Here is a 60948-nt window from a genome sequence, read left to right on the forward strand (position 1 = left end):
TTATTCATTGTCTTTGTTTACAACGTACCACAGTAATATAGAGGAAGTTGAGACGAACATTTTGATACAGGACGCTTGTTGTCTATCAAGTCGGAAAACTACCTCAAACTGGCCTACAAAAAGTACCTAAGCTATAGCGTACGTGCGTCGCGCGATATTTTCAATATTCCAGTGATCTTTCCGCGCAAACTTTTAGTCCTAGACAAAAAATAAATAGGACCTTTTTTGTAGCAAATTTAATTTACTTTAATTGCGTACTGAGACACGTTTTTCGTTGGAGTGAGCTGTTTTCGAGTTATTAAAGAAAAACCTACAAAAGTGATATTAAATGTGTTCTATCTCGGAAACCGTTCGCAACAGGGCATATGTCCACTGAAGTTTTTTGTTCAGAATCACTAACACTATCGCGTCTCAAATCATGTACCTTTCCTCCTGACTCACCCTGGTATGTGTCCGCCAGCGAACCTAGCAATGCGTCACAATTTCCAAGTTGCTATTCACCATATAGGGGAGATGCTGACTCGCAGATGGGCACAACAAAAATCCTATCACAATATTACCTTTCGGCCAAAAAGGTCTTTGTCGAAAATACATGAGTCACACACACACACACACACACACACACACACACACACACACACAACCAACACCAGTGTGGCTTCAGCTACCAGAGGCCGCAGTCGTGTGTGTGTGTGTGTGTGTGTGTGTGTGTGTGTGTGTGTGCTCTCGACAAAGGTTTTGTTGACGGAAAGCTAATATTGTGACAGTCTTTTTGTTGTGCCTATCCACGGCTCAGCACCTCCACTATATGGTGGGTAGCAACTTCCCTTTTCATAAAATTGTTACATTCCATCCTGGATTTTCCATTGTTTGAAATATGTATGAGAAATGGATATAATCCCCAGCCCCACTCTCTTTGCCCATCCCCTCACCGCCCCTTTCTTTCTCGATCTCCTTCTCTCTCCCCTCTTTCTGTACATCAACTCCTTCCCCTCTCACTGTCCATATCCTCCTCCTCCCCACCCTACCCTATTCGCTCCCTCGCCCTCTGTCCTCTCATCCTCTTCTCTGACATTGAGCTTGTTAACTGTTATTGCATATGAAACTTTGGTTGGCAACAACTGGAGTCGCTTAAATGTTGTTGTTGTGGTCTTCAGTCCTGAGACTGGTTTGATGCAGCTCTCCATGCGACTCTATCCTGTGCAAGCTTCTTCATCTCCCAGTACCTACTGCAATCTACATCCTTCTGAATCTGCTTAGTGTATTCATCTCTTGGTCTCCCTCTACGATTTTTACCCTCCACGCTGCCCTCCAATACTAAATTGGTGATCCCTTGATGCCTCAGAACATGTCCTACCAACCGATCCCGTCTTCTGGTCAAGTTGTGCCACAAACTTCTCTTCTCCCCAATCCTGTTCAACACTTCCTCATTAGTTATGTGATCTACCCATCTAATCTTCAGCATTCTTCTGTAGCACCACATTTCGAATGCTTCTATTCTCTTCTTGTCCAAACTATTTATCGTCCATGTTTCACTTCCATACATGGCTACACTCCATACAAATACTTTCAGAAATGACTTCCTGACACTTAAATCTATACTCGATGTTAACAAATTTCTCTTCTTCAGAAAAGCTTTCCTTGCCATTGCCAGTCTACATTTTATATCCTCTCTACTTCGACCATCATCAGTTATTTTGCTCCCCAAATAGCAAAACTCCTTTACTACTTTAAGTATGTCATTTCCTAATCTAATTTCCTCAGCATCACCCGACTTAATTCGGCTACATTCCATTATCCTCGTTTTGCTTTTGTTGATGTTCATCTTATATCCTCCTTAAAATGAATGGGTAAATCGGGTGGGGTCATTAGCACATGAGGAGCGCTTAAAATGAATGGGTAAATCGGGTGGGGTCATTAGCACATCCAGTTGCTGGATCTGTGAGGATAGCAGCTTCAACGAGAGTACTTTGCACAGTTTTAATCTGCAAATTGGCAGGATTACGAAGTTTCGGACGATTCAGACTCCGCAGTAGTATTCTAACCAAAAGCCGGTAAGCCATAAATACAACTTTTCTGTTTTCCGTAAAACCGACGGCGAGTAAGAAAACATACAATTTTTGTTTGAAATAATATATAAGGAGAAAGGATATATACGGGAGAAATAATTCATCTAATGGGTTACATGCCCTGCCATCGTATTTGAAACTGACTGCCAGAAAGAAAAGAAATTGCACGTTTTCACATAACAGCATTTTCTTTCTCGTAGTTGGTTTAAACAAAAAACAAGTACATTATCGTTTAAAATATATTTATCTGATGTTCATTCTGTTAAAATTTCTGGTAAATCAGAGAAGCATATTATGAGAATTCTGATGACAATGAATCACTTGTCAACACCTGTACATATGATACACTCCTGGAAATGGAAAAAAGAACACATTGACACCGGTGTGTCAGACCCACCATACTTGCTCCGGACACTGCGAGAGGGCTGTACAAGCAATGATCACACGCACGGCACAGCGGACACACCAGGAACCGCGGTGTTGGCCGTCGAATGGCGCTAGCTGCGCAGCATTTGTGCACCGCCGCCGTCAGTGTCAGCCAGTTTGCCGTGGCATACGGAGCTCCATCGCAGTCTTTAACACTGGTAGCATGTCGCGACAGCGTGGACGTGAACCGTATGTGCAGTTGACGGACTTTGAGCGAGGGCGTATAGTGGGCATGCGGGAGGCCGGGTGGACGTACCGCCGAATTGCTCAACACGTGGGGCGTGAGGTCTCCACAGTACATCGATGTTGTCGCCAGTGGTCGGCGGAAGGTGCACGTGCCCGTCGACCTGGGACCGGACCGCAGCGACGCACGGATGCACGCCAAGACCGTAAGATCCTACGCAGTGCCGTAGGGGACCGCACCGCCACTTCCCAGCAAATTAGGGACACTGTTGCTCATGGGGTATCGGCGAGGACCATTCGCAACCGTCTCCATGACGCTGGGTACGGTCCCGCACACCGTTAGGCCGTCTTCCGCTCACGCCCCAACATCGTGCAGCCCGCCTCCAGTGGTGTCGCGACAGGCGTGAATGGAGGGACGAATGGAGACGTGTCGTCTTCAGCGATGAGAGTCGCTTCTGCCTTGGTGCCAATGATGGTCGTATGCGTGTTTGGCGCCGTGCAGGTGAGCGCCACAATCAGGACTGCATACGACCGAGGCACACAGGGCCAACACCCGGCATCATGGTGTGGGGAGCGATCTCCTACACTGGCCATACACCACTGGTGATCGTCGAGGGGACACTGAATAGTGCACGGTACATCCAAACCGTCATCGAACCCATCGTTCTACCATTCCTAGACCGGCAAGGGAACTTGCTGTTCCAACAGGACAATGCACGTCCGCATGTATCCCGTGCCACCCAACGTGCTCTAGAAGGTGTAAGTCAACTACCCTGGCCAGCAAGATCTCCGGATCTGTCCCCCATTGAGCATGTTTGGGACTGGATGAAGCGTCGTCTCACGCGGTCTGCACGTCCAGCACGAACGCTGGTCCAACTGAGGCGCCAGGTCGAAATGGCATGGCAAGCCGTTCCACAGGACTACATCCAGCATCTCTACGATCGTCTCCATGGGAGAATAGCAGCCTGCATTGCTGCGAAAGGTGGATATACACTGTACTAGTGCCGACATTGTGCATGCTCTGTTGCCTGTGTCTATGTGCCTGTGGTTCTGTCAGTGTGATCATGTGATGTATCTGACCCCAGGAATGTGTCAATAAAGTTTCCCCTTCCTGGGACAATGAATTCACGGTGTTCTTATTTCAATTTCCAGGAGTGTATGATATGATCGGCAATGATGGCCGGTAGTCCCCACCTCGAGAAATCCGGCCGCCGTGTTGCAAGGAGCGTTGCCAATGCCAATATTCCAAATTCCCTAATAATCTAGGTGAAATTCTCCAGATATGTGGAGAAAAATTTCCCGATTCCCCACATAATAGGATATTTGAGTGTTTTCTGGTACTCTTCTTAAGTAAATTATTGATTACATTCTCTCATGCTCATAATATGCTTTTAAAATTGATACATAATGTAAGTGTTTACGAGAAACAATAGAAATTCGAAAGGCCATAAGAACGTTTTTTTTATGTGGCGTGACGTCACAGCAGCCAGCCGAAAGCTGAGCAAAATGGTTATTGTCTAACATTATTTTTAAGATCCTTGGTATGGTAGAGATTTAAGAAGTAATAACTAAGAAGGTTTTGTAGAAGAGTTCTATACAAAGTCATTCATATTCACATAGGGTACGTGTTCGTTATGCAGAATATGATATGAAATTAAGCCGATTCCGAAACAAATATTCAATGAGTGAGATAGGTATATTTATTTATTAAAACTTTACAGTCGGATTACACGCCTTCGAGGCGTTAAAAGATGTCGATGATATTGTGCTATAAACATTTACTTCGCTGCCACATATCAAGTGCGTTCGCAATGCACAGGAAACTGACAATAACAACAATAAACCTTTCACTGCCTTCATGACTAATGGACCGTCACACATTTATTTATGGTAGAGGGTGGCAAGGAGTTGGAAAGTCGCAGAAAACAAGCTATATACGAGCTGTGTGTAAGAATTCAAAAAACCTACCTTAGGATTAGTCTCTGCCTTTTTATCTGCACCTTTTAGCAACCGTTTATCCATTTTTGTACAAAAACGTTATTATTTCCCAAGGAAAGAAACCAAAACGTAAGCAGTCGAAAGCATTACAATAAGCGCTAAACGAGCTGAAGAGTGGAGAGAGAGTACTTCCCAGCAAGCAGAATGTGCAAGGGGAACAATTCTTTGCTGTGGGCATACGGTCAACAGTTTTTCCTCGCATGCACTGTAATGTTCAGCCTCGCTTAAGTAGTATCTGTATGTAAAAGAGTATATACCTTGTTCATATGATATTGCTTGAAATCTTCTCTACGAAACTCATTCTGGGACTAAGGTTCATTAGAATCAACACCAGCAACAAACTCACCTACCATCAAATATCGATGTAACAGCTTTGCTATATTAATAAATAGTAAAACGTTAAAGTACCCGCATATTCCCCACATAATGTCATCCCAACAAAATCCCCAATCGAATTGAAATTCCCCACAGTTTGGGGAATTCGCCACAAATTGGCAACACTGGCTTCTAGTGTCTTCGGGTGGCGCCACATTGGGCGACTGGCGTGTCGATGATGATGATGCAATGAGGAGGAGGACAACACGACACCCAGCACCTGAGCGTAGAAAATCTCCAACCTGTCTGAGAATCGAACCCGGGCCTTCAGCATAGCAGTCAGACGCGCTACCACTCAGCTATCGGGGCGGACGGCCATACATGTTACAAAAATGGATTTATGTATGCTTTTATGCTCCATATCTACTCTTAAACCACTGGACCAATTTCAAACTTCGAATACATGTCCCTTACTGTCGGGCAACAATCGCTTTGTGGGTAAGAACTAACTACCTGTCAGAGTTCAGAAGATATGACGCCATAAACAGTGAAATCGTGAACATTTTTTTCGAAAGTACACTTAAACTGTTCTTTTTTGTTTTGGTTTCTGAAAGAAAATTGGGAAAATGGATACCTACGTAATGCTGGGTTTGTCAGCTAGTTATATATAAATTTGAAGTAAGTGTGTCTAGAATTTTTCGAGATTACATACGTAATGCTGGGTTTGTCAGCTAGTTAAATATAAATTTGATGTCAGTCAAGAACTTTTCAAGATTTTTAGTAACAACGTTTCCCCTTTATGCAGGTTGTTCATTTTAACTAACGACATTGAAATGCCTCGAAAACTACACATTGAATCGAAAAAAGTTATGATTCCAGTTTGTTTGTCTCGAAGAGGACATCCAACGATATCACACTCAACCGGTCACTCCAATCCCGTGCGCGGGTGGGTGGCTGGGAGCAATTTCGAAATCTTCAGTAGGAACCCCCGTTTTTTATTGCATGTTACTATTCTATATAGAACCGTCATTTCCGGTTCCCCTGCATGTTAGTATGGTTCTGAGACATAAACTGATGTAAACCACATTTGATTTTATGTACCAAAATTAACTACGAATCAGAATTTTTGAAGACATTGCTGAATATGTGATACCACCTCCTGCAATCAGATTCTTCTACTTTATTTATTAAAGACAGTCGCCTTTATAAAGTGACTGTTAGTTTCCTTAAACATACAAGGAAAAACCTCTAGATTTAAGGAGTGGCAACAGTCTTTTCAGCAGTTGCAGAGGCAACAGCTTGGATGATTGACTGATCTGGCCTTGTAAAATCAACCAAAATGGCGTTGCTGTACTGGTACTGCAAACGGCGGAAAGCTGGGGAAATCTGCAGCCATAATTTTTCCCGAGGGCATCAGCTTTACTGCATGGTTAAGTGATAGTGGCGCCCTCTTGAGTAAAATATTTCGGAGATAAAATAGTCCCCCATTCGGATCTCCAGGCCAGGCACTACTCAGAAGGACGATGTTATCAGGTGAAACAAGATTGGCAGATCGGATCGTGGAATGTCAGATCCCTTAATCAGGCAGGTAGGTTACAAACTTCAAAAATGGAAATGGATAGGTTAAAGTTAGATGTAGTGGGAATTAGTGAAGTTCAGTGGCCAGACGAACGAGACTCCTGATCAGATGAATGCTGTGTTATAAATACAAAGTCAAATAAGGGCAATACAAGAGTAGATTTAATAATGAATAAAAAAAATTGGAACACGGATAACCTACAACGAACAGCATAGTGGATGCATTATTGTCACCAAGATAGACACAAAGTCCACACCAATGGTACCACAGTACTATGGTACACCAGATGATGAAGAGATTGAAGAAATGTATGATGCAATGAAAGAACTTATTCATATAGTTAAGGTAGATGAAAATTTAATAGTCATGGGGGACTGGAATTCGATAGTAGGAAAAGGAAGAGAAGGAAAAGTAGTAGGTGAATATGGATTGGGTGTAACGAACGAAAGAGGAAGCATAACTTAATCATAGCTAACACTTGGTTTAAGAATCCAGGTTTTAAATTGTAAGACATTTCTGTGGGCAGATGTGGATTCTGACCACAATTTACTGGTAATGAACTGTAGATTATAACTGAAGAAACTGCAAAAAGGTAGGAATTTAAGGAGATGGGACCCGGATGAACTGAAGGAACCAGAGGCTGTAGAGAGTTTCAGAGAGAGCATTAGGAAATGATTGACAAGAACATGGGGAAGAAATACAGTAGAAGAAGAATGAGTACCTGTGAGAGATGAAATAGTGAAGGCAGGAGAGGACCAAGTAGGTAAAAAGAGGATGGCTAGGAAAAATCTTTGGGTAACAGAAGAGATACTGAATTTAATTGATGAAAGGAGAAAATATAAAAATGCAGTAAATGAACCAGGCGAATAGGAATACAAACGTCTCAAAAACAATATCGACAGAAAGTGCAAAATGGTGAAGCAGGGATGGCTAGAGGATGAATGTAAGGATGTAGGAGCACATATCTTTGGAGAAAAGAGAACCACCTTATGAATATCAAGAGCTCAGATGGAAAACGAGTCCTAAGCAAAGAAGGGAAAGCACAATGGTAGAGTGAGTATAAATAGGGTCTATACAAAGGCAGTGAACTTGAGCACAATATTATGGAAAAGGAAGAAGACGTTTATGAAAATGAAATGGGAGATATGATAATGCGTGAAGAATTTGACAGAGCACTGAAAGACATAAGTCGAAACAAGGTCCCAGGAGTAGACAACGTTCTATTAGAACTACTAATAGTCCAGCAAGAGCCAACCACGACAAAATTCTTCCATTTGGTGAGCACGATGTATGAGACAGGTGAAATACCCTCAGACTTAAAAAATATATATAATAATTCCAATTCCAAAGAAAGCAGGTGCTGACAGGCGTGAAAGTTACCGAAGTATCAGTTTAATAAGTCACGGTTGCAAAATACCAACACTAATTCTTTACAGACGAATGAAAAAACTGGTAGAAGCCAACCTCGGAGAAGATCAGTTTGGATTCAAGAGAAATGTTGGAACACATGAGGCAATACTGAACCTATGACTCGTCTTAGAAGCTAGAATAAGGAAAGGCAAACCCACACTTCTAGCATTTGTAGACTTAGACAAATCTTTTGACAATGGTGGCTGGAATACTCTGTTTCAAATTATGAAGGTGGCAAGGGTAAAATACAGGGAGCTAAAGGCTAGTTACAATTTGTACAGAGACCAGATGGCAGTTATAAGAGTCAAGGGGCATGAAAGTGAAGCAGGGGGTGAGAAGGGATTAAGATAGGGTTGCAGCCTATCCCTGATGTTATTCAATCTTTATATTGATCAAGCAGTAAAGGAAACACAAGATAAATTTGGAGGTGGAATTAAAGTTGAGTGAAAAGAAATAAAAACTTTGAGTCATTGAACAGAATGGACTGTGTCTTGAAAGGAGGATATAAGATGAACATCAACAAATGCAAAATGAGGATAATGGAAAGTAGTCAAATTAAATTAGGTGATGCTGAGGGAATCTGATTAGGATATGAGTTTTGCCATTTCAGCAGCAAAATAACTGATGATGGTCAAAGTAGAGAGGATATAAAATGTAAACTGGCTATGACAAGGAAAGCATTTCTGAAAAAGAGAAATTTCTTAAAATCGAGTATAGACTCAAGTATTAAGAAGTCTTTTCTGAAAGTATTTGTATGGAGTGCAGCCATGTATGGAAGTGAAACATGGACAATAAATAGTTTAAATAAGAGGGGGAATAGAAGCCTTTCAAATGTGGTGCTAAAGAAGAATGCTGAAGATTAGATGGGTATTTCATGTAACTAATGAGGTGGTACTAAATATAATTGGGGAGAAATCTAGAAGAAGGGATCGGTTGGTATGATACTTTCTGAGGCATAAAGGGATCACCAATTTAGCACTGGAGGGAAGTGTGGAGGGTAAAAACCGTATAGGGAAACCAAGAGATGAATACAAAAGCAGATCCAGAAGGATGTATGTTGTATTAGTTACTCAGAGATGAAGAGGCCTGCAGAGCGTAGTGTAGCATGGAGAGCTACATCAAACTAGTCTTTGGACTGAAGGCCACAGCAACAACAATATATTTTCATCACTTCTTCTTCTTCTTCTTCTTCTTCTTCCTTTGCATTTGTCCTGCCTGGTGGCAGGGTCCGCTGCTTTGGCTCGTCGCCTCTTGCAATCTTGTGCCTGATCAGAATGAAGGCCTGAGATCTTGAGGTCTTCATGCAGGGTGTCAAGCTATTGCTGCCTTGGTTGTCCTGCTGGCCATTTCCAATTTACATTTAGGTTGAAACTAGTCTTTGCCACTGTTGTCCTGTCTGCTCTAAGGACATGCCCATACCAACGTAGGCGGATTTCTCTCATTTTGTCTACTGTTGGTGCAACACCGTATAGCCTGCGAACTCCATTCTCCATAACGAAAACGCTTAGGTGGACATCGGGATTAGCACTATATGATCACGTCACAAATAATTAAGTCCGCAGGCTATACAGTGTTGCACCAAAAGTAGACAAAATTAGAGACAGCTGCCTACATTGGTACAGGCATGTCCTTAGAGCATACGAGACAACAGTGGCAAAGACTAGTTTCAACCTAAATGTAAATGGGAAATGGCCATATTTTCATCACTATGTAATGCATATGATTAAACTTAAGAAACAGCATTAATTTACAACACAAGAATATCTAGTTTACTTATCATGCCATTTGTTAAAAAATTGTCGTGAAAAAAAAATTGTGACTGAGTGAGTTTTCAATTCGGTAAATATGCATTTATGTATTTTCTCTGTAAAATGTTTTGGCTGGATAAAAAGAGTAAAAACTTCAGACGGAAACTAAAAAAAGTTATTTAAAGCAAATATCTTTCATAGTTTTTTAGATATAACATGTTGAATTTTAACGTTCAGATAGGCATGGCAAAAAGGCTTTCTCCGCAAACCTCTACATTTACATGATTACTCTGAAATTCAGACTTAAGTGCTCAACAGAGGGTTCATAGAACCACATTCCGATTAAATAATCAGCTGCTATACTCTCAAATAGTACGTAGGATAAGTGAACACCTCCAATTTCTCTTTATTTGTTATGATGACCAGTACTCCCAGTGTACAAGGGAGTCAACAAAATAGTGGATAAAACTGTTTTGAGCAGAGATCTCCATACAGATCACTGGTCTCGAGACTGATCCTCATATCCTTGATTCTCCAGGTATTTCTCTAGTTTTACAGTGTGAATATGTTCAGTTCTGTCACAAATGAATCCCTTAGTGCAGTTATATCTACATCTATACTGTACAGCCCACCTGACAGTGTGCGGCGAACGGTACTTTTTGTACCACTATCTGATTTCTCCTTCACTTTTCCATTCCTGAATGGTGCATGGGAAGAATGACTGTCATTAAATTTCTGTATTATCTCTAATTTCTCAAATTTTTCATTGTGGTCATTTCACGAGAAATTATATGTTGTCCAATCCTTCCCAGAATGTACTCTGTCAGAACTTCAGTGGTAGATGACCACTTGGTGCACAATGCCTATCTTGTACCTTCTGCCAGTGGAGTTTTTTGTAAATCTCCGTAATGCTCCCACGCTGTTGAAACGATCCTGCGACAAAATTCACCGCTCTTCGTTGTATCTTTTCTATCTGTTCTATTAGTCCAACCTGGTAAGGATCCAAGTATTACAATCAATACATAAGAACTGGTTGAGCAAATGTTTTATAAACCACAGTTTTCATGGAAAAATTACACTTCCTTAAGTTCCTTCCCATGAATCTGTCTGACCTCCGCTTTTTCCTACTATTTGTTCTATGTGGGAAAGGTGCCCTCACCCATATTTTTACAAATATTCTGCATTTATTGATATGCTGGAACCAATTTCTGCTCTCATTTATGCTCATCCATCTTCAAAATTAATCCTGACAGAGATGGATGTGGAAGCAGGGTTTTAGTACATTGAAATTCTACTAAATCTTGAAGTTATGCAAATAAAAAATGCAAAATTTAAGGACACAGAAGACCATGAAAAGAAATGAACACAGAATAAGCAGAAAAACAAGTAGAAGGAAAAACAAAATGGAACTGCAGTAAATGTCTAAGGATATGGCATATATTAAGAGTGCATGTTTAAATACAATGTGGATTTTGTATATTAAGATTTACGCTTAAGTGCTCTGCAGAATATGAATATCATTGTATTGGTAGCAAAGACAGGTCTCGCTCAAAAGTGCTGTGTATTTTGTACACATCTTTCATAAATATCTTAATAATTTGCATTGGATACCTTGAATGACCTTTGTTTAAAGTTTTGAAGAGAGAAATGCAATGGCACTTTGCTTGCTTGCTTGCAGCAAACAGTCACATCCCAGATTTCCCTAACCATTACAAATTTTGCAGTTGATTTTGAACTAATTTTCTGATGAGCTAGAGATCTGAAACTTCAACAGAGCTTAGATGTGCTATGACAATGCAATATTAACTCACTTTTGTGTTTGGTTTGTGGAGACAGTTTTGTTGCCACTGCCATTTGCCAATGACCTAGATACAGACTTGAAACTTTCAACATAGCCCAGAACTGGATGACAATGCAACATGAAGTCAATTTCTTGTCTCGTGTCTGAAAGAGGGCACTTTGCGTACCACTGTCATTTCTCCTTTTCCTGCTCCAATCGAGAATGGTTGCAGAAGGAAAGATTGCTATTAAGCCACAGTGTAAGCTCAAATCTGTCTAATTTTTAGCTTCACCATCTTTTTGTAAGATATATGTAGGAGGAAGCAATACATTGTTTGAATCAGGGGAAGAGAAATTGAAATAAATCTTAAATTTACCACATGTCTCTGTTGTAATTTCATCAAAATGTTTATCGTTTGATAAATTCATGCATACAACTAAAAAGAAGAAAATAATTATTTAGATAAAAATGAGTTTTTAATATACTACATTTTTAAATTGGATTACAAAGTTTAAAATAAGCGAAAAACTTGGGGCGCGTGCAATTATGCAATACATAATGGATACGGTGAGTAGTTCGTCTCCACATTTTTTGTTTTAAATTTTACAAGTATTTTCATAGCTATTAAAAATTCACAGTTATGAATTTTCAGGGCTATCTGGGTGGGGATAGGAATCTGTATGAGGCTAGGAGAAATTGTTTTATACTTTTTAGTCTGATTTAAAAACGTAGTATGTCAAAAATTCCTATTTACTTTTTTTTCTTATAGCAAAAGACAGCATGGGGAACGCTGTTTGTATGTTTTGTTGTACTCTTAATTGTATTGCCAAGATTCTATTGTAATCAATTATGCTATGGTAACTCCATAGCATTTCTGCTCTATGCAGCCAGACTAAGATTACACATCTGTCTGAGATTCTCTCTGACCGAGTCGAGTTATGCCAATGGTGTATTTAGACTACCTTCATTGTCGTTATTTATATTACTAAAAACTTTGAAATTAACTTTAAACACACCACTGCCAACTATAGTTTATAGTCTTTGAAGATATGACATTTATGTTTCCCAAAGAAGTAAATACTGAAAAGTTTCTTTGAAAGGAGCTGTAACATGTTGTTAAAATTTCCATGTTGTATTGATTTTCAAATGCTATTTGATGTAAAATTAAATTACCATCTAAAGTAACATTTGTGACAACGCACTACTAATCGGTCAGAAATGAAAAATAATACAGCCCTCTTTGGTATTTCCCCTCTCTAAACGAATGGGAATGTGAGTTGAGGAAGGGGGTGTGCTAGGGTGGTCCATGCAGTTTTAAAAAGCCACTGTGTGAGGCTGGTTTATTGGTAAGTGAACCTAACTAGTAAGCAGGAGACTTGGGTCCAAATTCCAGCCTTGGTACGAGTTTTCATTCTTTGCTTCAGTATGCATATATACACCATAGATATTTCTGATCAGTTATATCCCTGATGAGCCACATTTCAGACAAATGTACAGGCTATGGAAGCAATAGTACCTGGCATTCTTCAACGACAGTTCACACCTACCTCGATATATAAAGATCTCAGCTTTAAACAGTGGAAAGGAACAGTTTGGTTTTTTTTTTTTTTTTAGAAATTTTGCACTAAAGTTTCAATAACATCTAATAATTGAAATATTTCAAGTACATTTATTGTTGTTCTTTTATTCGTATAAGTCATTGTTTTCAAATGTGACATGAATAAAGGCATATTTGCGAAATTGTGAATTCTATTAAAAATTTAATTCTTAAAGTACATCAAAGGATACTTAACACTGTTTACTTGCAAACTGAGTGCTCTTAATGTGGGTTAACATTGACTTACAACTGTTAAATTGCTGGGTGAGTTAACGAAATATTACTGTGAAACTTGACAATAATGCAAAATTTAAAAGGTCTGCATTGTTTCAGTTTATTACACTAAGATATGTATTACCCTAATTTACAGCAATAAAGAACAGTAATCTCAAACATTAATTTATAGTTCAGCACAGTATAAAATTAATTTTAGCATTGCTTTATTGTAGCATATAAATCATGTTAAATGTCGCCCTTAACATTTCTGCCATCACAGTGTCATGTAAGTTCACACAAACAATGTTGAGGGGACATGACTTACTATTGTTTACTTGCGTAAATATTTATTCACATTTACCTTATTGGCAACAACTTTTGAATCACATTTGCAATCAGGAGCATATTCAGGATATTTATCTGACTCCCACAGGGGGCTAACATCCCTTTTGTGAGTATGTGCCTGGCTAACATGAGGCCCTGGCCCTTGCACTGCTACTTCCCATTCCACACTGAAAGTTCATCCTTCTACTTCTCTTTTTTCCCCTCTGACTTTCCATCAGATGGACTTCTTTTTATTGTATTGTATTGGTTTATTGATCATCTTCTTCATTTTAGATACAAACTGATACTGGGCAAGTCAGTATTATGAGAAGATGAGATAAGATAACATGAAGTAATGTGATGATTATAAACTGTGCATCAGTTACAAATACAAAGGAGTTTACATACAAAAAAGCTCCAAGCAAATTATTACTTACACACAATTAACTTAGTCTTTTTAATTCAAACTGTGATTCAACCTCAATAAAGATAAATGAATGGATCCTCTTAATAAGAACACAAAAAAGCAATAGAATATTCTATATGTTTCGGGATTGCAGCCGGATCATGTGAGTGTCCATCACTGAAGTGCCGGTAATATGCAACACAACTACACAGGTAGTTAAAGTGGTGGTCACACAAGAATTGTACAGAACAAGTGGCTGTATTAAAACAAGCACTATTAGTGGCCATACCAGGGCTATGGTCTGAATATGATTCATCAAGGATGGTAAGAGCAACAGGGTGGCAGTGGCAGTGGCAGTGCTTGGGATTCATGATGCCAGTGTGTTGCAATCCATTGACCAAGTCACGCAGGGCATCCACTTTGTTGTAGAGGCGCCTTGCCTTCTCTTGAATGGACATCTATAGAGGGACCATTTTGGTCTCCTTGTGCAGGGTAACAATGCTCACAAGGGGATGGGCATTCAGTTTTCACCAAAGAACCTTCTTCTGCAGGTGGTTGAGAGTCTGCATCCAGGAGCCACAGGTGAGGGAAAGTGAACAGCCGTCTGGTACAGTCATAGCTTGGTGTATATGGTCAGATCCTTGCTGTTGAAGAGTGGGTAAAACACTTTTATCAGCTTCTGCCCCCTTTGGGTGATGATGCATTCTACATGTCGATGAAAGAGCAGTATTTTAGCCGTCCAGACACCTAGATATTTTGTAACTGGGGCCATGGGACCCAGATGCCTGGGGTAGTGATGTTGTGGCAGAGGATATGGTGCTCGGTGGAGTAGACAGCCAAAGTTTTGGCAGCATTGAGGGCAATATTGTCTGAACAACACCAGGTGACTGTTGCATCCACCAGCCTCTGGGGGCTAGCAATGAGCTGGCTGGTGTTGAGGCCAGTTGTTTAGAGTGCCATATCATTGGCATATTGTGCTGGGTAGCAGTGAGGGATGACTGTTATATCATTAACATAAATGTGTTCTGTGACCCTAAGAATCTGTAGTTTGGCCAACATCCAACATTCACAAGAAGTTAGCACGTGCTTGTGTGTCTCGTTACGGAAATGGAACCGCATAATATTGCACAATGGTATGCCATTTCTTTTTGTGTTAAATTGAATAATAACGCGATGACAACTTAGGTAAGCTTCAGAAGGCTTTTGGGGAGGAGGTTATGTCAAGAGCTCAAGTTTTTCGTTGATATAAAATGTTTAGTGAAGGCAGAGCGAATGTTGAAGATGAAGACCGCAGTGAACGACCATCAACCACACAGATGGATGTCAACTTGGCCAGGGTGCGTCAACTCGTACGATCTGATTGAATATTATCTGTGAAAATGATTGCAGGAGAACTGAACATCAATCAAGAAATGGTCCATCTAATAATAAATGAAGATCTTGGAATGAGAAAGATTTGTGGATCCCATACTGCTCTGTCTGTACAGCAATTTTTAACCTCAAAACAAATTTCAGAACTACCACAGCCACCTTATTCACCAGATATCGCTCCATGCAACTTTTGTCTATTTCCAAGAGGCAAAATGGTGGTCAAGGGACACCACTTTCAAACAACACAAGACGTCCAAAAAGCTGTGTCGAGGATCTTGGAGAATATTACAGAAGATGAGTTTCAGAAATATTACCATCAGTGGTAGAAATGCTGGAAAAAGTGTCTGCAATCAGAAGGGAACTACTTTGAAGGAGACAACACTAAACTTGACTAAAACGGTAAGCAACATTTTTTTTCACATCAGTCTCATTACTTTGTTGTCGCACCTCGTACATGATCTCCTTCACGTACAAGCTACACTTTCCTAAAATTCTCCCATAAACTGAAGTCCAGCATTCACCTTACCTACTACAGTCCTTGTATTTTCATTATTAGACCAATTCCTGCATTATCACTATCTGATTTTGTGTCCATAACCCCGTACTGACCTCAGCAGAAGTCCTGTTCTTTCTGTCACCACACCTCACTAATTCCCACTACATTTAACTTAAACCCTTCCATCCCTCTTTTTAAACTCTCTAATCTACTTAATCAGCTTAGAGATCTAACATCCACTGAATAGTTTACCAAAGAGGATGCCATCATCCTCATGCAGTACAGTAGAGCTGCAGGTTCTTGGGAAATATAACAGCTGTAGTTTCCTCTTGCTTTTGTATGTTTACAGTACCAACATGCTGGCTAATGGCACAACACCATATCAGTTATCCTGACTCATGTCCCTGCAATTATTAAAAAGACTGCAGCTCCTCTTCAGGAATCATATTTGTGTGGCCTCACCACAGATAACCCTCTGATGTGGTTGCATGTACAATATGGCTGTTTGTATTAGACAGCCATGCATCTCAAAGTCCATTTTTTCTTGGAGATTTGATGAAAAACACTAAATAAATATTTCCTATACCATTACAAGATGAAGAATATATAACATATTTGTATGCTCAATTCTCATTGGTTTCCATGATCCACCTACTTGAAACTATCAGTGGTGGAAACTTGGCAGAGAAATTAAATTATACGATAAGGCAAATAAATAATAAAAAACCTTCAGTATTATTGTCTTTCACAACTTCTCTTAAAAAGTGTACTCAGCTTCAAAGTATCACGCCTTTGTCATATCCACCTGTTCATTCTACATGACAAGTTAAGTGTGCCAAACTGGGACTCACAGATATAGATGGCATGGACAGGAGACTTGGGACAGGATGAAGCTTTGAGTTGATGGCAGGAACATGTTCAGGAAGCACAAGCTTTGGTTTCAAAGTGTGTATGGAATCCATGCTTCACAGGGTCATGTTAGTGACGCGTGGCTTACTTGGAACTGACACCTGTACGACATGTCACTATGTGACAACAATTGACAACTTTCGTTGTAATTTATTGTTTTTGTATTATACCTTTGTATTGGACCAGTTATCTATGGGTAGCGTCCTCAACTAATAATCGCAGAATCCTGGTTTCAAAACTGCCCATGGCTTCAATTTTGAATAAACGTCCTCAGCAATGACAGCCAAACACTTCAGGAATAAGAAGTCATCCTCATTCTACCAATGGCCTAGTAAAAGAGGGAAGGGGATTAGAAAGAGGTTCACCACATTCTCTTGCCTTACAGTCAACAGTGGCACTAAAAGGGGGATGAATCAACAATGATCAACAGCATGACGACACAGAAGGCTAGGGAAACCACTACAGTAAAGACACATCAAGTGCATCCACAGGATATGTACAATGTAACTGAAAAAGTATCATAATCATCTCTCCACTGGCAAAAGATTCCAGGTTATTCTCCCATTCAGATATGTAGATAAATATAGATATCTACAAGAAAAAGATGCAGCAATGTATGAAAGAGTAATATTCTACAAGTTGGGGCAAAAAATGTAAAAAATTTGAAGACGGCAGGGAAGCTGGAAAGTCTGAAAATGGAAATGCTAAGACTCAGTCTACATGTAGTGGGGGTCAGTGATGTGGAGTGAAAAGAAGTCAAAAATTTCTGTTCTATCAAATAGGGTAATATCAACAACAGCAGAAAATGGTATAATGGGAGTAGGACTTTTAATGAACAGGAAGATAGGGCAGCGAGTGAGTTACTGTGAACAGTTCAGTGATAGGTTGTTCTCATCAGAATTGACAGCAAAACCAATACTAACAGCATAGTTCAGGTATATATGCTGACACTCCAAGAGGAGGATGAAGAGATAAGGTAATGAGGATATTGAACAGGTAATTCAGTACATAAAGGGAGATGAAAATATAATTAGCATTTAATGCAGTTATAGGGGAAGGAGTGGAAGAAAAGGTTATGAGGGGCTATGGGCTTGATAGTAGGAATAAGAGAGGAGAAATACTAACTTTGTTCTGCAATAAATTTCAGTTAGTAATACTCAATACTCTGTTCAAGACTCACAAGTTGAGAAAGCATACAAGAAAAAGGTCCAGAGACATTAGGAGATTCCAGCTGGATTGCATCATGTTCAAACAGAGATTACAAAATAAGATATTGGATTGTAAGCATACCCTGGAGCAGACCTACTCATTATACCAGTTTAGTAATGATGAAAACTAGGGTGAAGTTTAGGAAAGTCATGTCGAAGGAAGATGTTAACTAAAGATGAGGATAATGCAATACGGAATAACACTATAAACAGTTCAGTTGAAGAGAAATCAACATTTTATGAGGGCAATCACAGTTGGTTGAAAGAAAAATATGGGTATTAAGAAGTCAACTGCAAAGAAACCTTGGGTAACAGAAAAAATACTTAAACTGATTGACGAAAGAAGGAAGTGCAAAAACATTCAAAGAAAGACAGGAATACAGCAATATATATCACTTAGGAATTAAATAAATAGTAAGTGCAGGGAAGCCAAGGAAAAATTGTGGCAAGAAAAATGTGAAGAAACAGAAAAGGAAATGATTGGCAGAAGGACTGATTCAGCATACAGAAAAGTCAAAACAACCTTCAGTGAAATTAAAAGCAAGTGTGGCAACATTAAGAGTGCAATAGGAATCCCACTGTTAAATGCAGAGGAGAATAGAGATAGGTGGAAAAGGTGCACTGAAGGCATCTACGAGGGGGAGAAATTGTCTGATGACATGATAGAAGAAAAAAGTGAAGTAGATATTGAAGAGATAGGGGATCCACTTTTAGAGTCAGAATGTAAAAGAGCATTGGAAGACTTAGGGTCAAATTAGATAGAAGGGATAGATTACGCTCCATCGGAATTTCTAAAATCATTGGGGGAAATGGCAACCAAATTACTATTCAAGTCAGTGCATATGACCTATGAGACTGGCGACATACTACCAGGCTTTTGGAAAAACATACCCCAGACAACTCTGAAGGTAGCAAGAGTTGATACGTGTCAGGACTATTGCATAATCACCTCAATAGCTCAAGCATTTAACTGCTGACAATAATAATATACAGGAGAAAGGAAAAGAAAATTGAAGATCTGTTAGATCACAACCACTTCTGCTTTAGGAAAGGTAAAGGCACCAGAGAGACATCTGTGACATTGTGTTCGATAATGGAAGCAAACGTGAAGAAAAATAAAGACATATGTCGACCTGAAAAAAGTATTCAACAATGTAAAGTGGTGCAAGATGTTCTACATCCTGAGAAAAATAGGAGTAAGCTTTAGGGAAAGATGGGTAATATACAATATGTGGGACTAGTGCAGCAGGGGATACAACCCGTCGGCTTTGGACAATGACGTCACAAGTGGCCAATCGAGAAGCGATTCTTCTTAGTGTTGTAGCTCCCTTCAGTGGCTGATATGTGTTTTTTGGCTTTTTAAAAAAAAAATCTCACGAGATAGAATAAACAGATCCACTTTATTAAGCAATCAGTAAAGAAACGAAACTGAAACATAACAGCAAAAGCGAAAATGGGAAACTGCTCTCTGGCGGCTTGTGACGTCCTTGCCCAAAGCCGACGGGTTGTATCCCCTGCTGCACTAGACCCCAATATGTTCATAGCCCGAGAAGGCACAATAAGATTAAACAAACCAAGAATGAAGTACACAAATTAAATAGGGTGTAACATAGGGATGCAGTTTTTTTGTCCCTACTGTTCAATCTATACATCGAAGAAGAAATTAAGGAAATGAAACAGAGTTTCTGAAGTTCAATTAAAATTCAGGGTGACAGGATATCAATTACACATTTGTCGATGACATTGCTATCCTCAGTGAAGATGATGCAGACTTTCAGGATCTGCCCAAAGACAAAAGTAATGATAAGTAACAGAAATGAGAATAGCGAGGAACTTAACATCAAAACTGATGACCAGTAAGTAGACAAAGTTAAGAAACTCTGCATCTTAGGAAGCAAAGTGGCCCATGATGGATAAAGCAATGGTATAAAGAGCAGATTAGCACAGGAAGAAAGGGCATTTCTGCTCAAGATAAGTTCACTAGTATCAAGCATAGGCCGTGCGATTTCTTATTATTAAATGTTAATTAATGACACATCGGAGGTAAAGCCTTCAAGAGGTCCAAAGATGAATGATAATATTATTCAGAACTGGATATGTTCGACATGGTTGGAGACGCCGAGCTACAGCCGGCACGGTAGCTCAGCGTGTTCGGTCAGCAGACTGATCATCCTCTGTTAAAAAAATAGAGTGGAGGTCGCATCGATTGAATTTGGAAGATGTCATGCGGCATTCGCACAGAACCACTAGGGGGGGGGGGGGGGGGGGGGGGGGGGGAAAGAGACGTAGAAGCAGATCGAAAGAAAATGCTATCTGCGATAGTGTAATTTTCAATAATTTTTTCATCTTCGCTTTTGTAACAGATTCTGCGATTTCTTTATCAGTAAAACACAATATTCGATGTTATACATACATCAGCGCGCCGTTTCAGAAATGAGTTTTTTTTTCGATTTTGTGACTTGTGTCTGATTAAAAAACAAAGGATGAAATTGCTCGGAATGAAATGAAGAGCAACGACATTTACGTCCCTGCATGTCACAAATATCCGGCAGTTTATTTCCGTACATACTGCGGTACCCGATTGTGTGGCTAGGCAGGCACTTGACGTGGAAGAGCAGCATAAATTTGTGCGACTGAAACGAGTATCAATGACATCTATATTGTCACAAATTTATAGCTGCTATTACTGTGAATATGTTGTGATTTACTGCACTTGCGTTGGTGTCAAGCTCGCTTACTCAAAACGTGCTCTTGGAGACATTACGTAAATTGATTTTACCATCTAATCCGACTTCAAAGTATGCTGCCTTACTGAGCACAGGCGATTAGGCGCAACCTCTGCTTTCAAGTCTCGTGACACCATTCGTGACACAAGTGACAACTTTGAAATTACACATATGAAAAGTATCAATTTTAAGCAGTGACACCAGCTCTTGAAACAAGTAACTGACTTATTACATGGAATTATCTGTGCCTCTTCTAAGTACACAGCTACGCACATAACCCTTTCTAGAAATACAACATTTTTCTCCATCTAGAGTGAATCTCCGTATGACACTGCTGCCGCTGTTTTATTTTTCAAATGTTTGTCATCAACATACTCTCACGCATCTGTTTCTCCTTCTGAGAATCACGTGTCGCATGGTTTTGTTTATGTTGGAATTGCGCGGGTATTTCCCGACAAATTTGGGACTTTGCTGTCTGACAGAGTCAGAAACTCAGAAACAAGCAACACGAGTTAGATCTATCGTGATATACGATGTCGAAGTACAAGATTAAGGTTAGTGTTACGTGAGACCGGTATTTTATCATTTATTGCTAGTCCTTTATTTTCTGTTCTACAAATAGAAAGGTGTAAAGAAACTGAAAATTATATAGGTTATAGAAACACGCACTGGGAAGAACAACGCCAGACACGTTGAGCTGTAATCTGTGGATCATTTCGCATATTGGTTGTTTTATTCATCATCTGAATATTTTATAATATTATTGGACATTGCATTTTAATGTCTTGGTGTAGTCAGAAGTGTATATTAGGTTGTAAGGTGATAACTTGTCGAGAGTTGGCAAAGCCAACGAATGTGAATGCGAATTGCTGAGTGGTGCAGTTTCTTCACGTTTAAATCGCCTATTACAATAATCGCGTTTAGGGTCTACCCACTCCAAACATAGCTGAACCAAGTTGCTTCACTAATTCCAGGGAATAGATTTTCGAATTAAGGTTGCGGGGTATCTGTAGTCCAAAAAGTTAACACTTCTGCTTGTAGTATTTCTTTGTGGGAGAAACTTATTTTTCTACCACATACAGGTCTATAACAAATACTGAATTGTATATACAATACTGAGTCAGCAAAATTTAATGGTATGGATAATCCATTTACGTTGAACCATCTGTTGATAGTTTTAAATATTGCAGGAGTTGCCTTTTCAGAAAGCGGCCTGGTACCACTCCTACAGTAATAGGCCTACTATCATCCACAAATATGACAAAATTCACATTGTCTGACAGTGCAAGTTAAAGTTCACTTCTGTATATTGGAACCTGATGGTACACAATGTCTTATTGTTTCAAATTTGGAGTGCCCATCATTGTGTGTCCAACACAAAACTCGGACACTACTTTTGCATGTGTGCTTTTACATTTATTTGTGTTTGTTAGCAATACTACACATTTTGCTTCCTGAAAGTCAGTCAGCCTACTGGCCAGCAATTCTGCCTCGCAATTTAGTAGTTTATAGTGCAGATCCTATAAAAATCATGAACTTGCTATCTCTGCAGTCATATAATGTTTTATCGTTTGCATGGAAATATCGCAATTAACACAATTGAAAGCCAGGGTCAATGGAAGTATCCGATTCCAGCCGTCTGCGTCGACCAGTGACGTAATGGTATTGTGGTGTGTGATGTCACTACGGCGTAGTGTTTTTGAATTGGTTGTGTTTGTTGATGTCGTGTTGCTGTATTTGATTGTGTCCTCTGGTGGTGGATGTGGACGTGCTGAGTTTAACATGTGGTATTTGGTTCATTTCAGTTTTGGTTGTCATCGTGCTAAAGTGGTTTTGAGTTTAGGTAGTTGGTCTGATAATGTGGGTGCGTTTGTGTGTTGGTGTGTTTGCACAGATGTGTGTTGCGTGTGGTGGCCAACCTAGTTGGTATTGCCAGAGGCTTTTGTTGGTAAGTACTTTTTGTTTTGTTCTATAGTAATTGTGATGTTTTTTCTGTTGTATATTTATGACAGGTGTGTGGAATTAACATGTATTTCAGTTTTTGAGTTGTTATGGTTTTGGTTCCACTTTTCGGAGCTTTAGGAATGGGTTTTTGGTATCTACAACTGTGGTTGTCAAGGGAAATGTCCGATTGCACTTTTTGTGGTTGTAGGTTGATTTTTTGGTATTGATGGTTGCGACTGAGCTAATTGATGTAGGGAAATGTCAGATTCCTGTGGTTTTGTTGGTGTAGTGGAGTGTTTAATTTAATTCAGTTTGTTTTAGGATGGTGCAGTGTTTTTTATTGTTATATATTTAGCTTGTCCTCGCCCTAATCTCGCAATTTTTTGCGGTTGTCCCATTAGTTCCATTTTAGTTTTGGAGTGAGATGTTATTTTGTCATTTTTATTTTTGTTCACGTTCGTTGGAGCGTGTATGTAGTGATGTCATTGTCGCCGTATTGTATACGCTGGAACTAACAGTTTCCGCCACATCGATGACATCATGGATCAAAGCAGATGGGTGGAATCGGATGCTTCTGTAATTCCGAAAGCTGTAGCCAGTCAGACTATATTCCCTTTGAGATTTATTGATTATAGTACATCATCTTCTGGGGTAAGTATAGGCTGTTCGGGTCGACAGAAGCGTCCGATCCCACGCGTCGGCTTTGACCCGTGACGTAAGGGTGTTGTCGTGTGTGACGTCATGACGGCGCGGAGTTTGGTTTGCGTGTGGCTGTCTCCAGTTCTGTTTTATCTTATTTTATTTACTTTTCTGATCTGTTCGTTCTCTCTCGTGAGATTTTTTTTTTTTTTTAAATTTAAAAACACTTATTTCTTATTTTAATTATCTGTTTCCTCAAATTTCTGTTTTAGCTTATTATATTTATCTTTCTGATCTGTTCGTTCTATACCGTGAGATTTTTTTTTTTTTTCTTTTTTTTTAAAAAAAAGACAGAAAACACTAATCAGCTACTGAAGCATCTTTATCTTCTATGGGTTGCAGGGGTTACGACCCCTGGGGAGGTGGGTGGGTATTCATGCATGGCTGTCTTCACTTACACGTTGTAGCTACGCAAGGTGTCTAAATTTGTTTATATTTAGTTTGCCCCCCACCCAAAACACCCCATTTCCCGCGCTTGTCCCGGTAGTGTCATTAGGCTTCTTGTGGAAAGTTTGTGTGTTTGTTTTTGTTTCTGCCATATTTGTGACGTCATGGGTCAAAGCAGATGGGTGGGATCGGACGCTTCCGTATTTCCGGCTGTTCAGTTGAGTCATTTTTGAAAATGCAGACAATAGTGGGATGCATCAGTAATTTTTCTCTGATGGCTCCTTATTGTGAAGTGACTTGACAGCAGCATGTTGGTGCCTTTTCCACCGTTCAGCTAAACATCATTTGATTATTTTAGCAGGCTACCTATTGGGAAAACATTTCATAGTCATAGCTATTTGAAAATTTATTTTTAATACTTTTGCTAACATTAAACTGCTTTTGGAGATGTAGGACATAATTACATTTTTTCAAACTTATTTTGGAATACAGTACTTTTCTTAGAAACTGTGGGCTTTCTAAGCTAGTAAGGGACAGACAAGTGTTGACCCTAACATTCCAATCCTTAATAAATTCATTGTCTGCACTCACCATTTAAAAAAAAAAAAAAATTATTTTCATGAATCATTTTTCCTTGCTCAATTTTTAATTTTTTCTAAACAAGATTTTATATCTTGTGGAGGAAAATACATATATATTTTGATGCTCTGATTAATTTAGTTACAGTTTTACGGGCAGTTTGTTATAATTTAGCCCAGTCATTATCTGTGTCCCTCTTTGGTAATAAGTCTCATAGTTTTCTGTGATATTCTAATTTCATTTAGGAGCAGTAATGCTACTGCGCTGCTGCTATGGTCGCAGGTTCTAATCCTGCCTCGGGCATGGATGTGTGTGATGTCCTTAGGTTAGTTAGGTTTAAGTAGTTCGAAGTCCAGGGGACTGATAACCTCAGATGTTAAGTCCTTCAGTGCTCAGAGCCATTTAAACCATTTTGAGCAGTAATGCTCACCATGTCTGTAGCACTCAATAAACCACATGAGCCTTCCCACCCCACCTCCCTCCGCCACTGGGTTGTGCGAAATGTTGAGCACATCAGGGAGCTCAGCTTTTGTTTCGTGGTTACAGGCTTGGCCAACCTAGGTTTCCTAATCTGAGGAATGAATGCCGTCAGTACTCGGGAACTGTAAGTTCTGGACATGCTTCAACAACCACCATCTTTCACAGGCATAGAACATTTTGTGTCACAAGGAATGGGGACCTCAGCTTAACTATCTGGCTTGTAAGGATGATAAAAATCTCTTAAAAAAAGTGAATCTCAAGGCATGCTTGTGTGCCCGAGAGATGCATGGCTGTTGAGGAAGAACCGTCATTAGCGAGCAGCCTTTGGGGAACATGCGTCATTTCAGTTATATAAGACTTACGCAGGAAAGCTGGGCTCTACCTGGGTGGACCATTATTTCTCTTGCTGCTCATGAGGCAGATATGGAACCTTTGAACTTACTGTTTAAACTCACTGTGGAATCGGTGTACAGCTGCTGGGTATCAGCACCCAATGTAACAAGAGGGCTCATGTCACCAGTCCTCTTGATACAGGAATTGATTCAAAGACTTTTGTTTCTATTAACAGAATGTGTGCTGCTAGTCAAAATGTGTATTTAATAGCTAAAAGGAAAGACGGCAGCTTTGAGAAAGTGTCACTTTTCTACATTCAAAAGAGATGAGATAGACTGCTGCTCACTGTATAGAGGAGACGGTGAGTCGCAGATGAGCACAACAAAAAGACTGCTATACATTTAAACTTTTGGCCAAAGGGGCTTCCGAAGTAATTAAAAAGAAAATGCACATGCACACACACACACATTCACACAAGCACATCTTGCACACACATGACCACTGTTTCTATCCACAGTGGCAGGCCTCAGTGCTCAGATGCAGTGGTCATGGGTGTGTGAGTTGCACTTGGGTGAATGTGTGTGTGTGTGTGTGTGTGTGTGTGTGTGTGTGTGTGTGTGTGTGTGTGTGTGTGTGTGTGTTGCGTACTTCTGAAGGTGTTCAGGCCGAAAGCTTAACTGTATAGTAGCCTTTTTATTATGCTTGTCTGCGACACAACGGCTCCTCTATGCAGTGTGTAGCAAGCAATTTATACTTTCTTATTATTGTCATTACTCTATCCTGGAATTTTTATTATTTGAATATATTTGTAAGCTTTATAAATTTTACAGATTGGCATAATTGGTGGAACTGGCCTTGCAGACCCAAAATTGTTGGAGGATCAGAAGGAAGTTCATGTCGACACACCATTTGGAAAACCGTCAGATGCACTCATTGAAGGAAAGATAAAAGGCGTTGATTGTGTCTTCTTAGCAAGGTAGTTGAGCACAAGTTTACGAGAAACATGTATCACATGCATTGCTATTTGTATGTAAAGTATTTTGACCATTTTCTCAGTTAGATCATTTTCATATTGTATATTGGCATGTATATTTTTTAACCTTTTTTTTTTACGTGGCAATGTCTTTAGTATATGTGTATCCATATATTAGTATTAATACAATGCATAGGGTTATACTGAAGTTCACATTAAGGTCTCGAAAGTAATGAGAAATGTTCGTCACAAAAACACCTACATTTCAGAATGTGAGCATAAAAGAGGTTTAAGCACCTTCATACAAGGCAGAAAAAGAACAAATAATTACCTGTTGCCATGGCAAGGATTCCAATGTAATACTGAAACTCAAACCGGTGGAAGACGATATGGCATTTCTAACTCCTGGTTCAAGATAGTGTCTTTCGCAGTCGCTTGTACACCTTTGCTTTACTGATTCTAACAATGCATTTTGTACTCAAAATACTAGTAAAATATTGGACACATGAATGTACGTCATTCCTGTGCCCAAGTCTGCTGTGGTTCTATATTGCAAGTGGCATTCAGTAAGTAACGCAACACTTTTGTCTGAAAGCGGGTTTGTTTATTCAGGATTTCAATACACTGTATTATTCCCTACGCTTTTGGCTACAAAACCCTATTTTTCAATCTAATCTCCATTCATTGTGATGGCCTCACACCACCTTACTGGGAGGACCTTTATGCCCGCATGGTACCACTCAACTGGTTGATGTCGGAGCTGTCAATAACCTCCCCATTGGCCACATACTGCTTCCCACAGTGATGGAAATCTAAAGATCTGAGATTTGGACTGTAGGGTGAATGAGGAAGAACAGCCCAGTGATGTTTGGTGAGCTCCTCTTGGATAGGCATACCTGTGTGAAGCCGTAACATTGCCATGGAGAAGGAAAAGTTCATTTTCAAAATGGTTCAAATGGCTCCAAGCACTATGGACATCTGAGGTCATCAGTCCCCTAGACTTAGAACTGCTTAAACCTAACCAACCTAAGGACATCACACACATCCATTCCTGAGGCAGGATTCGAACCTGCGACCGTAGCAGCAGCGCGGTTCCGTACGGAAGCGCCTAGAACCGCTTGGCCAAAGCAGCCGGCAAGTTCATTTTCATTTTTGTTGTGACAAACATACTGATGTCATTTCTTCAGTTTCCAGAGGGTAGCACAGTACACTTTATAATTGATCATTGCACCTTGAGGGAGGATATCAAATAGAATAACCCCTTCACAGTCACAGAAGGCCGTTGCCATAACTTTACTAGCTAAGGCTGTGACTTTGAACTTTTTCTTTGGAGGAGAGGTGGTGCGGTGCCACTCCATGGAGTGCCATTTTGTTTCCACTTCGAAGAGATGAACCCATGTTTCATCCCCTGTGATGATGACCAACAAAAAATTGTCAGTATCAGCCTCATAACAGGCAAACCATTCTGCAGAGACAGTCTTTCATTGCTCTTTATGGTCTTCATTGATTATAGATGTGTTTGTCAGCACTACCAACAGACTTCCAATTGTGCTGCGAGGTGTTGGATTGTGATCTGTTGATCAACTCGATTGAGTGTGTCTGCACGTTCCAGCATTGCAGAAGTGACAGCTGTGTGGACCAACCGGCACACAGGAGATTGGACGGGTTTCTACAACCTTGCAATGATGACGTATGCCTTGGCCAGTGACTCCTCATGCTTTTGTTGATTTCCATATCTCTGTAGATATTCTGCACAAGCACATAGAAAAATCTATGATACTGTGCTTTTCCACCAAAAGAAATGGGGTGCAGCTCTCTAGTTGGAACGCACCTCCATTAGAGATGTTTCGGAGACTACGTATAGCAGCACCACCTATTGGAACGTCATGAAACTATAGGGGCTGAAGCAGAAATATTCCACAATATTTACAACAAATTCCGGATTTTTTCCTAGTGAAATTGGCCAAGAAGCAAAATACGTTGCATTACTTACTGAATGCCCCATGTATTATTATTATTATTATTTCTTTCTTTTCTCAGACGTTATGTCTGGTCAAAAATGGAAAGTGACGCAGACCTTGATCAAACGTGATTTCCTTTTAACTGTACGGTATAGAGCAAGCAGTAAAGGAAACAAAAGAAAAATCGGAGTAGGTATTAAAATTCATGGAGAAGAAGTAAAAACTTTGAGGTTCGCCGATGACATTGTAATTCTGTCAGAGACAGCAAAGGACTTGGAAGAGCAGTTGAACAGAATGGACAGTGTCTTGAAAGGAGGATATAAGATGAACATCAACAAAAGCAAAACGAGGATAATGGAATGTAGTCAAATTAAATCGGGTGATGCTGAGGGAATTAGATTAGGAAATGAGACACTTAAAGTAGTAAAGGAGTTTTGCTGTTTAGGGAGTAAAATAACTGATGATGGTCGAAGTAGAGAGGATATAAAATGTAGACTGGCAATGGCAAGGAAATCGTTTCTGAAGAAGAGAAATTTGTTAACATCGAGTATAGATTTAAGTGTCAGGAAGTCGTTTCTGAAAGTATTTGTACGGAGTGTAGCCATGTATGGAAGTGAAACATGGACGATAACTAGTTTGGACAAGAAGAGAATAGAAGCTTTCGAAATGTGGTGCTACAGAAGAATGCTGAAGATAAGGTGGGTAGATCATGTAACTAATGAGGAGGTATTGAATAGGATTGGGGAGAAGAGAAGTTTGTGGCACAACTTGACTAGAAGAAGGGATCGGTTGGTAGGACATGTTTTGAGGCATCAAGGAATCACAAAATTAGCATTGGAGGGCAGCGCGGAGGGTAAAAATCGTAGAGGGAGACCAAGAGATGAATACACTAAGCAGATTCAGAAGGATGTAGGTTGCAGTAAGTACTGGGAGATGAAGAAGCTTGCACAGGATAGAGTAGCATGGAGAGCTGCATCAAACCAGTCTCAGGACTGAAGACCACAACAACAACAACTTGTATGTGGGAACATGTTGTTTTATTAGTTTATGTTTTATGGCAAGTTGTTGATGTATTATTTTTGCTACATTGTCATGTCTTCTGGGGTATTCTGTATTTGCTAGTATTGTACATCCACTTGGGATGTGATCTACTGTTTCTATTTGTTGTTTGCAAAGTCTGCATTTATCTGTTGTGGCGTTGGGATCTTTAATAATATGTTTGCTGTAATATCTGGTGTTTATTGTTTGATCCTGTATTGCAATCATGAATCCTTCCGTCTCACTGTATATATTGCCTTTTCTTAGCCATGTGTTGGATGCGTCTTGATCGATGTGTGACTGTGTTAGATGATATGGGTGCTTGCCATGTAGTGTTTTCTTTTTCCAATTTACTTTCTTCGTATCTGTTGATGTTATGTGATCTAAAGGGTTGTAGAAGTGGTTATGAGATTGCAGTGGTGTAGCTGATGTATTTATATGAGTGATTGCTTTGTGTATTTTGCTAGTTTCTGCTCGTTCTAGAAAGAATTTTCTTAAATTATCTACCTGTCCATAATGTAGGTTTTTTATGTCGATGAATCCCCTTCCTCCTTCCTTTCTGCTTAATGTGAATCTTTCTGTTGCTGAATGTATGTGATATATTCTATATTTGTGGCATTGTGATCGTGTAAGTGTATTGAGTGCTTCTAGGTCTGTGTTACTCCATTTCACTACTCCAAATGAGTAGGTCAATATTGGTATAGCATAAGTATTTATAGCTTTTGTCTTGTTTCTTGCTGTCAATTCTGTTTTCAGTACTTTTGTTAGTCTTTGTCTATATTTTTCTTTTAGTTCTCCTTTAATATTTGTATTATCTATTCCTATTTTTTGTCTGTATCCTAGATATTTTTAGGCATCTGTTTTTTCCATTGCTTCTATGGAGTCACTGTGGTTATTCAATATGTAATCTTCTTGTTTAGTGTGTTTTCCCTTGACTATGCTATTTTTCTTACATTTGTCTGTTCCAAAAGCCATATTTATATAATTGCTGAATACTTCTGTTAACTTTAGTAATTGGTTGAGTTGTTGATTGGTTGCTGCCAGTAGTTTTAGATCATCCATGTATAACAAATGTGTGATTTTTGTGTGGGTATGTTCCAGTAATATTATATCCATAATTTGTATTATTTAGCATGTTGGATAGTGGGTTCAGAGCAAGACAGAACCAGAAAGGACTTAATGAGTCTCCTTGGTATATTCCACGCTTAATCTGTATTGGCTGTGATGTGATATTATCTGAATTTGTTTGGATGTTAAGTGTGGTTTTCCAGTTTTTCATTACTATATTTACGAACTGTATCAATTTGGGATCTACTGTGTATATTTCCAATATCTGTAGTAACCATGAGTGGGGTACACTATCAAAAGCTTTTTGGTAATCAATGTATGCGTAGTGTAGCGACCTTTGTTTAGTTTTAGCTTGATATGTCACCTCTGCATCTATTATCAGTTGCTCTTTACATCCTCGTGCTCCTTTGCAGCAGCCTTTTTGTTCTTCATTTATAATTTTGTTCTGTTTTGTATGTGTCATTAATTTCTGTGTAATGACTGAAGTTAATATTTTGTAGATTGTTGGTAGGCATGTTATGGGGTGATATTTAGCTGGGTTTGCTGTGTCTGCTTGATCTTTAGGTTTCAGATAAGTTATTCCATGTGTAAGTGTATCAGGGAATGTGTATGGGTCTGCAGTGTAACTGTTAAATAATTTAGTTAGATGTGAATGTGTTGAGGTGAATTTCTTTAGCCAGAAATTTGCTATTTTATCATTTCCAGGGGCTTTCCAATTGTGCGTAGAGTTAATTGCTCGGGTGACTTCATGTTGCAAAATTATTACTTCAGGCATTTGTGGTATCATCTTGTGCGAGTCTGTTTCTGCTTGTATCCACCGTGCATGCCTGTTAGGTTGTACCGGGTTTGACCATATGTTGCTCCAGAAGTGTTCCATGTCTGTTATGTTTGGTGGATTGTCTATTTTAATGTGTGTGTTATCTATTGTCTGGTAAAATCTCTTTTGGTTTGTGTTGAATGTTTGGTTTTGTTTCCTTCTATTTTCACTTTTTTTGTACCTTCTAAGTCGTTTGGCCAATGCTTGTAATTTCTGCTTCTTTTCATCTAATTGCTCTATTGCTTCTTGTTGTGAGATTTTACCTAACCTTTTTCGTTTTTTGTCTGATATTTCATTTCTTATAAATTGTGTTAGCTGTCCGATGTCTTTTCTCAGTTTTTCTATTCTGATCTGTAGCCTGTGTTGCCATGCTGGTTTTGTGGGTTTCTTCTGTGTGTTGGTTGGTTCTGATCTCTGCCTAGTGTGTATATTTAGTGTAGTGAGTGCTCCTACATAAACCAGTAGTTGTAACTCTTCCATAGTTGTATTTTCATTTATTTTGTTGTGTATGATTGTGTTGATAGTTGTTATTGTTGTTTCGACTTGTGGGTTATTTGGTGGTCTGTGCAAGAATGGTCTAATGTCTGTATTTGTGTCTTTGTATTCTATATATGTCAGCTGAAAGTTTTCTTCTATATCTAACATGTGTGTCACTTCGTGTTCTATTTGTGCTTGTTCTGGTGGCTGTCTTAAGATTTCGTTTTCCTCTGATTGTTTAATTGACGCGTTTTGTTCTTTGTTTGTTTGCTCTGGGATGTTTGAGTCCATTACTGTATTTTCTTCTTCTTCTGACTGCACATAATTTTGTTCCAGTATTTGTTGTACTTGTTGTTTGATGTTTTCTAATTCTGACTGGGTTATCCTGTTATTTTTTATTATTACACGGATCTGATCAGCTAGTTGTTGTTCTGTTAAAAATTTTAATTCCGGGTATCTGGTAATAAATGTTGTGTATACTTGTGATCTGTATCCAATTGTGTTGGTTCCTAGGTTTGTTGCTTGGTAATAACAGAACATGAGGTGTCAATTAACTTCATCTGACCATATCATCCTCTGTCTTTGTTTTCCTTCTAGGGTGGTTGCAGGAAGCATATCCTGCAAAACACCTCTATTTGGATTTAAATCATTTTCCAGTTGGCTAGCAGTGTCGTTACCATTGTGGGCGGGCATAGGGTTCAAGCGTCATCCTCGACCATGACGGCGCTTGTCCAAGGCTTCTTTAGTTCTGTCCTGAACCAAGTAATCACGCTAAAAGGGGGGTTAGCCCTATTAGTGGTTTGTTCTTTTCGTCGCCTTGTATGACTGGCAGAACGTACCGGAGGCCTATTCTTATTATTATTATTATTATTATTATTATTATTTGTAACTATTGGTAGCGAGGCACTCATTGTTTGTCCTTGTGTAGTATAACCATTCGTGTTAATTCCATTAGTTCTACAAATTTTACAGAAAAATAAGCAGCTAATGGATTAAAACACACTTACAAAATTGTTCTACAGTCTAATGAAATCTGCAGAGACACACATGCACACATTTGTATGTGTTACAATATTTTTGACCACTTTGGAGTCATTTCGTGTAATCTTACAGAGGGTGATAAGGTGAACATTTCAGAATGTCATATTTGGTACATGAATATCTGCATGTCTTAATGGTAAAATTGCCAAGTGACTGTCATAACTCTGCCCATTTTTGATAAATTCAGATTTGAAAGCTCAAAGATGTGTACCTGATCATCAGTCAGGCACAAGTTCCCCATTTTCAGAGGGCTACCACTTAGTAACGAGTTGATAAGCTACAGACCTAATATGCATCGAGTATGGTGGCCCCTAAGTTGATGTAAGGTATAAAAAAGTGTGTTACATTTTAGTCCTAGTATTAAGCATAAATAATAACAGAAAGCATTTGGCATTGCATTTAATAGTTCTTACCTTCACTTAAAGATGGCCATTGGGAAAAAAATGTCAAATTTGGTGAATTTCAAAGTCTTGTCTACCCAGACAGTTGACTATTTGAATTTCAACTTGATTTTTTAATGAAACTTTTACATAGTTGGTAGCTGTCATATGTGCAAAAAAGGAATATCGTAACTCACTTTGTTCATTGGCAAAGATTGAAATGAAAATGCCACTTACACGTACTGTCCACATTCAACACTACAGGGAATTGATAAAATCGTTCCTGAACTATTTGTTGTTGACCTGTAGGTCAGAACTGTATGTAGGTGAGAGATGGACACCGTTGTCAGTCATTTTTGTTAATGTATGTCACTGTTAAAGGTCTTTTCATTGTAAAGAATTACAAGAATGTGGTGATATACGAGTATTCTGTTACTCTAAATTAAGAAAAGGACTTAAGTGGAAAAAAAGATGCAAACTACGAGATATTTCAATTTGTTGCATTGTTACACACACACACACACACACACACACACACACACACACACACAGTCAGCAAAGAGCAGTTTCATAAACAAATTCAACTATAAAGAGGGAAATAGTATTTTAAAAATTCTTCCACCTTGTATATAACATTGTTTTCCTAGACATCATCAAAACAAAAAAAAGGAAAGTAAATTCACCTAAAGGGGACAAATAAGATCTTTTCGTAGCACTTATTTTCAAGTTTATACAACCATGCACTGTGACTTTGTAAAAGACATCCCCCTTACAAACAACATTGGAAAAGGGGGACCCAAACAGTTTCTTTCCTACTGGACCATGAAAGGACTTGTGATTCACCAGGAGACATGTGGTTAATATCAATATCCTTAAATCCTTGTGATATCTGGGAAATGGGTCCTATGTACCAGTTTTTATCCAATATGAAAGCCATAGCAGCAGTGGCCCCATTTGTGTCTGTTGAGTGGTGTTAGTAGCAGGTGCATGGTGTCAATGTTTTCCTGGGACTGTGCTCACTAAAATGTACCTGTGCTCCAAGAGTCCTTCATACGATTTCATCTCCTGCATAAGAAACAAAATACTAACTTGATACTGGCAAATCAAATCTCCATGGTTCAGGCATCTGTGGCCACCTCTTTTCCCTCCACAAGATATCGATACTGTGCATTGCCACCTATCTACACCATATCTTCCATATTGAAACCTTCACCCTCCAGTACCTGGAAGAGCACTCCAGGCACCACGTTCAAAAGCTCTCAAATTATTCCCATCTCAGAACATTGCTACCTATCAACACTCAATGAAGTGCCTCTGCAACTCCTCATAGCATCCTTCAGTCCCTATCCAAATCCATGGAGGCATCCCAGAATCTTTCCCCAAATTGCATCTCCCTCCTCACTCCAATAGCCACTTTCAGCTTGCTTCCAAAATTCATAAACCCAACACCCTACATGCGTCATTATAGCTGTTTATTGTTCTCCACTCAAAACACTCTCTCTCTCCACTTGTTAATCATGGCCTCCAGCCAATTGCCTGTAGCCTAGCCTCTAATATTAAAGATGTGAACTACTTCCTAGGCTGGCTCTCCACTATCCTCACACCATCACCACTTCGACCTCATTCGTTACAGTTGATGCCATCTCCCTTTAAACAAACTTCTCCCATATCTTTGTGCCTGCCACTATCAAACATTACCTCTTCCAACATCATTTCAACTCCAGACCCAATACCTCATTCCTTATATCTCTAACTAATTATAGCCTCATTCATAACTACTACATCTTTGGGAGGAAGATAATTGAACATACCGTTGGCACAGCTGTGGACACTCGCATGAAATCATCCTATGCAAATTTCATTGTGAGCCATCTAGAGGAAATGTTACTAGTCACCCAAACCCCTTGTCTGCTTCATTCATTGACGATTCATGATGGACCCATGGCCCAGATAACCTATCCTTATTCTTCCAAAGGCCCCAACACACACTCTCCCACACACTTCAACTGGTCCTCCTCAGCTCGAAGTTCCACATCCTGGACATTGGCAGCCACTTCTCTGATGGTGAAATCCATACCTCTGTCCATATCAAACCCGCCAACCATTAACAGGAGCTGCATTTTCATAACTGTCATGCTTTCCTCACCAAAATATGCCTAATGTAGTCTGTCCTCTCATGGACGCCAAGAAATTCCTTGCCCAATATGCTGAACATCTCACTAAGGCCTTTACAGGCACATACTATCATACAAATCTTGTCCACAGACAGATTTTCTATGCCATATCCTCACACACCCCTAATCCTCCCACCTGCCCCAAGAAACAGATGCAGAGGGGCACTCCACTTATCAACCATTGTCATTCTGGACTGAGACAATTTACCGTGTCCTTTACAAGGGCTTTGACTATTTATCACCATGCCCAGAATGAAGATGGCCTACCCACAATCTTGCCCACCCCTCCCAGATCAGTGCTCCACAGTCTATCCAATCTACACTTTATCCAAACGCACACCCACCTTCAAACCCCGTGCCACATAAGAGACCTTCCTCGTGGAAGACTCAGGTACAACACCTGTCCTATGTAAACCCACCCAGCTCATTGTGCCCCAGTCTTGTCAAAGGCTCATCCTATCCCATCCCATCAGACGCAGGGCCACCTGTGAAAACAATCTTGGTGTGCCAGCTCGTCTGCAATTCCAGCACAGCATTTTACATAGGCATCACTACCAACTCTAGCTGTCCAGCCAATTGAATGGCCACTACCGAACTGGTCAAAAGCAAAGCCTCAACCCAGTCAAGTTGTAGAAAAGCTCAGCATAATGTAGCTGTAGAGGTATGTGTGTGTGGGGGGGGGGGGGGGGATAAATAGTAGTTCTAGGTCTTTAGACAATTGAATAGCCCAGATGCAAAAGCAGCTAAATACATTTTTTGTGGATTTTGAGTTGACATTTGGCCACACAGATTTTTTTTTCAGCACCTGCATGAGGGACTAGGTTTCAGGTTGCAATATCCACTATAAACTGTTGAAACTGCCTGTAGAAAATCGTGTTCAGTTGCAAAATCCGATAACTGCACATTGTCCTCAGGTGCAAAACACTCTAAATGTCAAACAATTGTAAAACCTGTCGAGTTCAACAGTCAAGGTGCTCGCCATGCCATGCCTGGATACAGAACACACCAACTGACATCAGACTTACCAGTTTAGACATTCAAAGCTACCTTTCAGTTTATTACGAGTAGAAGGGATATTTTTCCATTGAGGATTAAATTGGTTGCGCTGTAGTGAACACATGCACGGCAAAGAAGCTCTTATTGCAAATGCATTGTCGAAACATACACCTGTAAGTACAGTTCAGCTGATCAGCAGGTTGTTTGTTGACAGATGTGTGTGAGTTTTTTGAAGAAAATGAGTGATTTTGTGGTCGGTTTAAATGCAGAAATGGGCAAACGAAGTGGGAGTAATTGAAATAGTAGGAATTCTGTAAGAAATCAAACTCGTTGCAGTAGTTGCAAGTAACCAGAATGAGACAGAGGGCAGTGGTCCCTCCTGTAAAAGGAAGAGGTGTCCTGATCAGTGGATGAGAAATTTTTCCAAAACAGAAAGGTAAGAATGTGAAAACCATTACTAAAGCAATGTTATGTAATAAAGACAGTATTGACATTGCTATTTCATAACCTCAGCAGATTTGTGGTATGATTTATGCTCTCGTCTTCACAGTGGAATGTTCTGACCATTTTAGTGGACATTCCTGCAAAACTGAAAATGGTTGCAATCTGTCAACAAAGTAAGTGTGTAGTGCATAACAGAACTAAAGAAAATTTGTGTAAAATGAAGTAGATCTCGTAGTGGGCAGCAAGGAGTGCATGCAGTCACGCATAGTTGGGCTGTGCAGTACACTTACACTGTTGCCAGATTTCTCCCAGTTTGTTTCACAGGAATTGTCCATTGGGGAGGCTTTAAAGCAACCACTGGGGGAGGAGTGTTGGCAGTAATAAATGAAAATTTTCTACGAATCATGTTGTTTGTCCACACCTTTTTGTGCATGCTACGTGATTTTTTCTTTTTAACTTAGCTTGTAGTACTTACTATCTGTTTCATTTTATCTGCATGTAGAGACTTCTGCCTACTTTTCAAGACTCGTGATGTGCCCCCCCCCCCCCCCCCCCCCCCCCTTTCCTTCCCTCGTCACCATTTACTGATTCTACTTACGTGAGCATGAGATACAAACCCAAGGCATTCCCAAAGATGCCTGATTGTAAACATCCCTTTGGAAAATTAATATGTGATGAACTTACCATGCAAGATGTAAGAAAAATTCAGCAAACATTTTGCTAGAAAAATACCTGAGAGTGACAGAACAATTATGTAGCTCAACATCTCTCTGCCGTGTCCTCTAAAAGAAGATCCAACGAGGACAAAAAAAGAAAACAAACAATCACCACCCATTTTTCTTCACCAAAAAAGAGGACAAGGATATCAAAAACATTGCTGTTAGCAAAGTGGCCTTTTTGTCAGTTTTTACAAATTAAAAAAGATAGGGTTTGCAGGTTGTGCTACAAAATTTTAGACAGAATACAGTTCCCACTGAGATGAGAAGAAGCAGCATAAGAATCAAGAGAATGTGAAAAATCACATTCAGAAGTTCATCCCCTTAGAACATCGGTACACACAAGGAACCATCACCCAAAGAGTCTATTTAGGTAGCAAACTGAGCATAACAAAGATGTGGACCGTGTATTCTGAAGAGAACACCGAAAACTCTGTCAAATACAATTACTACAGGAGCATTTATTGCCAAGATTTCAATATTGGCTTTGGTGTGCCATGTGTTGATATCTGCTCGACAAGGCCCATCAGTGGAAAAACGAAGTGCCAAAAAGGAGAGCCTGCAAACCCATCTCCGAGTCCACAGAATTAGAGCTGACGTGTTCTACACAGTACTGAAAGAAGATAATGAGAATGAAATAATTCTCAGCTACGGCCATCAAAAGGATCTAGTACTATCAAAAGTGCCAGACCAAGCAGCCTATTATTCCCATGAAATATATCTTTACAACTGTGAAGTGTGCCATTGCTCATTGGAGTCCCCTCAGAACACAGATGTGGTTTTTCGTTCATTTCGTTGGAACATGAATATGCCAGAATCTCAAACCAAATAGCATCAGTGGTTCACCATAGACTAATTCACCTAAACTTCAGGGGAGAGAAAAAACTTTGGTTGTTTTTCAGCAAGTGTAGGTTTCAGAATAAAAACAAAGCTACAATCAGCTTGCTAGTTCACTGGTTTCTCCACGAAGCTCCTGACAGTCCAGAAGAAATAGAACTGTGGTTCCCAATAGTGGGCCACTCATGTGTCCTGCCTGACAGGGTTTTTGGTAACATTGAAAGACAACTTTGCAAATTGAGTGTCATTGGAATCCCATCCATATACATTGAGAAATTTGCAACAGTGGTACGTCTAGGACAAAATGAATGTCCCATTAAAGACTGGAAAGAATACGCGGAAGGCTTGGTGACTGGTAACTGGCATTTACTGGTAACACATTTACATATTTAAAATGGAAAAAAAGGGTCATGTTCATGAAAAGCAAAAACAAGAAACTTTAGTTTGTGGAGGGCCCTTCTAGAATTTTGAAGCTGAAGAGGGGAAGAGCGTCCAGCAAAGCTAATGACCCAACATCAACCACAGCAGGTGTAGAGCTTCTGTAAGCTAAACTCAGAGATGTCAAAAAGCTTTTGGAGTTCCACTTGGGTGAAGACTGGGCGACCATTGACAAACTAAAGTCCTACATCGAGGTGTTTCAAGAGCAGGAAGACACTCCTAGAGCTGCTTCTGCTGCTGCCAACCCTCTGAACAAGGAAGAAGCCAGAAGCGATTTTGAGTTCATGAACTGTTTTCAAGTCAGTGCCACGTATAAGCAATTTTCAGCCAATTTAATTTTCTGGAATATATTGTCGCTGTTTTAACTAAGATGCAATTTTCCACCAATTTATTCATCTTCTAACATTTTGTCTTCTTTTGCACTTTGGAGCTTATTTAATTTTCTACAATATTTTGTGATGTCAAAAGCACAGTCTTGTATTTTCTTAAAGAAAACGTAAGTTTGTTCTCTTTTTGACATTAAAAAAATCAGTTTTTCCTGGTAAAATGATGTCACTTTCATATTTTTGTATGCCAATTTTGTAGAATTTCCAGACTTCTCTTTGAAATAAAATGTTTTCTTTTTATATTCACAATAATTAAATTTCATTCCTAACGTATCACCAAATAGCAGCTTTTGCAACCAAGTATTTGTTTTGTAATTGGACTTATAGTTTTGAAAAACCTGCTAACTGCATAAATTGGATGCAAAAACTGCTAAGCTAATATTGAAGATTTTACCATATAAAACATAATCACAGATTTAAGCTATTAATAACAATAATTAATTATTTTTTACTTTTTTTTAAAAAGAAATGAAGTCTTTAACTTTGGACGGGACGAGTTTTTCGCTATTATCTCAGTTTCGCTTATCATGCAGTTAGCAGCTTTTGCTTCTGGGCTAATCAATTTGATCTCTTGCTTTGAGGTACAATTGAAGTGTCTCTGAGAGATGAAACAATTCCACAAAATGTGTAAAGCTGAGTTTTTACCATTCCTAGTATACTCCTGTTGTCTGTTGTGAACTAGAATGGCGTGGCATAGCTCACACATTTTATGCAGTAGATTCTCAAAGTTGAGAAATATGTCATTATCAGCATTTTGACTGAGAAGAGGAGCTACACCCCTTATTATTGTTTTCTGCTATGTGTGTAGCAGAGTTCCCAACATGGAATGTTACAGATGGTTGCGTAAATTTTATCATATGAGAAGGGTTTGTTTGTTGTTTAATTTTTGCTCTTATATATCTTCTTTTATGCACACTGCACCTGAATTGATATTGTGCCTCACTTTATAATGTATGTGTTATGCCTCTTGGCAATGGAAGTGGTATTTCTGGTATACGTGCTATGTACTATTTCAGAGAAACATGGAACTTCTGTATCAGAGGACGTCGAAAGTGGTTGTAAAAATGTATCCCTAACCCAGAGACATAGAAGAGAGAAAATGTAAAGATGAAAAGAAACAGTGGACCTAAATATGTGAATGATAAAACCAGGAAAAAAGTAACAGCTAAGCAAAAAGGACCTGGATGTTAATTGTAAAAACAAATCAAACTATTCTAACCTAGTTGGTGTAGCTATTCAGTGTTTGACGAAGATTCTAAAAACTTATTATTTTGTGGGTTTTACAAGCTGCAAGAGTACAACATTTGAAGTAAATACCTCAGTAGTGTTATTGAGTGGAAGGATTGCAGTTGGGGCAATGCTAAAAAATGTAATTACGCGGGAGTGAGCAGAAGGTAGACTCATTTGCTTATCATATGACAGTGGCAACTGGTTCATTGCTTAGAGTACATTTGAAAGCTATTTGTGACCTATTTGCTGCTTTGTGGAAAAGAGTATCTACATTTAGAGAAGACCTGAAAATGCGTAATGTTCGTGAAGATGTAGGTAGTGATGAAGTTATCAAAGAAATTAATACAAGACATCTTGACAAGCCGCTTATAAACAAGATGTGGAAACCGTGGCAATGTTGAGCATAAAATTAGTGAAGCCTCACTGGATGTTGTTAGATACTACATTAATAAGTTTCTGAAATACAGAAGTCATTATACGCAGAAAGACAATACAAATAATGTATACATTAAAAGTGTGAAAACTGGTCGAAATACACCGCCTGTAGGAGAGAGAATACCAAGATTCAGGAATTTAATCCATAAAATATGCAATGTTTGCTAAAGTTCTCAATATGGAGTTTAATCTCGTTTTTAAGTTATCACATATACCATGTGTAAAACTTGTGCCAAGTGCACAATAGATGATAATTATTTGAATGTTAGAATACACCAACTTAAAGTTGAGAAATATTCTGTCTTTGAGGAAATGCACAAAGGCTTTTTCCAGAGATTGTGACTTGTGTAACCACCTATGGTTTACAATGGGCACTGCCAGCATCCAAAATTCCATTATACATATAGATATGGCTTAGGCAGTTGCGGATGTATAACCTTGACTTCCTCATATATGCAAGTCCAATTCAGTTATTATGTGTATGTGGCCATTCTTTTAATTGAAACACCTGTACAGCATGTTTTAATATGTGAACTAAAATCTGATTACATACATTACATCTATACTGAATTACTCTCACAGTGTTACTGTATACATCCCATCTAAAGCTATGCCACCAGATAATGCAATATGGATTTAATGAATTGTTATCATGAATCAACTTGTATCATAATGTCATTAGCTTTGATAAGGCCTTTGTTCCACTAATCTGAGCACAATTTTCTTCCTAGGTAGGCACTCATGGATTCTCATGCTCATATTGTAATAGGATATTAATTATGGGCCCGAAGTTGTATTAATACAATTAATGTGAAACTTTTATTCCATCCCTTCATTTTATGAGCATATTAATTATTCTATTTCATTAAAAATACTCTGTCATTCTAGGATCTTCTCTATAATTGTAAGCACTCTCAAGCAAGTTACCATTGCTAAAGATCAAGGAAATTAATTATGAGGTACTCGAGGTAACAAATTTAAATTGCTGAGGTGTATGTTCCAGCTGCCACAAATTTAATTAATTTGGAAAACCATATATGAAAAGCAAAACTTTTAATGTATAATAAAGTGAGTGGTGCATGTAGATCACTGGTTTGGCTCACTACAAAGTGAGAAATGGTTTCGTTTGTCCATAGGACAGAGTATCTCATGTCTACAAATCTACAATATAACTGTGAATTAAATGCGATAAATTAACCGTTGTGGTTGTGAAATACCATGGCAACTGAACTGCAAAGTATGCACAAACAAAAGCAGCAGTTTGTGGAGCAGTGTAGCAATACTACCTGCTGCAGCAGCAATCTCTGGAAGGTAGGCCTGGTCAGCTCGGTGGCAGTGGCAAGAATGCCTCTCCATGCTACCATTCAAAAAATGAAAAATCAACCGTTTATCCCTACTCTCCCTATCTGTACTGTGCCGATCACAAGGGCACGTTCAGTGAATACCTTCCCACAAAGATTTCAGCCAAAAGGCTAGTTTGCTATGGGTGGCGACTAGTGAGAGGATTATACAGCTGTCCACAGCTTACCAAGTGGGAGAGCCGATTACATCGATAACCTCAGTTCACCAGCACCAACTTGGCAAAATATCGCTGTCTATCATATGTAATTATACTTAACATCATCATTGACTCGCAAGCGGCCGAACTTCCCCGCATGGGGTCTCCCGGCCAACAATGCCATACGATCATTTCATTTCATACTTAATAATCTCATGGAGTTTGAACAAAAATGATGGAGATGCTCCCAGTTGGCATGTCTCAATGTGGTGTGTGATTTGAGGGGAGAACATTTGATATCCAATATAAAGAGCAGATAAGAGTCTGCAAATTGGGGCCAATCACTCTACATTTGCAGAGCATCTTGTAGAACATAATCAAGCTAATCTATGGGAAGAAAACAAAAACTAATCATAATAAAGAATAAGAAATACCAACCCTTACTAGAAAATTGAGTAGAAAAGAAAAATAACTAATGAACATGAGAGACAACTCTCTGATTAAATTAACAGAGAAAATGCGATGGATAATGCAACACATTTTCTTTCTTGACCAATTTTTGTTTAAAAATAATTTATAATTTTGTTTGAAACAGCCTTAAAAATTCCTGTGTTGACTCATTTTTCCAATAACCCCAAGTAGGTCATGGCATTCTATATCAACCAGTCTTCAAAATGGCATTGGCAACTGTGGGGCGTTCCATGTAAAGAGCAATTACTGAATTTCTTGTGGCAGAAACCAGACCATCACAAATATTCAGTCATTTACAAAATGTTTACAAACATTGAGAAGGGATAAAAGTGCAGTAAGTCACAGGGAGAAGCAGCTGACAACAGTACAAGAAGGAAATCCGTCCAATCCCAAGCCGTCTGGTCATACACAATGGTGACACCTGCAATGTTGCAACTTGTGGACACACTTATTTGAGGTGCTAGGCAAATAACAATTAAATAACTCAGTGCTGACACATTTCTCCATCAGTTAGTGTATTCCAAGGCTTGTGCCGGCTGGGTTTTTCGAAGCCTAACTGAAGAGCATAAAGAAGAAAGAAGGAATGCAAATGCCCAATTGCTGATGATCTCTTGTCAGACATCATCACAGGTGATAAAACATGGTTGCACCATCTTGAGCCGGAACAAATTGGCAATCTATGGTGTGGCTCCATACATCATCTCCTCCGAAGTAGTAGTAGTAGTTCAAAACATTACTCTCAGTTGGTAAAGTCATGGCTACAGTGGTGTAGATCTCTGAAGGGTTATTCTTTTCTGTGTCCTCCCTAATGGTGAAACAATTAACTCCGAAGTCTACTAAGGAGACTGCCTACACTATGCTTGTCCGTCCTCTTTTAGAATACTGCCGTGTGGTGTGGGATCCTTACTAGATAGGATTGACAGAGTACATCGAAAAAGTTCAAAGAAGGGCATCACATTTTGTATTATCGTGAAATACGGGAGAGAGTGTCAGTGAAATGATACACGATTTGGACTGGACATCAAAGGCGTTTCTCGTTGCGACGGAATCTTCTCACGAAATTCCAATCACCAACTTTCTCCTCCGAATGCAAAAATACTTTGTTGACACCGAACTACATAGGGAGAAACGATCACCGCGGTAAAATAAGGGAAATCATAGCTCATACAGAAAGATATAGGTGTTTGTTCTTTCTGCACACTATATGAGGTTGGAATAATAGAGAATTGTAAAGGTGGTTCGATGAACGCTCTGCCACGCACTCAAATGTAATTTGCAGAGTATCGATGTAGATGTACTGTGAAACTCCTAGGAAATTAAAGAAATTATTACAGCATGTCTGTGGCCACAAAACTGCGAACCCACTTCTCCACCAAGCGAGGTGGCGCAGTGGTTAGCACACTGGACTCGCATTCGGGAGGAAGATGGTTCAATCCCATCTCCGGCCATCCTGATTTAGGTTTTCCGTGATTTCCCTAAATCGTTTCAGGCAAATGCCGGGATGGTTTCTTTGAAAGGGCACGGCCGATTTCCTTCCCAATCCTTCCCTAACCCGAGCTTGCGCTCCGTCTCTAATGACCTCGTTGTCGATGGGATGTTAAACACTACCCACCACCACCCACTTCTCCACAGTAACGCAAGAGCAAGCACAAGTTGTACACACATGGGGGGATATCATAAAACTTCAGTAGACTTTTCTTCCTCATCTGCACTACTGCCCAAATCTTGCACCTTTGACCTCCTGAAAGATGTGCTGTGCAGGAAGTACTACAGCAATGACAGTGAAGTTACTGATGCAGTAAGAACTTGACTGAGACTCAGACCAATAATGTGGTACCATGGCAAAACAAAGCTTTCACATTAAGGTGGTGTAAAGCCACAGGAATGAAAGGAGATAGTGTTGAAAAATAGTTTTATAGCCAAATAACTGGGAAGCAGTATAGTGTATTCCAATCATGAATAAAACCATCCTGCTTAGAGGGGAAAAAAATTAATTACTTTCTGTATGACCCTCGTAGTAGAACAACATCCCAACAGACGATCATCAGAATAATGTCACTCAACCCTTTTGTCCCCATCACTCTTCCCTGACTCGCCAAATAGCTTCTACACCAAAAAATCCAACCGTCTGAACACCTAGATTCCCCCTGCCAACTCTGTACCCTCCCCTGACAACTGTTTTTTCAAAACTTCTTAACTTTACACACACTTCTTAACTTTACACACACACACACACACACACACACACACACACACACACACACACACACACACATTTTCTCATATAGGTAAACTGAAGTTAAGGACATTAGCCACCAAAGCAAACTGTAGAAACAACCAGACAGTAATGGGAACAAACATGGTCCTGTGCGTAGGCAAAGCTGTGCTGGAGTTGTTACCTAACAGTGCAAGCTTGTTTTAAAAAAATGAAATTTATTGTTGATGAGAAGGAAAATGTAGTGACAGCAGATGAATGATAAAAGATTAAAGCTGAGTTAGTCAGTAATGTGCAAATTATGGCAAGAGGGACACAATGCTTGAGATAAGTGGAACTGTAGTATTTACCACCAAAGAAAAACCCAGTCAAGTGTGTATGATAAATATGCCTTTGACTATATGGATAATGTGCTATTAGGCAGCAATGTCTATGATATTATGAAAAACACAAGAAAATACCAGCTTTTTGAGAATTTCACAGCTTATAGCACACACAACTCGAGTTCAAAACCTACCAAAGAGACACAAGGGGAGGACGTTGGGTCGGAGATGGGGATAAAACTTAATGGTAATGTGGTGTAAAGTGCCAGATATTTCATCCTAAAACTGTTTATCTTTTTTCAAAAGATAATCTCCTCAGGAAGCATCGAGATGAATGTACTAACTAAAATTACCTTGGTCTGCGAAACAGCACAGTCGTATTGTGTGTAAGGCAGGTGAGGGGTGTTGGTTCAATCGCTTGGTTTGGTCCTTGTCCAAAGTGAAGCTTATTTTTCTTTATTCTTGTTCTACTTTCTCTTTTGATAACTGGTGATGACCGCCTACATTAGATTGGTTGTAATACAGATGATAGAGGGATAAAAACAATTGATTTCATGCTTAGTATGCAGCAAGGACATAAATTTTCATAATTTGTTATTATTTATGATCTTTAGAGTGATGTTCATCATAAAAACATTCATAAAATCAATTGTCCTTGCATCATGGTCATTTTATGAAGGTCATCTTGCCACTCTGGTATCAATTTTCTATAAATTTAGGGAGAAACTTACTAACATTCTGCAATACTGGTTTTTCATATTTTAATTTTTCACGCATAATACAGCACCAAACTTAAATTCAGCGGTCTTCTGCCTCATTTTTCACTCAAGTACCGTAATGGATTTGGAAACAGAAACAATAAAATTATTGCAGAATGAACACTAATCACAAGACCTCAAGCATGCAGCCATATGATGACTGACTATTCTTAATACTGACTTTATTTTAAGTGGAAGTACATAAATTAATCTTGTCAAGTTTCTAAGGATGGTGTATTTTGTACAGAGGCCTGCCAGTATGAGCAGCTTTGTTGAGAGATAGCTGCCATCTTCACCTACATGAACATTTAGTTCGTGTTCTGATCCCTGTCTGACCAGCATCCTCCTCTTGTGACAGAGGTATTAGAATCTTTGTCTTGCCTGTTGCAAAAGGTCCAATTAATGTGGTTAAAGCACATAACTAATAGTAAATGTGGGACATTGGCAACATTATTCCATACGTATTTCAGTTCTGTTATTAGTTTAGTGCATTTAATGGTGGTGTTATATTGATGTAGGGTGACCAGATGCCCCGTATTTTATGGGATCTTCCCTTACATAGCTTAAAAGTGTCCTGTTGTCTTGACTGAGTACGAATGGGACATATATCATCCTAGTTCTCATCAACTGCCCCATATATTTTGAAATGGAGTACAAATGTGGTCATTCCCAAAGTATAGAGTAAATACACTCTTTGGGTTACGGCATACAGTCAAGCACCGGCACCCCAGTCCGAAACGAGAGAGCAGAGAGGGGTCCAAAGAAGACGTCAGCCAATTGCACACTGACTGACGCCTCTTCAGTATGACAACACAACGGCAGTGACCTCAATGTGAAGAGAACATAAACACCGCTCCCGACTGGTCGCAGCCAGTTCTACAGCAGCAGCCAGATTAGGCACTTCAAGACCAGTGACTTAGGAATTGTATATACTGAAGTGATTTCTTATTTGCATGTCACCTTTTGCTTGTGACACTTCTGTGTTGGTGTCAAGCTTGAGAACTGTCATTGTTCATTTCATAATAAAACTCATTAATACGACTTATTTGAATTGTTTGTCTAGTTATTCGAGAAAGCAAGTTTCCTAGACTCCCCATAATTGATGACTAAGCAGGATTCAACACTTTGATTAAACCAAAGAGAGTGAGACATGATTTTTTAAATTCTTTGGTTGGACTATGTAATGCTGTGTCATGGTGAACATGATTGTGTGTAGATATCACCATACGGTTCTCCCCCTGTGGGTCCAGGGATTAGAATCGGCTCGAGGTATTCCTGCCTGTTGTAAGAGACGACTAAAAGGAGTCTCACATGTTTTGACTTTGTGTGATGGTCCCATGTAGGGTTTGACCTCCATTCTTCAAAATTTTCTCAAAGAGCGAGCCAATTGGGGAAGGTCGCCTTACATGGTGCATTGTGTCCATCGTGCATTGAGATCTTTAGCCCACTTTCTTGTCGTCGCATTGCAGTCCCGCCAATTCTCCATCTCTTGGGCGAGGACACCTTCCTGGGTGCGTTTTCCACGAAGCACTTTGCAGTGTCACTTTGCAGTGTCACTTTCTGTGTAAACGATGACCTTCAACTTCTTTGCACCTGATATCCAGCATGGTATCCAGTCTGTTGTGGCGGGGCCGCCATGTACCCTGTTGGTTGTAGCCCCCTGACCACACAGGAATCACTCTGCTGATGCCTGCACCGTTAACTCCCCACATATGCCGAAGGGTAGATGTCCATCACCCCGGGGCATCGGGACTCCTGGCAATGGTCATCCTGCCATGTGGCCTTTGGTACGGCTGGTTGGCACCCGTGGGGAAGGGCCCCGGTTGGAGTGGATGGCATCAGGCGGATGACACGCGATAAAGCATAGTCCATCATCTCTTGTTGGTTGTGAAATACCAGCAGTCTCTAAGCGTTCATGAGCTAATTTCAGTGCACAGAAGTACAACCCCAAATCGTTCCCCTCCCTGGCCCCACCATAGAAGCGTCAGGCTGAGAATTGCAGCAGATCTTATTCGCCCTGGTACCTTGTATGTTCGAGAGCTGATGGGGAATCTTTCATGACAATGAAGCCTCAGTCTTATGTTGAGCATTTAGAGGACAAGTTTGGGGAGGTGGAAGGCTTGTCCAAAATCAGATCTGGTTCACCCTTGGTCAAAACAGCATCCTCTGCCCAGTCACAGGCGTTACTCGCTTATGACAAGCTGGGGGATGTTTCTGTAACCATCACGCCCCATAAGAGCTTAAATACGGTTCAGGGTATCATATTTCACAGGGACCTTCTTTTCAAGTCTGATGATGAGCTGCACACCAATTTAGAGCAGCAATGTGTACATTTCGTGTGGCGTGTCCACCGGGGTCCGAAGGATAATTAGGTTGCCACCTGTGCCTTCATCTTGGCTTTCGAGGGTGATACATTGCCCAAGAAGGTCAAGGTGGTGGTCTACCACTGTGATGTAATGCCCTGTATCCCTCTGCAGATGCAGTGCTTTAAGTGCTGGAAGTTCAGCTATATGTCTTCCCGCTGTATTTCCAGCGTCACATGTCGAGATTGCGGGCGCCCATCACATTCCAATACTCCATGTGCCCCGCCTCCCATCTGTGTCAACTGCGGAGAGCACCATTCGCCTTGCTTACCAGACTGCAGGATTCTCCAGAAAGGAAGGAAAATCACGGACTAGAAGACCCTGGACCGACTGACTTACACTGAGGCTAAGAGAAAATTTGAATCCTGTGCGTATGACATCGTCTTATGCCTCCGCTATAACAGTTGTGGCACCATCAGCTCCACCAACCCCAGTCACCTCTCAGAGCCAGAAGACTACACCTGCCCCCTTGATGGTGTGGGGTGGGGGGTCATTTCTCTCCCTGTTGCACCTGCACTACCTACTTTGGGAGCAATACCCCCCTAACCATTGGGGACATAGGTCCCCACTTCTAAACCAGAGAAGTGCAAGTCTTCTTTGGCTTCTCTCATTAGGAAGGGGTCCCTTGGGTCACTCCCTTCCCAGGTTTCTGCTAGTGGGAAAAATCATACCCACCAGTGGCTGAAGAGCCCAAAAGCAGCTGGTTGTAGGGCTTCATGCTCATCATCAGTCCCGGAGACTGAGCCAGTGAAGTCCTCCCAGCCAGGGAAACTCAAGGAGCAGCAAGAAACATCTAAAAAGAAAACCCCCTAAGACCGAGGAAATTGTGGTGGCACCCACACCACCGCTACCTACAAGCTCTGTGTCTGAGGATGGAGTGGAGATGTTGGCATCTGCTGAGAACCTAGATCTCGCCAGACCCTCGGGCACAATGGATATAGATTGCTCAGGCAATAAGTTCATCTACATCTACATCTACATTGATACTCCGCAAGCCACCCAACGGTGTGTGGCGGAGGGCACTTTACGTGCCACTGTCATTACCTCCCTTTCCTGTTCCAGTCGCGTATGGTTCGCGGGAAGAACGACTGTCTGAAAGCCTCCGTGCGCGCTCTAATCTCTCTAATTTTACATTCGTGATCTCCTCGGGAGGTATAAGTAGGGGGAAGCAATATATTCGATACCTCATCCAGAAACGCACCCTCTCGAAACCTGGCGAGCAAGCTACACCGCGATGCAGAGCGCCTCTCTTGCAGAGTCTGCCACTTGAGTTTATTAAACATCTCCGTAACGGTATCACGGTTACCAAATAACCCAGTGACGAAACGCGCCGCTCTTCTTTGGATCTTCTCTATCTCCTCCGTCAACCCGACCTGGTACGGATCCCACACTGATGAGCAATACTCAAGTATAGGTCGAACGAGTGTTTTGTAAGCCACCTCCTTTGTTGATGGACTACATTTTCTAAGCACTCTCCCAATGAATCTCAACCTGGTACCCGCCTTACCAACAATTAGTTTTATATGATCATTCCACTTCAAATCGTTCCGTACGCATACTCCCAGATATTTTACAGAAGTAACTGCTACCAGTGTTTGTTCCGCTATCATATAATCATACAATAAAGGATCCTTCTTTCTATGTATTCGCAATACATTACATTTGTCTATGTTAAGGGTCAGTTGCCACTCCCTGCACCAAGTGCCTATCCGCTGCAGATCTTCCTGTATTTCGCTACAATTTTCTAATGCAGCAACTTCTCTGTATACTACAGCATCATCCGCGAAAAGCCGCATGGAACTTCCGACACTATCTACTAAGTCATTTATATATATTGTGAAAAGCAATGGTCCCATAACACTCCCCTGTGGCACGCCAGAGGTTACTTTAACGTCTGTAGACGTCTCTCCATTGATAACAACATGCTGTGTTCTGTTTGCTAAAAACTCTTCAATCCAGCCACACAGCTGGTGGCAACAGGTGCCTCTGAGTCATAAACTACCTCATTGAATGTTCCATGCCTTCCCAGTCTCACAATGATGTTATCCTCCAGTGGAATTGCGGCGGTTTTTGCCACCGCCTGGCTGAGGTATGGCAACTGTTCAGCTTTACACCTGCTATCTGCATTGCCCTCGAGGAAACCTGGTTCCCGGCAATGTGGACCCCTGCCCTCCGCGGCTATAAGGGATATTACAGGAACTGTATCGACTGTAATCGAGTGTCAGGTGGAGTTTGAGTTTATGTCCTAAACTGACTCTGTAGTGAACCTGTGCCTCTTCAAACCCCTCTTGAAGCTGTGGCTGTCAGAATAAGGACGACACAGGAAATAACTGTCTGCAGTGTATATCTTCCTCCAGATGGTGCAGTACCCCTGAATCAGTTGCACTGATTGGTCAACTCCATAAACCTTTCCTACTTTTGGAAGATTGTAACTCCCATAACCCCTTGTGGGGTGGCACTGTGCTTACTGGCCAAGGCAGAGATGTCGAAACTTTACTATCTCAGTTCGACCTCTGTCTCTTTAATACTGGGGCCGCCACGCATTTCAGTGTGGCTCATGGCACATATTCGGCCATTGAATTTGCCGCCCAGGACTTCTCCCATCTATCCACTGGAGAGCACATGACGACCTGTGTGGTAGTGACAACTTCCCCATCTTCCTGTCACTGCCCCGGCGTCAGGCCCACGGATGCCTACCCATATGGGCTTCAAACGAGACAGACTGGGAAACTTTCACCTCTGCTGTCACCATTGAATCTCCCCCACGTGGTAACATTGATGTGATGGTTGAGCAGGTGACAACAACAATTGTTTCTGCGGCAGAAAACGCCATCCCTCGCCCTTTAGGGTGTCCGAGGTGTAAGGCAGTCCTTTGATGGTCACCGGAAGTCGCTGAAGCAGTTAAGGAATGTTGATGAGCTCTGTAGCGGCATAAGCGGCACCCTTTCCTGGAGCACCTCATAGCCTTTAAACGGCTCCGTGCCCGTGTTCGCCAACTTATCAAACGACGGAAGTAGGAGTGTTGGGAGAGATAAATCTTGACCATTGGGTGCCATACGTCACCTTCCCAAGTCTGGGCCAAAATCAAACGTCTTTTCGGGTACCAGACCCCCAACAGGTGTCCCTGGTGTTACCATAAATGGCGTGTTATCTACAGACACAAACGCGATTGCTGAGCACTTTGCTTGAGCCTCTGCATCGTAGAATTACCCCCCAGCTTTTCGCACTCTCAAATGGCAGCTGGAAGGGAACGTCCTCTCATTCACTACATGCCACAGTGAATCCTATAACGCCCCATTTACAGAGTGGAAGCTCCTCAGTACCCTTGCACATTGCCCCGACACAGCTCCTTGGTCTGATCAGATCCACAGCCAGATGATTAAACATCTCTCATCTGACTACAAGCGACATCTCCTCGTCATCTTATCTTCGACCAGATCTGGTGCAATGGCATGAGAGCATCATCATTCTGGTGCTCAAACCCGGTAAAAACCCATTTGATGTGGATAGCTATCAGCCTCACCAAGGTTCTTTGTAAGCTGCTGGAACATATGGTACGTCGGCGATTGGGTTGGGTCCTGGAGTCACGTAGCCTACTGGCTCCATGTCAGGGCGGCTTCTGCCAGGGTCGCTCTACCAGTGATAATCTTGTGTCCCTCGAGTCTGTCATCCGAACAGCCTTTTCCAGATGGCAACACCTGGTTGCTGTCTTTTTTTACTTACATAAAGCGTACGACACGACTTGGCAACATAATATCCTTGCCACATTGCATGAATGGGGTCTCCGGGGCCCACTCTCAAGTTTTATCCAAAAATTCTTGTCGCTCCATACTTTTCGTTTCCATGTTGGTGCCTCCTTTAGTTCCATCCATATCCAGCAGAATGGAGTCCCGCAGGGCTCTGTATTGAGTGTTTCTCTATTTTTAGTGGCCATTAACGGTTTAGCAGCAGCTGTCGGGCCCTCCATCTCACCTTCTCTGTATGCAGACGACTTCTGCATTTTGTACTGCTGCTCCAGTACTGGTGTTGCTGAGCGTCACCTACAGGGAGCCATCCACAAGGTGCAGTCATGGGCCCTAGCCCACGGCTTCCAGTTTCCAGCCACAAAGTCGTGTGTCATACACTTCTGTCAGCATCATACTGTTCATCTGGACCCAAAACCTTACCTTCATGATGATCCACTCACTGTAGTGGAGACATATCGATTCTTAGGACTGGTTTTCGATGCTTGATTCACTTGGCTACCTCATCTTCGTCAGGTTAAACAGAAGTGCTGGCAATGCCTCAATGCCCTCCATTGCCGGAGCAACACCATTTGGGGTGCAGATCGCTCTACGCTGCGGCTCTACAGAGCCCTTGTCCAATCCCGAATTGGCTATGGGAGTGTGGCTTATGGTTCAGCAGTGCCTTCAGCATTGCATTTACTCGACACTGTGCACCACTGCGGGGTTCCCCCAGGAACTTATAAGACGAGTTTGGTGACCAGCGTACTAGTGGAGGCTGGAGTCCCTCCATTGCGGATCCAATGTGCTCAACTGCTTGCCATATATGTTGCACACATTCGTAGTTCTTCCGAGCATCTGAATTACCGTCTCCTTTCCCACCCGCGGTAGTCCATCTCCCACCCAGGTCAGGGCTAACAATTGTGGTTCGCGTGTGGTTCCTTCTGTCTGAACTGAAGTCCTTCCCTTTACCACCTCTACTTGCAGTCCATTCGCGTACGCCTTGGCCACAGCTTTGTCTAGACCATTCATGTGGCCTTAAGGACTCCATTACTCCTGCCACTCTCTACTGTCACTTCCTCTCGATTCTTGACGTGTTCCGGGACTCTGAAGTGGTTTACACTGATGGCTCGATGGCTGATTGTCACATTGGCTTTGCATATGATCATGGAGGACATTTTGAACAGCACACCTTGCCAGATGGCTGCAGTTTTTTCACTGCAGAGCTGGCGGCCATATCTCGTGCTCATGAGACATCCGCTTATGCCCTGACGCATCATTTCTGCTGTGTAGTGACTCATTGCGCAGCATACAAGCTATCGACTTGTGCTACCCTCGCCATCCTCTGGTAGCGTCCATCCAGGAGTCCATTTATGCCCTGGAATGGTCCTGTCATTCAGTGGTGTTTGTGTGGACCCCTGGACATGTCGGAATCCCAGGCAATGAACTTCCGGACAGGCTGGCCAAACAGGCGACGCTGAAACCGCTTCTGGAGATGGGCATCTCCGAAGCTGACCTGCATTCTGTCTTACGCTGCAGGAGTTTCAGGCTTTGGGAGATGGAATGGCATTACAGTATGCACAACAAGCTGTGTATAATTAAGGAGACGATGAATGTGTGGAAGTCTCCCATGTGGTCCTCTCGCAGGGAATTAGTTGTCCTCTGCCGGCTCTGCATTGGCCATACATGGCTAACGCGTGGTTACCTACTCAGTCATGAGGACCCACCTCTGTGTCGCTGTGACTCCCAAATGACAGTCATCCACCTCTTGATGGACTGCCCACTTTTAGCCGCTCTTCGGTGGACTTTTAACTTAACGAACTCCCCACCTTCGGTGTTGGGCGACGATGCCTTAGCAGTAGCTTTAGTTTTAAGTTTTATCCATGAGAGTGGGTTTCATACTTCGATGTAGATTTTAGTGCATGTCCTTTGTCCTTCTGTGTCCTCCACCCTAGTGCTTTTAGGGTGGAAGTTTCAATGTGTTGCAGAGTGGCTGGCTTCTCCTTTTTATTCTCCTGGTTGGCCAGCCACTGTAATCTGCTTTCTTGTTTTACTCTCTTCTGTTTCTAGCATCTCTGTTTCTTTCTTGTCCTCTTTTGTTCCTTTTAGGGTTCGTTGCCTTTCCTTTGTTCTTGTGGTTTTTCCTTTCTTTCCGTTATGTGTTATATGTCTCATTCGTTTTGTTCTCACACTTGTGGCATTGTTTTATTAGGAACAAGGGTCCGATGACCTCATAGTTTGGTCCCTCCCCCCTCTCCCCCCCCCCCCCCTCTTTTAAACCAACCAACCATGGTGAACACTCATTTCACTTTCTTTGTGCATTGCCTATTGCTTCAGATTTCTACGTTTAGAGATGTGTTTAAAGCTGAGTTTCCATTTCAGCAAAGTGAAAAATTATTTTTGCACATTGTGGAAAGGCACTCTTCCAATAGGCCAAGAAGGTCAACCTGACTTTTTCAATACATTAGTGTGAAGAAACACAAGCTACATAGCTGTTTCAAGCAAAACTTCGTCTCGCAGCAGGACTTGTTTTGTTATGAAATGTAAGAATGATGCCATTGTAAATGAAGAAGAAAAAGTCTTGGTGCTGAGGAAGGTTTGCAAGCTTTCCATGTGATGAAACACAATTATTCCTTCGGGTCGACAGATACATTGACTGCGATCATTTCATTAAATTTGTGAGGAACTGAAAAATGCGAAGTACATTTCATTTATGATGGACGCTTCTAATCGCAAAAGTGTAAATTTGATACCAGCGCTTGTTAGATATTTTCTGACAAGTAAGGGTGATTGATTCCAGAATATAGCAGGTGAAGCAGCTGATGTTATGACAAATTTTATCGTGAAAGTTATTAATAAATGTCATCTGAGGGATGAAATTGTTGCAGTCTGTGGTGACAACTGCAACACAAATGTTGGAGGTGCAGGGAGAAAGGGACAAAATACATATAGGAAACAATGAGTCACCAATAGGCACAACAAAATGAGTACTGAATACGCAAGCTTTGGACGGAAGGCCCTCTTCTGAAATAGACACACACACACATTCATATAAACTTAGCTCACACAACATGAGCACTGTCTCTGGCTGCCGAGGTCAGATTGCCCTGGCCTCAGCAGCCAGAGACAGTGGTCATGTGTTTGTGAGCTGATCACCATTTGCGTGACTGAATGTGTGTGTGTGTGTGTGTGTGTGTGTGTGTGTGTGTGTAGTCTATTTCAGAAGAAGGCCGTCTGGCCGAGAGCTTATGCGTTAAGTAATCTTTTTGTTGTGCCTGTCTGCGTCTCGGCATCTTTGCTATGTGGTGAATAACAGTCTATCCATTTTGTAATATTGTTATTATTCCATCCTGGATCTTCCATTGTTTGGTTTTGACAGATTTATTAATACAAAAATCTTATTTTTTGTCTCAAGAAAAGTGTTATAGCCTAAAATCATTCTTTAGGGATCCTCAAACACTGCTTTGGCTCTATTTTATTCAGAGCCAAATGAGAATGCTTTTATCAAGAATAAAAACTTATTGAGGCAGTAAGTACATCTACAAATGAAGTTTGGGAGGAGGCTGAAGTATTGTTGATAAGGAAAGTGAAAATGAGGAAGGAGGAAACCTTTCAAACAATGAAAATTCTGTCTTCGATAAGTATGTTGCGTTGCAAGAATGTGGCATGCTCAAAGATTCTGACTCCTTGAACAGTTCAAGATTATTTTATTTGGCATTAACAGACTTTACTGAAAAGTGGGCTTAACCATTTCATGTGCTTGAAACCATTCGAATGGGTTCAGCTCAGATATCTTCCACTCTGAAAGTTGGTTCAGTAGTCTGTTAAACTTAACATAGTTTGATGGAAATATTCTGAAAGAAGTGTATAAGAAGAACTTTTTAAGAAGTTAACAATTTTAAAATGTACGTGAAGTGAAAATCTGCGAATTAAGGACTGTTCCATGTGTTAGTGAAAAATGATCTACCATTTTCGACTTCTTTACATCTCAAGAAATCTGCTGCAAAAATTTGCAAATTATGTGGACTGATGAAAAGAGTATACTACATGTGTTGTTTTTTATAAAATTCTGTTTGAAAATATGAAACTCCGGAATGACACACTCGAGCTAGCTGTTTCAAGCAAAACTTTGTCACAGTGATAGGACACTTTCTTTGGCAGCATCATTGGGGCATAGCTAGTACAAATATAGTAACAAGCTTGTATTTCTTCACATTAATGTGTTCCAAAATTTCTGATTGACCTCCGCTTTTCATCCTTTATAATGGCACAATTGTGCAAAATATAATTGAGAGTGAGAAATAAGTAACTTTTGTAAGTAATAATCATTGTCTACCCTAGTTACAGACCTTTTGTTATTACCAAACATTGAAAGTGAGGTTATGACATCATCTTTGCTATAAAAAATTGGGATATGATATAAAAATCAATCTTAAGGTTTATCAATGGTGAAAGCAAAAATTAATAATTAATGGTCTTGAAAAAGTTTGCATGGTAAATTGCTGAGAAGTAAAGCAATAGGAAAAACATTTCAAAACATTGACATTTATTTGTTAAAAGAAGGTATATGCACACACATACATCAAAGTATATATAGAACCACTGAGTACTACTATACCTGACACCCCCCCCCCCTTTTTTTTTACCCACACTGTAAAAGTTTTCATTGTCTACATATTTTAAAACTTAAACCATTTTTCACTTTCAGATATCTGACCCATAGGAAAAATATACAAGTCCTCATGGAGCCTTTGCAGTATGTCTTGAAAACAAGTCCAACAATAATAAAGACTAAGAAGCCAAAAAGTGAATAATCCAGTAATCGTATCATATGTATTATACATTTGTTAGTAATGTTTAAAAAACCAAAGTGACATACATAACCCTGAGAAGTCATATAACAGAACACACACAGGGCTGAAAATGTTGGGAAATGCCCCAACAGTGGATGACAAATGTTGAATATGTGACGTCACCAGGTGACATGCCTCACTGCATGTGCAGAGATTGTGATGGTCAATCCTTCCCTCACCAGTAGAGGGCTGTGCTACATATCATTCCATTAGGCTGCTCTGTTTTTGAACAACTTTTGTGAATATGGTCGGTTGTAAACGTAGAAGTTACAAAATTACTGTCCTCGCTGTAACCAAGCAAAATTTGTTCATATTATGTGTCCCCCCCCCTTTTGTCCCTTCTTTTTTTTGTTTACAGATTTTCTTAAGTAAAGAACATGTAGGTCAGTCACTGGTAGCAGTGTGACTCAGGTTCAATGTATTGGGAGTTACACTGGTTATTAATATACCAGCATTTCCCCTTTTTAATGGCTTATCACTCACTTACATTAACCTATGGTCTTGCAATGTTGATCACTTAACTACATTACCTAGACAAATGTATTCCCGAAATTTCATTACTATAAAGATAGTGTTCTTAAGAAAGCACAATGTTGATATCTCATTCTATTTGATTGACGGCATGTGTTAATGCCATCATTTGAAATGCATTGCATTGCATTCCATTCTGTCAAGTGTGATTCAACCTTTGTGTCATCCTAGGATGTATCATCATCACAAACTGCTCTTGTGTTAGTCTAGAATGTTTAAACAGCTGTAAATTGTAGGCTCTCAAACAATTATTAGAAGCCTTTAGCAGTTTATAAAGATAAATACTGCATTAGCTTTCTCCAAAAAATATTTTTCAATTAGTCTGTGTTGTGATCGATTTTGTCAGCGAAATCCACTGTAGTCTACAGTTGTGCTTCACTCTGTGAATTTGCACATATCCACCGTCACATCCTTACAGACACCTGGATGGCATCAAATGGTTTTGCAGGCTTTGTAAGTGTGTCTGCTGCATGATGTAATTGTTCTAATTGGCCCCATAGATAATAAACCAAAAGATTGAAGTCGTGTGAATGTGAAGGCAATGGATCTTTTCCTCCTCTACCTTATCCCTCTCTTGGTGGACATCTTCCAGTCATCTTGAACAATGTTACTGAAATGTGTTGGAACCCAAACATGCACAAACCTCTTGCTACAAGATGAGACCTTGCAAATACGAGGAAGTAAGTCTGGAGAAATATATCAGCAAAGTCCTCGTAAAAGCATCCATAAGACATGCTGGGAGGACGTATGGATCCCACCCAATACCACCTGCAGAAGCGAATACTCTTCAATGAAGCAGTCTTCCTGCTATATCCTTTAACTCACTGTTGACACATTGTTTTTGCCATGCTTGCTTACAAATTGTGAAACTTTTTTTAAAACGTTGATAGCATTGTTTTTAAAGATAGTTTCTGTGCGTATTTGAGAAGACTGGAGTAAATGAATTAAGACATGAGCATAACATAAAAAGTCTGATATTTTCTATTAAAATTTTTCTCTCTGCGGCTAACTGGTGTTGCCCAGTTACTTACTTATTCCAGTCTGCTGTTAGCCAGCAAAAGGAATCATATCAATCTTTAATGTAACTTTTACAAACTGTGGTAGGGGATTCCTGGTTCCACATTAATCTTGATAAGCTACTGGTGCCTTGCATGAATTCTACGTTGAGCTTGTTTTGTCCACCCAAAAATGTTGGCTGTGCAAATGTAGTCTCATGTCTAAAGCAGACTGAAGATACTTCTGTTAATAATTCTAAAATGGTTATCAGCTGTGTGTCTATATGGACTTGAGGAAACTGCCTGCAGAGTTGCTTGAATTATTAGCACTGTACAAATTATAAAGTGTATGTAAAATTTGATCGAAAGTGCTCCAGTCATTCCAGAGTTATACCGGAATGTAACACAGACACACACTCTCTCTCTCTCTCTCTCTCTCTCTCTCTCACGCACAAACACACATTTTCATACCTATAGATTAAAAAACTGTGTATCATGTAATAGGCTTATACTGTCTTTAGAGCTGAACATAGTTTTTTCCATTTCAGGCATGGCCGCAAACACACAATTATGCCATCTGCTGTAAATTACAGAGCAAATATTTGGGCTCTTCGGGAGGTTGGGTGTACTCACATACTTGCTTCAACAGCAAGTGGCTCCTTGAAAGAGGAATTACATCCTGGGGACATAGTTATATTAGATTCATTTATTGATAGGTAAGTATATTACATAAGATTGTATAAATAAAAAAGTCTACTCTTCAAGCATTGGCAGGGGAACACACACACTTGGCTCCAAAAGCTTGTAAAAGTTAAATCCTTTTGTGTGAGTGTTCCACTGCTGCCACTTGATAAGTAGATTTTTTTTATCTGTCCCTTTACATTATATTATCAATAATTGATTATTTTTGTTGTTATAAGATTGTAAAAAGTGGAATGATCATTCATTTAATTTTTAATGGATAAAAAATCCAGGACCCAAGGAAGGAAGCAGACCTTCTATGATGATACATCAAAGTTAGCTGTTGGGATCTGTCACCTCCCCATGAATCCTGCGTATTGTCCTGTAACACGGGAAGTTGTTTTGAAGGCTGCACAGGATCTGAAAATTCAGTGTCATCCTACTGGGACATCCTTATGCATTGAAGGTCCTCGTTTTTCTTCTCTTGCAGAAAGCAAACTTTTTCGAACATGGGGTGCAGATTCAATAAATATGACCACTGTACCAGAGGTAAAAATTCTTTGTTGTACAGGAGCAACATATTTTTCATTATTCTGTGTCTACATTGTGAATATTGTTACAGGTTGTTCTTGCTAAGGAAGCTGGTCTGTGTTATGTTGCAATTGCCCTGATCACAGATTATGACTGTTGGAAAGAAACTGGTGAGACTGTGTGTGTTGAAGATGTTATGAAGACATTTAAAAAAAATATTGAGAAAGTTGTGAATTTAATCTCACATTCAGTAACACTAATTGCTCAGCATCAGTGGGATAAGACTATTGATGGATTACGGGTAATTAACATAGTGGTTTTTATTTTTTTAGATTCTGTCTATTGTGAATGTAAAGTGTAAACTTTTTTTGTTTTGTTTTAGGAGACTGTCAAGAATAGTATCATGCTACCTCATTGACAGTAAGCATTATCAAAGTTAAAAGTCAGAAGAAATGAAGTATTATGCTCAGCGTTATGCCATTGGTCTAAACACTGAAGAAATAAAGATTTTTTTTTTACATTTAAATAACAATAATTGTAACAATGTAAACATTCCTGTTACATTTTGTAATTTAGATGTGGATTGTGAACATGTTATGGACAAATGTGTCCAACAAGAAGGGAATGAACGAGAATGTCAGATCATCATTTGTCTTGCTAAGATTTTCTTAGGTAGGAAATAATACCCACAAAATGTGTATTTTTATTATTGTGGATTTTTTAATACCAACTTGTATTTTTCAATTGATCAGTCTTGTGTGGTTGGAAATAAAGGGTTGAAAGATAACTGCATTACTACCAATTAATACGAAAAACTGGAACAGATTAACAGTGGGTACTGTGTCCAGAAACAAGATTGCAAATGAATTTTGTGACCACCAGACTGAAATCCATTGAATTGCAGCGAAGGATTCAAAATGCACCTGGCATTAGGTTGTGAATTTGCAGACCTAGTCCAGTGCATCCTTCATGAGTAGAAGCCTGACTTCAGGCTCAAGGGCAAAGTTCTTATGAAGCTATACTTTTGTCCAAAAAGCTCTTACTTATTGTTGTATTTCTGTGATAGTTTAATTTTGTGTAATTGATTTCAAATAAGATTACAAAAATGTAATATTTCAGTGGTCAACAATATTTGTTGTATAGTTTTTGAGTCACAGATTCTAATTTATTGCCAAAGTGAGCAGTGCTGTGCTTTGGAAAACTTATGTACCACTTTTTATCAACACCAACCAGGAACATCATGGACAGTTCCCTTGTAATTTCCAAGCTTGCTCCAACACTTTGATGATAATTATTGACTAAGCAAACAAAATATGAAAGGAAATGCCACCTGTGCCACACTACCTTGTATATATAAAATGTCCACCATCTCAAATTTCTGCACTGTGAGGATAGCATGATTTGTATCAATCA

At 40.2% G+C, this 60948-nt stretch overlaps 1 protein-coding gene across 1 annotated transcript; it reads left to right on the forward strand.

The window, feature by feature from the left end:
- Positions 1 to 21153: 21153 nt before the first annotated feature.
- Positions 21154 to 60322, forward strand: LOC124616131 (S-methyl-5'-thioadenosine phosphorylase). Its single transcript, XM_047144402.1, has 6 exons — positions 21154 to 21315; positions 26014 to 26159; positions 58872 to 59039; positions 59298 to 59553; positions 59627 to 59836; positions 59918 to 60322. Exons 1-6 carry the CDS (start codon positions 21295 to 21297, stop codon positions 59951 to 59953), a joined length of 837 nt encoding a protein of 278 aa, XP_047000358.1. The 5' UTR covers positions 21154 to 21294; the 3' UTR covers positions 59954 to 60322.
- The last annotated feature ends 626 nt before the right edge of the window (positions 60323 to 60948 follow it).

Source organism: Schistocerca americana, chromosome 5 (assembly GCF_021461395.2).
Source record: "Schistocerca americana isolate TAMUIC-IGC-003095 chromosome 5, iqSchAmer2.1, whole genome shotgun sequence".
NCBI classification, from domain to species: Eukaryota; Metazoa; Arthropoda; class Insecta; order Orthoptera; family Acrididae; genus Schistocerca; species Schistocerca americana.

Bases quoted from the DNA above. Each gene is read 5' to 3' on its own strand.
- LOC124616131 (XM_047144402.1), top strand. From the start codon at position 21,295: ATGTCGAAGTACAAGATTAAG. The intron at 59,040-59,297 runs GTAAGTATATTA...TAAAAAATCCAG, and splicing joins TTAGATTCATTTATTGATAG to GACCCAAGGAAGGAAGCAGA. The intron at 59,837-59,917 runs GTAATTAACATA...GTTTTGTTTTAG, and splicing joins AGACTATTGATGGATTACGG to GAGACTGTCAAGAATAGTAT.